The following is a 58556-nucleotide window of genomic DNA, read 5'->3' as shown; positions in this document are numbered from 1 at the left end:
TACAACCTTGTCACTTTGTCTAATCTCAGTCACTTTGTGCTACAATCTCGTTACTTTGTCTAGTGAACCCACCACCAGACGCACCTTGGTACTTTGTCTACTAAACCCCATCACTTTGTCTAAGAAACCCTGCCACTGACCGTCACTTTCAGACGCAACCCCATCATTCTGTCTAGTGTAACCCCATCACTTTATACGCAACATCGTCACTTTGTCTCATCGTATCACTTAGTCATGCCCATCATTTATTACGACTGAATCTAATCCAAACCTCGTCACTTTGTCTACTTTACCTTATCACTTTGTGAAGTACTCCGTCACTTTATGATGGGGTTTTACTTGACAAAGTGATGGGGTTAAGTAGGGTTACTGGACAAAGTGATGAGGTTAAGTATGGTTACTGGACAAAGTGATGGGGTATAGGAGACAAAGTGACGAGGTTGCAGCACAAAATGACTGGGTACAGTAGACAAAGTGACAATGTTGCAGTACAAAGTGATGGGGTTCAGTAGATAAAGTGACGGGGTTGCAGTACAAAGTGACGAGGTTCACTAGACAGTGACCGGGTTGCAGTACAAAGTGACAGGGTTCACTAGACAAAGTGACGGGGTTCAGTAGACAAAGTGATGGGGTTGCAGTACAAAGTGACAGGGTACGGTAGACAAAGTGACGAGGTTGCAGTACAGAGTAATGGGGTTCAGTAGACAAAGTGACGAGGTTGCAGTACAAAGTGACGGGGTCATTAGACAAAGTGACGAGATTGTAACACAAAATGACAGGGTACAGTAGACAAAGTGACGAGGTTATAGTATAAAGTGACGGGGTACAATAGACAAAGTGATGATGTTGTAGTACAAAGTGACCGAGTTCAGCAGACAAAGTGACGGGGTTGCAGTACAAAGTGACGGGGTTCACTAGACAAAGGGATGAGGTTACAGTACAAAGTGACGGGATTCAGTAGACAAAGTGACAGGGTTTGGATTGGATTCAGTCGTAATAAATGGTGGGCGTGACTCTCTCCACAGTTTTCTATGGTGGGGTCCACTCGAGTTTTGGATTTGATTCATTCTTTGGCTCATGCCTTAAATGATCTCTCCAAATGGATGGACGGTGTGGATACAAAACATATATCATAGTGGGACCCATATAAATGGGTGACATCACTTCCCCACCATGATGTATGTGTTTAATCCATTCCGTTAATCTATTTTTACATATAATTTTAGGAGTTGATCCCAAAAATGAGAGGAATATAAATCTCATATGGACCATACCACAGGAAAACAATGGTGATTAGATATCCTTCATTAAAGTCCTCATAAAGGCCCACCGTACTATTTATTTGACATCCAATATGTTGGTTTGGTCATAAAGACCCAAGTGAAGGGAAAAATCAAAGATCAGCTTGATCCAAAACTTTTATGGTCCTCAAAAAGTTTTTAATGGTTAACGTTCATTTAGCACTGTTTCATGCAATGTGATCCACTTGAGATTGGGTTATACCTCATTTTTGGTCTCAGACCATAAAATGATCTAGAAAAATAAATGGACGGCATGGATGAAACACATACATCATGGTGGGCCCACATAGCACCAAGTGGTAGGGGAGTAGCCAATACGTTTCCAATGGAAACCGTGGATGCGGATTCACTGGGGAAAGCGTTTTGCATGAAGTTCCAGCGCTAGATGTATGGTTGGTCTACCGTGTATTTATAAGAATTCCAATCCATTCATCCATTTTTAGAGCTCATTTTAAGACATGTAACAAAAAATTAGGATGATAAAAAACTCAACTGGGCCATACAAGATGAAACAGTGGAGAAAGAAATTCCTACCATTGAAACCTTCCTGTGCCTCTTGATGTTTATATGCCATCCAAACTGTATATAAGGCCATTTTTACCATGATGAAGTGAAAACGCTAAAATATTAGACCGAAACTTTTGTGGCCATATAAATATTTCAACGGTGGACACTAAATCCCCATTGTTTCCTCTCGTGTGGCCCATTTGAGTTTTGTATATTCATTAGTTTTGGTATAATGTCCTAAAATGATTTCTAAAAATGGATGAACAGGTTGGATTTATCACAAATGTCGCAGTGGGCGCATCGGTAATCCTTGCGTAGCATCTTATTGCAAAAGGCTTTGGCAGGAAATCCGCATCTAAAATGTAAAATCGGGTTGCGTACCGAGTCTTATCATAATGAGTAAACTCTATTGAGCCCATTATGAATTCATGTGGTTTATCCACGCCGTCCATCCGTATTTTCAGATCATTTTAGGAGTTGAGCCCAAAACTGAAGTATATCAAAAGCTCAAGTGGGCCATACCAAAGGAAACAGTGGAAATATTTATTTTCACCATTGAAGTGTTTCTAAGCCCCTAGTGATTTTTATTTTTCATCCAAACTGTACATAAGATCACAAAGACATGGATGAATGGAAAAAACAAATACATCTTGATATAAAACTTCCATGGGCCCCAAAATCTTTTCAATGGTAGAATTCAATTTACACTGTTTCAGGTGGTGTGGTCCCCTTGATCCTTGGATATGATTAATTTTTGCTGTAAAACACTAAAATTAGATGATAAAAGAAATGGATGGAGTTGATACATTGCACGAATGAGTTACGCTTACCGTACTGAGGTACTGTACACGCAAACCGCTTCCGTTTAACGTCTCGGTTATAGTTTTTATTAAATTTACTTTTTCTATTATATTTAAAATATTGATGAGGTGGCACTTGCAGTGACGTTGACCAATGAAAACGCTGGAGGCAGGGACTCCCTGCCTCCAGGAGGCAGAGGATCCGCACTCTTTTTTTTTTTTTCTTTACTAACCCCGATTTAAGCGTGCACGCATAGAAAAGCCACGTGTTTTCGGAAAGAAGGTCTCAAGCCCAACCGGTTGGACCGCGAGCAATGGTCCACACAGTGCATAACTTCACACCTTGAATGTGCGTGCAATATCTAACCCATTCAATACGTTGGGCTCAGCATAAGGAACACCTTAGGCAAAAATTAGCCACATCAACCGATTTAGTCGTCCAAACTTATCTTTCGATATTTATCAATGGCTAGATTTGTTTGTTTCTTTTTGTTCTTTTTTTCTTTTTTTTGCGGTTCTCCTTAACAGTAGATTGGGTTGATATCTTTTGCAGTGATCCTCGAGTTGGGACCAACCTATTGGAAGGTTTGGATTTGGTATGAACTTATTAGGTTGGGAGATATTTACTAGTTGAACTGTAACTTGAGGTCAAATAGGTAGGACTCAGAAACATTTCTTTTATATATAACTCTAGCCTGACAACGTGATTCACGACAGATCTGATACACCATATAAAATTCCGGGGCGGGAAGAAACCATATATGCCATAGATGTGGAAGGAAAGGCAACATAACAAGGCTGGTGAGATCTATCTTCTTTTTCTTTGAAGAGAATGGCAATTTACTCATCCACACAATCTACTTCACCAGAACATGCCGAGATCAGGGTTTATGGTTGCCATATCAATGAGCCATTACTCAATACCGAAGAGACCAAGGGGGGAGGGTGCGTGGATTCCCCAAAAAACCAACCGCAAGGCACCACCTTCCCCAGGACTTTGCTCAATGGCCTCAATGCCTTATCAGGTCTCTCTCTCTCTCTCTTGAATGAATGAATGAATTTGTGATGGCATTGTTTTTAGGACCTATTGATAAGTGAGATTCCATGAAAAAATGAAATTTTTTGCAGTAATTATTTAATGGTCTCCTTATAACGTATTATTTACGTTGTTTAAAATGGATTCCAAGGAATTCCATTTTAAATGATATATTTTATTGAAAATCTCCAATTCATATTCATTGAAGATCTCAATATTGGTCGGTGCTGTGGACCCCACCATGTTGTCTGTATTTTATCCACTTTGTCCATCCATTTTACTAGTTCATTTAAGGCTTAAGCCCAAAATCAGATACCATTAAAAACTTCATAAGGCCTAGTAAAGTTTATTTTCCATCCAACGTATTGATAATGTCATACAGATCCTGACATAGAGTGGGTCGTGGATAATTTCATGGCCAAGATGGATCAGAAAAGGCTCAGTCAACGACAAAAGTGATCCAGACCGTCATACCTTAAACGGGCATATCTCACAATCTGGAATGAGTTATCGGACAAAAAACATATGATTTTGGAGTAGGACGAGCCACTTTAGCCACCCAACCTCGCTACACCAGGTCGCGCAAGCCGGATTTGCAAAATGTCATCAGATCGATAGTTGTTTCCCTATTTTAGTTTCATTTTTATTATAAATAATAAATTTTAGTTTAATTATAACTCTTCATTCGTTGAGGTTTAGGAGTTGCGCCCAACATGAAAAGTGCTTAGAATAATTAGGAGAACAACTTGGTGAAGCCAAATAGGACACTTACTGTTTTGGGCCGAAAACCTTACACACTAGTGGAAATCACGACCGTCTATGAAATTGTAAGTTTACTATTTATAGTAAGATGTGAATTCTAAGAGTTTTAGTTGTAATTTGATTATGAAATTTCTTTCATTACTTAGTATCCCTATTTAAAGGATTGTGAACTCGTTTATTTCATTTGTCAATCAATTTTGAATTTTATAGATTTTTGTGGACAATTATCCCCTTGAGAAAGATGGTGCTCGACCTCACATCCTTCCCTGCGTCAGATCCAGTGAAGGCAAAACATAAAAATCAGTTTAATCTAAAAGTTTCGTGACCCCAAGGAGTTTTTAATGTTGAGTATTGTGGCGTGGTTCACTTGAGATTTTGATCTGTCTCATTTTTACTCTTATGTCCTTAAATGAGCTGATGGACTGCATGGATAAATCGCATGCATCATGGTGATTCCATAAAGCTTTTCGAGCACTAATTAGTACCAACCTAACCTGGGTACAGGAATGGTGACTATCCATCCTTTGTGCAATCAATTTAAAGCTACTCCCATCCCTTCTTAGGATTCGGATTATGAAGTAACCTCTCCAATACTCAGGTCATTACTAGTAATTGTTGGAAAAGCTTTATAAGCCCCCGCCATAATGTATGTGATTTATCCATGCAATCCATCCATTTTCTCGACTTATTTTAGGGCACGACCCAAAAACTCATGTAGAACCAAATCTCGAGTAGACCACACCATAGAAAGCAGTGGTGATTGAATGCCCACCATTAACAGCTTCTTGGGCCCCAAAAGTTTTGGATCAAGTTGATGTCTTTTCCCTTCATCCATACCTTTGTCACAATATTAGTAGGTTGGATGACAAATGAGCATTACGGTGGGACTCTATGAAGCTTTTAATGGTGGGTAGAGGTGAACACAAACCAAGCTAACTCGGTTAGCTCGTTTGGTTCTGCCAGATTTAGTTCGGCTTGGTTCAGCCCAAATTGCTCTTCTAAGTTTGCAACCTTATCCAAATTCTGATCAAGCAGCAAGCGCCATCATCTCCTCCTCTCCCTCCCATTTACCCTATACACCCTATCCAGTGTCCTCCTCCTCTCCTCACCTCCTTTTCTTTGAATCTCATCTTCCCCTCTCTACTTACACCCAACTAGCTGACCCGTCCACTGCCTAGCCTGTTCGCCACACCCGACTCACATCTCTCTCTCTCTCTCTCTCTCTCTCTCTCTCTCTCTCTCTCTCTCTCTCTCTCCTGCTGCTGCTGCTGCTACTACTACTCTCTCCCTCTCCTCCACAGCAACCCAACACATAAGCTTAATTTCATAAGCTTTGGGTTTTATTGTTCATTTATTCTCCGCTTCACTTCTTTTATCTACAATTACAAAATTTAACCAATCAAACAAGCTAAACTTGATCGGCCCAATAAATAAAACTTGAATCGGCTCAAACTTAGCTCGAGTTTAACTTGATGCAATTACCACATTAGGTAAAGCTGACCAGGTCGGCTTGATCATGATCAAGCTGAGTCAAACTCAAGCCAGGCCCCGTAGCTGAAGGAGCTAAGCTGATCATGGGGGCAGAGTTCGCCCGATGCGTGCTCACTCACCACTGTTTCCTATGTGCCATCGAGCTGAGATTTAGATATGGAATGAGCCCCTAATGGATGGACAAAAACGCAAACATAACGGTGGGGCATGGTACCGGAAGTGTCACTACTAGTCCGAGTCCTTGTACAGGAGTCTTGAGAATTGTAGAATGGAGAAGTACAATGATTTCATTATAAAATTTATTAATCAGGTGTCTAAAAGGCCGTGTCAAAGGAAATGAGCTTTAGTTTTTTTTTTTTTCCCCCCTTCTGCTATTGCGCTTATCAACAAAGCTTCAGTCTTATCCTATTTTTTTCGGTCCGTGCGGAGTCTTGGTACTTGGTGAGAATTGCTACATGGGGCCATGGCCCCAAGTGGGCCCACCCATGATTATAATAGACAGTTGATATAAGGGGTTCATCCTCTTGAGTTGATCCTAGTCATCCAAATGAGGCTTGTAAAATTGACACTGAGATCATTTTTCTTTTAACTTTCACCGTGCAGTTCCCACGCCTCTATTTCTTTGGTCGTGCCCATCTCCTATTCAATGGTCTTTGTTTAGTTGGGCCCCACTTTGAAATTTACATTTGTACAGGGTCTTTAGACTTGGCTGCCGATCATGGTTCTTCCTTTCACCCCTTAATTTTATAGAAAATTTTACAAAATACTTACATCTAGGTTTTTATTCTTTTAAAAAAAATTAATTAATTAATTATTGTCCCTGAAGTATGATTTTTCCTTAAATGAAATAAATGCCCACGGAGTCTTTAACCTTGAGGATTGTATACGCTGCACTGTGGACCCATTATGATGTATGTATTTAATCCACGTCAGCCATCCAATTTTCCAAATCATTTACGGCACGAGCCCAAAAATAAGGCAGAACAGAATATCAGGTGGACCGCACTGTAGGAAACAGTGGTGATGAACGCCTACCTTTAAAAACTTCTTGTGGCTACAAAAGTTTTGAATCAAGCTGACATTTGCTTTTCCCTTCATCCAAATCTGTGTGTCTTTATCAAAAGGTTGGATGGCAAACAAACATTCTGGTGGGCCCCAGAAGTTTTTAATGGTGGGAGTTTAATCAGTACTGTTTCCGATGATATGATCGAGCTGAGATTTGGATCTGCTTAAGTTTCGGGTTCACAGCCTAAAAGGAGTGGGCAAAATTGACGGACGGTAATATGCAATACATACAGTAAATTGGGCCCCACAATCAGGGCCGCACCGTGTTGGGTGAAGCCAACGCCGTACCTATTCAGGAAATCTTTAACCCGCCTACGTAGATTGTCCGTAGGGCTCACAAAAATTTCTGTAACAAATCCACTCTTCATCAGTTTTGAAAGACAACGAAATTAGGAAAGGATTATAAAAATCAGTCAGATCAAAAATTCATGTGGGCCACCACACGAAAGAGTGGGTATTAAATGCACACCACAGAAGTTCTGCAATGGGCCTAAACATTTGCTTGTTTGGTTCAAATGATAGTTATTACCTAATGAACAGAATAAATTTTACATATTATATATGGTCAGGGAGCTTGGGTGTTGCCTGCTGTGTAAAACAACTTCATAGAGGTGAAGTGAACCGCACATGCTAGTCATTCTTCCATTCAGAAAGGAGCTCATTGCCTATTTTTATTGCATTCGGCAAAATCATAGTAATGTTTATAGAGTGATGGATGGAGTGGATTTGTCAGGGAGGGCCCAAACAGCTTCCGACCACAGGAACCGGCACAAGCAAATTGTAAACGGTAGTATTAGTCCGGACACCACAATTTGGGTCTTACTTCGTCCATCAGTTTCTCAAGACCATCATAGGACAGAAGTTCAAAAATCAGGCAAATCCAAAAATCAGGTGACACATCATACAAAACAATGGGAATTGAATGCCTACTCTTGGGAACTTTCTCGTGTAACAGACTTTTTGTATAGAATGATATTTGTGACTACAGTTTACCTGAGTGGTAGTAAGCCACTAACCCTATAAACGGTTTGGATGACATATAAACATTATGGTCGTGTGACCTTATGAAGGGTATGGATGTCATGTGAACATCACTGTCAACTCTAGGGAGGTTTCAATGGCAGGAATTTCCCTAACCGGCCCACTTGAGTCTTGGATACTTCTCAAATTTGGTCTCATATACTAAAATTAGCTCAAAAAACGGATGGATGGAGTGGATTCCTCACAAAAATCATGGTGGGCTGCTACTAAGTGTAAATCAACCATCAACTATCCATAATAGGAAGAATTAGATGGACGGTCAAGGAAGTACTTACTGTGTCACAAGCACTGGAGAGTACCTCTACGATATTTCCATTCCATGATAAGATCACTCTGTGTGTTTGTGTGGGGGAAGTGTTCTTATGAGGTGGACCTCATCATATATTATGGTAAGTTCAAGCTCTATGGGTTCCATTGTAATGTGTATATGGCATTTAAACATGGGACGTCTCAAAAATCACTTATAGTTGGGACTTGGGTGGTGGGTCACACCATAGTGCAAAATATGTGTAAAACATTAAAATAAAATAAAATAGTTTGCAGGGCCCACTTGAGTTTTGAAATAGACTAAAATAAATTTGGTGGAACCCCTCATCTAGGTGGGTCACTCAATGAATGGGTAGGATGTCTAAACCACATCTCCGTTGGCCGCATAAATGATTAGGAAGGTTTTAATAGGTTAGTGTCCACTCCCAACTATTTCCTTTGGTTTGGCCCCCTAAATCTTGGATCGAGCCGGGCTTTGGGCTCTAAGCCTAAGAGGAGGGAAACATGGAATTTAGGCATACGGGTGACACATGAACGATAACTACAGTACATGCAACTGGATCTGGTAATCTACCAATACACAAACACTGGACACCGAAAATCACTCTCCTCCATTAATTCATTCTCCTTTCACATAAAGTCCCATTTAGTAATCTAGAGGTAGATTTGTTTATTATGTTAGCATTATAAACTGATGTTTGGTTAAATGGTTCTATTTTTTAGGTGTTGGAATACTATCAATTCCATATGCACTATCAGAAGGAGGATGGTTGAGCTTGATACCTTTTCTACTTGTAGCAATAATATGTTGTTACACTGGATTACTCTTGCGAAGATGTATAGATGCAGACGCACGTATCGAAACCTACCCCGACATTGGCAAGCATGCGTTCGGGTCCAAGGGAAAAATAACAATCGCACTATTCATGTATCTCGAATTGTACTTGGTAGCAATTGAGTTCCTGATATTGGAAGGTGATAACTTGGAAAAGTTATTTCCCAACACAGATTTTGAGATCATGGGGTTGAAAATTGGAGGGAAACAAGGGTTTGTTCTATTAACTGCCCTTGTAATTTTACCTACAATGTGGTTAAGGAGTTTGGGCTTACTTGCTTATGTCTCTGCTGGAGGGGTGTTGGCTTCTATCACTTTGGTGGCTTCTGTTTTTTGGACCGGTGCAGTTGATGGTGTTGGATTTCATGGAAGAGGAGCCTTTTTTAATTTGAGTGGACTTCCTACTGGTATTAGCGTATATGCCTTCTGTTATTGTGGGCATGCAGTTTTTCCCACCATATACACTTCTATGAAAGATAGGAGTCAGTTTTCTAAGGTAAGTGAAAAGAAGGGTGCCCTACTCTTTGATTTTCCATTTTTGATTTGTTGATATATACAGATACATGTTGGTAGCTTTGATGTTTAAAATAAAAGTTTAAATTATTAAGTTATACATACAAATATTTTTGTACTTCTAAAGTATTTCATGTTTAGAATACCCTGAATTTTGAATTTAAATTTTCAAAAACCAGCTTAAGAAATCCTTCATCTAGTTTAAATACATCAAACTTTAGATGGTTAAAACAAAACATGTTGGACCAATATGATGATTGTCATAATGGTGATGACCTAAAAGTGCTACATTATGTGGCTCTTTAACTAAATACATGACACACAATGACCAAGATTACCATCCTTGTTTTTATGGAAACACCCATGCTTTAATAAAGGCCATTGAACAAGGGAAAACATTATAACCACCCATGTAATGGGTATTCATATGTATTATCTCTTTAGTGACACCAGTTTTTTTTTTTTTTTTGTAAAGGAAATATATGTAGCCTAGAATTTATATAATTGTAAGTCAAATCATTAATGCTATTTACTTTGCTGACCTTTTCTTATATTGCCTTGCATTTTAGATGTTGATCCTTTGCTTTGCCATCTGCACTTTCAATTACGGAACAATGGCGATTTTAGGCTACCTAATGTATGGTGAGGATGTGAAGTCTCAAGTGACATTAAATCTCCCGGTTGGAAAGATTGGCTCAAAGATTGCAATATACACCACATTGATCAACCCCTTCACTAAATATGCACTGATGGTTACGCCGATCGCGGGGGCCATCGAAGATCAGTTGCATATCAACAACAAAAGAACTAATAGCCTCCTCATTAGGACTTTATTGGTGACAAGTACTGTAATTGTGGCCTTGACAGTTCCGCTCTTTGCATATCTTATGGCATTTATTGGGTCATTCTTGAGTAGCATGGTTTCCATGGTATTACCATGTATTTGTTACCTTAAGATTTCCAAAGCTTCTCGGAGTCAGACAGAGTTTATGATTATTGTGGGGATTTTAGTAATTGGGGTTTTTGTTGCAATCACGGGTACTTATTATTCTCTAAGACAAATTGTAGAACATTTGTAAGTGAGAATTTTGGTATATTTTTCCATATTTATCATTTCTGGAACTTATTTGCAGGTTTCATAGGATGCTAAATGCATTTCTAATTTCTTCTTCACATATATTCTTTAGGGCTATTATTGATGATAATTAGTGGGTAATAAGATAGGGTTGTTACCATATATAGTTGTATAATCCATTACAAATATATTTATTAATCCCATGTATGTTGGGGAGAGAGAGTTCCTTATTCTCTAGAACTCTTCATTAATACCATGTATCAAGAGGCTAAATGGATGCGAGTTTCCTACAGCACATGTTACTGAGAGTTTCTGCAACACAGAGCCTTGTAGGGACTGTGACGATGCTCGTGTGATGGTCTGCTGAATCCATAGTTCCTAACTCATGTTACACTGAAAGCCCAAAACTGAACCAGATACAAAACTGAAGGGAGCCGCACCATAAAAAACATTTATTACAGCCCATATGACTATTGCATTTAATGCTTCGGGCATTTAATGCAACCAAGCTTATTATTTGGTGTGTTCCACTTGAGCGTTGGATGTACCTCATTTTTGTATTCATGCCTTAAAATGATACGAGAAAAGGGATAGACGGCTTGGATAAACAGATACATTACAGTGGGCCCGCTCACAGAACTGCCCGTTCGGGGCTACAGACAGGCAGGGTAGTTCGCAATCGGCGTCCTGTGGGATCACCATGTTTTATGTAAATCTAGTCCATTTATCGGGTGAGAATTAAATTTCAAAATAATATAGGGTGGTGTCGGCACTGTTCCCTGTGGTGTGGCCCACCGGAATTTTGGTCTCAGGACCTAGCATGCTTGTTGCAACTGACGGACTGAGTGTATTTCGCACAAATATCATGGTGGGCCCGTGGGGATACTTTCTTCGTACAATACGTGGGCACTATAGATTAATGCAATCCAACGGTGAGAAATCGCCCCGGGTCCTATCAAGGCCCCTAGCAAATCTGCCATGGACTGAATTTCTTAACAGAATGCAATGACTAGACTCTAAGTTCGTTTTGCACCACTTAAGAAAACGTTGGTGACTCCTCAACCGTACACATTGGATGGTTGCGAGGCACTTCGGAGCATAACTAAACACTTGAACGAAGAAGATAATATATATTAACCAACCGATTGCATGTCTATGATCAACATGCTGGGATTCATTTCTGATGGGGTGGGCCATTCATTGGACGACTCAGATCAGCAAAACGGGTTCCACCTGAAGATGATGGGTGTTACGGTTGAATGGAGAAGATGATCCACTCTATAATGGCGGATTCAATACGGTTGTTTGATATAATGATATGATACGTTTGGATGGTGTAGATATGGCCAGTAATCAATGTGGGGTCCATGTTTTGGACGGACAATCAAGATTCCTCAATGATGCGCAAACTTCTCTCGTGCCCGATTTCTCGAGTCAAGAAGATCTCCCACGAGATCTCCTAGCTAAACATCGTGGCGATTCCAACGCCCTAATTTCGACGCCTGGGATGATCCAGGATTGTTTTTAGAAGAACTCAGCGGCTGGGATCATGGCAGCTACCAAAACGTCGAGATTCTTTCCGCCTTTTTCTTCAGCTATGAAAGCCCTAAAACGAACGAATGAAGGGTTGAAATGCACCGGAATGGACGGCGGAGATGGTCGGATGGATACTCTCATAGGTTACCAGCCTGTCAACCTAGAAACGGAATTTCCGTTTTAGTGAAATACCGCACGCAGCTCCTCTTTGTGACGGAATTCGTGTGTGCACACGTGTATCCCGATGTGCTATTCGAGTTGGGGTTTGGTAGGCCCGCTTCTCTGAACAAAATGGACGGTTCAGATCATTGTGATAATCCATGATGGTGGGCCTTAATTCGAGAAAACGAACACTGTTTGTTTAAACGGTGTTCGGCGGGAAATCAGGGAGATATTCCCTTCCATTTCAAGATGGCTGTTGCACCGGACGGATTGAGTGCATTTCCCACAAATATCATGGTGGGCCCATGGGGATATTTTCTTCGTACAATACGTGGGCACAAATATCATGGTGGGCCCATAGGGATTTGGACCACTCCCTATTTTACTCCTAACCATCCGTTTGAGAACCATTAATCAAATGGTCAGGTTTTCTTAGTTAGTGATGGATCCTACAATTTGGATGGTCTCAATAGTTGTATATCAGTTTCACATGTGAGGATGAGAGCCACCACCATTTTGAAAAGGTATGAATAGTTGTATATCAGTTTCACATGAGAGGATGAGAGTCACCAGCATTTTCAAAAGGGTGATAAACAACTAATATAGGAGTCTTCCCAGTCTATAAAAGCCGACAAAACTCTTACAAGTTGCTTCCACATTTTCGTGAAAATTACAGGAAAAGAAGACCGTCCTGTACACGAACCGAGTTAGCTCGCTCGACTTGACTCGGTTGGAAACTGAATTCGAGCCGAGTCAAGCTGATTTTTTTAGCTCGAAAAAATTTCAACCCCAGTTCGCTCGTCCGATCTCGACTTGACTCGGATCGAACTAGTTCGGTGACTCGGCTACTTTGATATTGATGTTGCTCACCAAGTGTTTGATGAAATGACTCAACAAAGTGGCTGGTGGCAAGGAAGGTATGTGTATGAAACAAATATATTTTTTTTTCCTTGATTTTTATGTTGCTTAGAAGCTCTTTGATGAAATACCTGTAAAACCACTGCTGCTATTTTACATGCAGTGAGATTTTGAAGGTGTAGTCTATGTGTTTGTGAAATTGCTACCCAGGCGAATTTGGCTCGAACTGGCCCGAGCTGCTGACCGAACCGAGCCAAGCTGGCCAGTCAGGCTTGATGACCGAGCTGAGTCGAGCTCTGCCCAGCTCGACTCGTGTACACCAGCCATTATGTAATTAGAAGAAATGGAGGAAGAAGAAGGTATGATAGAGGAGAGTGGGAGTACGTTCTTCCGAACATTATTCAACTTCACGAATGCAACTGCAGGTATCACTATCAACCTACACACATTCCATCTACCTTTCCATTTATTATTATTAATAATGTAATTAATAATATTCACTTTTAATTGATTATAACCCTCTTCTTCTTTTTCTTTTTAACTGTCTGGTTAATAGCCAGCCAATTGTATGGTTATAATTGTCTTGAATTGAGGCTGATTTATCATGTAGGTCTTGATTAAAGTAATAGATGAAGAAAACTGTTGGAGATGAATAGTTGTAATCATAGAAAACTGCCTGGATCTTGCTGGCGTATGCGGAGAAGTAATTCCCCTCTTCTCTCCACCAAAAAACACAAATCCTTTGAAGGATCATTTGAAGGTGGGTCTCATTAGATGAATAGTTGTAATCATAGAAAGTGGGCCCATGTATCCTAGGGTGGCCACTGGCCAAGTAGTAAAGGCTATCAACGGGTTAGTTGTTCTGACGGGTTTCGAACCCCAGACATATAGAGCACGCCATGTAATATAGGCCTGATTGTGGGGCCCACTTAATCAATGGTTCACCTTCAAGACTGTTATATTTTAGTGACTGGTATTAGGCCTAAAACTGGAAGGCCAGATTAGAGAACCAGACTCGGCCAGCCCTGACCCTTAAGCCCGCTTGAAATATCAGGATATTCAAAAGTCCATCCCATCTCATCTCTAGCTTGTGACCATTGCACACGTGTGAGTGCAACACAGCTGTGGAATGACTAGATAACATGGCCCACCTAAGTGTATATGATATGGTCCAGAAGGGTATTTTCATAAAACTCTTCCAATCTCAAAAAGTGCTAGGGCTATTAATGGGACAGGCCTGGGGTTGCTTGTGAAATGATTTTCAATTTGGCAGGTTCGACCAGTTGGGCTTGCCCATTCAAAACTCCTATTTTGGTTGTTTCGGGCCTAGCCATTGACACTGCTATATTGGGCTAACAACAGTGAGGATTGTTTTTGAATTGACATTACAAGTATGTGTGCGTTCCACAGGAGATTGCGTACGGGGAACACCCAGCTGGAGACAGCGGGGGTAGGACGCAATCCGCATCCCAACATATCATCCAGGTGGGCCCTGCCGTAAGCGGTTTCCCTCGTAACACCTGATCCGTGTCCCAAAATTCATTGATTGAATGATTGTAAAATTAATAGGTGGGCCATTCGGTAAATTTGCTCCAAGAAGAGAATCAAGTATCAACATATCAAAAAAGCATGTTGGACCAATATGATGATTGTCATAATGGTGGTGACCTAAAAGTGCTACATTATGTGGCTCTTTAACTAAATACACACACAATGACCAAGATTACCATCCTTGTTTTTATGGAAACACCCATATGTTTTAATAAAGGCCATTGAACAAGGCAAAACATTATAACCAACCATGCAATGGGTATTCATTCATATGTATTTTCTCTTTAGTGGCACCAGTTTTTTTTTTTTTTTTTAAAAGAAGAATATATATAACCTAGAATTTATATAATTGATAAGTCAAATGATTAATGCTATTTACTTTGCTGACCTTTTCTTATATTGCCTTGCATTCTAGATATTGATCCTCTGCTTTGCTATCTGCACCTTCAATTATGGAACAATGGCGATTTTAGGCTACCTAATGCACACTCAGGATGTGAAGTCTCAAGTGACATTAAATCTCCTGGTTGGAAAGAATAGCTCAAAGATTGCAATTTACACCACATTGATCAACCCCTTTACTAAATATGCACTGATGGTTACACTGATTGCAGGGGCCATCAGAGATCAGTTGCATATCAACAACAAAAGAACTATTAGCCTCCTCATTAGGACTTTATTGGTGATAAGCACTGTAATTGTGGCCTTGACAGTTCCGACTCTTTTCATATCTTGTGGCACTTATTGGGTCATTCTTGAGTAGGCATGGTTTCCCTGGTATTATCATGTATTTGTTACCTTAAGATTTCCAAAGCTTCTCAGAGTCGGCCAGAGTTTATGATTATTGTGGAGATTTTAGTAATTGGGGTTTTTGTTGCAATCATTTGTCTGAACATTTGTAAGTGGGAATTTTGGTATATTTTTCCATATTTATGGTTTCTGGAACTTATTTGCATATAGGTTTCATAGGATACTAAACGCATTTCTAATTTCTTCTTTGCTCTTTGCATATATTCTGTAGGGCTATTATTGATAATTAGTGGGTAAGAAGATATGTTTTTTTTTTTTGTTCTTTTTTTTTATTTTGTAGGGTAAGAAAATAGGGTTGTTACCATATCTTATATACAGTTGTACAATCCATTACAAATATATTTTCTAATCCCATGCATGGAGAGAGAGAGAGAGAGTTCCTTATTCTCTAGAACTCTTCATTAATACGATGTATCAAGAGTCTAAATGGATGCGAGTTTCCTGCAACACATGTTACTGGGAGTTTCTGCAACACAGAGCCTTGTGGGGACCATGACGATGCTCATGGTCTGCTGCATCCGTAGTTCCACCAACTCGTATTAACTCAAAGCCCAAAATGAACCAGATACAAAACTCAAGGGAGCCACACCATAAAAAACATTGGGGACTGAACGGCCACTATATTGAAACCTTATTACGGCCCATAGTAGTTTTAGATCTGGTGTTTTCTATTCATCCCGGTGGGAATTGCCTTATGAATGGGTTAGATGGCATATAATAATCACAGTAAGCTCCGTGAAGGTTTCAATGGTAAACTTTTCCATCCTCACTGATTCTTATGGTGTGACACACTTGGGTTTGGATCTATTTCATTTTTGAGCTCTCATCCTAATAAAAGCTTCTGAAATTGATATACAGAGTGAATTTCATATGGACATCATGGTGGGAGTGAATTTCATACGGACATCATGGTGGGCCCCACAGGGACTTGTGTTGCAGGAAAATGACATCTAATCTAGACAAGTTGGTCTTCGGATCAGCTGTACATTAATGGGCTTAAGTATGAGTTGACCATCCCCCTAAAAATTTCCATTTTGGAAACTGGCAATCCAATCTAATTTGTTTTCCTTCTTTACTCCATTGAATGTGAACCATTGCAACGTTCCCTTATTAGTCATCTATTTCTATGTGGTAGTCTTTGCATGGCATACAGGTTACTAATTCATTTTTCCCAAGTAAGTTCATGTTCACACCCCAAGTATAGGGTTGTGATGTAGTAATAATCTCGGTAAGACCAAGGTCGAATCCACGGGGACTGAACCTTGTACGTAATCTGAAAATAACTCAAACTAGAACCAGTATAAGATGAAATTTAAATCAGGTAAAAAAAAGGGAATAATTGGAATAGATTAATTAAAAACTAATAAAAATAAAAGTGGGAATTATGGTGCCAAAGATCCACTTGTAACAACTGGGAAGCTACCTTGCATTGATTCAAGGACACAACTGGAATCAGAGTTCTATCCTATCCAATTGGTAGGAAGAGATTTGTCAGATCTCTGAACTTCTTATGGATCTAATCATCAATAGATAAAATTGGCGAAGAGTTGGAAGTGATTCCGTCACCTAACTATGCCCAGGAGACGATGGCAAACAATAGCAATTTACCAATCTCACAGCCAATTTTAAGAGAATTGTGAAAGTTAGGAGTGATTCCGTCACCCTACCATGCCCATGGGACGATGGCGAACAACAGGACTGCCCAATTTCATAATCTTAATTCAAGAAGAAGATATTCAAAGCAATCGCAGATTCATTGTAATTTGAGTCACAACAAACCATTAAAAATTAAAAATATTCCTTCATAGTCAAATTAGAATCCAAGAGACTTCAATAAACATGAATCAAATCAAAGCAACTATCCTAATCACACTACAAGCTTTACCTCTTAGCCCTAGCTAAGAGGCTTAGCCTATCATAATCATGATGAGGCTAAAGTCTCTAAAAAGCATTAACGGAAAGAAAAACCGAGAAGAAGAAGGGAGTGTCAACCACTTCTCTATCTGCTCCACGTTCACAGGCCTCCACAGCTGCCCCAAAGATAAGATGATCCGATCTTCCTCTCTCTCTCACGTTTTATAGACAATAAGCTTGGCTGGAGTCGGTTGAAAGGCTGGAGTGGGTAAGGAGTTAACGCACTCCTTTCGCACAAGAGGTGGTCGAGAAAGAGTTTTGCGGAAGTCGGTTGCCTTTTTTTATATATATAGAAACTTCTTATGCAGCCAGCGTTGGGAGCAAATTTCCGGAGTGCAGACGTCCTCTGCTTAGCATCTGACTTCTTGACGTGGGTCGTGGCTACCCTCTCTCTTATTTGGACTGTCCAGATTGACAAAACGAGCAACGAAAGTGGCTTACAACTTTCCCGAATTTTCGGATTTCCCATACGCAGGGGCTGCGAAACAGAGTACGCTGTGATGCTCGGTGGGCCCTTGATCAGCTTTGGAAGAAAATTCCACTCTGCTCATTGAATTTCTGGCGAAAAACCAGTTAGGAAGTTGTTTTTATCGGGTTTTGGTGCAGTCCACTGTATCAAACCAACTCATTGTTAATTTTGCATTTTTCGACGATTCACGTGCATACACGTATATGGGGTCAAAAGGCCACCTAGGAGATGGTCACACCCCCCTCTAGAGCATATGGATGGTCCAGATCATTAGAACGGATGATGGGTGGGGCCCACTAGCTAAAAATGGCCAACGTGTGTAAGGCGCTGTTGTGTTCTTGAGAATTGAAGAAGTAAATCGGTCAGCGTGCGCTAGCCGACTTTGGGTGTTTTGGTGCACAGTGAGTGTACGTGTGTTGTGCACATGCACTCACGTAAAGTGGGTCCTTTCTTGGTGCTGTTGATAAATCCACACTGTTCATCTGGTTTCCCATCTAATTTAAGGGGTTGAGACTAAAATTGAAGTATATCCAAAGATCAGATAGGCCCCAAATTGTTGATATGTGGGTTGATCTGTCCATTGGGCCACTTTCACAAGGATCCAATGGCTAAAATTTGATGTGTATAGTTAATTTATAGTCCTCGGCCCATATATAAAGTTTTGTACTGAACGAATAGCGAGAACCCTGTGATCATGCATTCTGGCCGACTTTCAGGCCTGTTTAACGTGAGTGACTTTATTTTCTCGAATTTTTGGCGTGTAATTTCTTCGATCTCGGTCCCCTAAGGTCCATCCCTAGTCTTAGTACTTCTTGAGCGTTAAATTTATGCCTTTAGCATTCTTTTCAGTTCAGGCTCCTGAATACACATTGCAACACAAACACGATCAAAACGGACCGTTAAACCGTATCATGTTCGTAAAATCAGGTAATAACTGGGGTCTAATATGCAATATTTGACCCTCAACGGTTAACCACATTATTCAAAAGGGAGCTGCACCTTTTACTTAAATTTGTTCTTTTTAGCGGATTTAATCCATGTTTCACAATTCAAGCACTAGCTTGTAACAGCTTTGAAATTAGCCTATACTAATTAAGATTACAAAAGCAAGGCCTTTTTTTAAATCCCTGGCAAGCCACATGAGGGTGACGGACTAGATCAATGAGCCACCACCCCATTTGTCCAAACATAAAGCTCAAGGATATGCACGTCAATGGTATCAATTTAATATATCGACCGCCAAGGATCATCTGTAAATAAAAATCAGAAGTAAAAGTCTAAGCAATGAATACATGCGTCCATTAATAGCTCCCATCATGGATTGGTGATTGACCATTAAAAACTTATTGTGGGCCACAAGTTTTGGATCAAGCTGACATTTGTGTGGTCTCTTGATCCAGGTCTTTGTGATCTTATCAAGAGGTTGTATAGCAAATAAACATTCCCGTAGTGTGGTCCTTCATTTTTTTGGGATTATACCTTAAAATGAGCACTCAAAAGGGATGAATGGTGTGGATGTAAGGAACATACATCATGATGTGTCTCACAGTTAGTGACCCACCTAAGCCACGCCCAATGATTAAATGGTCATCAGCTTCCAATCTCCTTTGTACAACCCCTAAAATGGAAGACTTTAATTGCATACATTAGGCCTACGTGTTTGAAACGAATGAGAGGTAGGCCTTTTTGGTTTGTCAGTTTGGGTCAGTTCATGTTAGTCTGACCGACAACTGCTCGTCAGTCCGACTTACACTCATCATCTATCCAACTGCGGCACCATTTCAAACGTAAACACCCTAGTTGGTTTTCATTTTCTCATTTTCACTTTTATTCATCATCCATAGCTCCAGTTTCCCCTCCTTTTTTACCCGTTGCTTCCAAATCTCTTGATTCTCTCTGGAATTCATCTAACTCCATTCCGTGGCATTTCTTCGATTTTTCCTTTTTTCTCTTTTCCCCTTTTACCCTTTTCCCTTCCACTTGAACCACTTGAAAATGACTTGCCCTTGCCCTTCGACTCAACAAGAGTGTTGCGTTAAAGCTCGGCACAATGCACGCCCTTCACCTCATTTACTACCAGAAGAAAGGCTAGATATTGGTATTCTAGCCTAAGGCCCATAATGGGGTGATCCATTCCGTCTATCTTGTTGGTCAGCCCGCCATGGGCCCAATAAGTCCTTGCTTGGGTAGTGTCCACTTCTAACAAACATCACCGTGAGCTTGAAAAGTTTCAACAATGGGTCTCACTGTCACTATTGTTTTCTATTATGTGGCTCATACGAGCTCTGGATCATATTGATATTTGGGTCCTAGCCGTAAAATGACACGGCAAAAGGATGGGCGTTGTGGATTATACACATACATCAATATGGGCCCCACGAGTTGGGCCTTGCCTACACTCAAAAAGGCTTCCGTTCACGTCACTTTCTCAGCATTAAATACGATGTAAATTCTTACAACTATTGAACCAAGGACAAAGGTAATTTGGTCTAAAAAAATTCTCAAGGCCTATCAGATGACTACCCTCAAAATATTTGGAACTTCCCTTTAATTTCGAGATTTTGACCATACTACAATGCTAGTACTGTCAAAATCCCTAACATTTATTTGTCATATAGTGTAACGCCATATTGAGCACCGAGCTTTGACATAGACAGGGTAATGGTTCTATGCAGTTGAGCTGTGTGGGCCTCACTGTGATGCGTGTCGAACATCAACACCGTGCATTTGATGGGTCCCCTTTAAATTATGGGATATCCCAAAAATCAACCGTATACAGAACTCCGGTGGGCCATACCATCTAAAATCGTGTGAAGACATTTCTAAAACATATGAAAGCACTTGGTGGGGCCCACATAAAATTTGGATGCATTTGAAACTTGGTCTAACCCCTTATCCAAGTGGGACACACATAATGGATGGTCTGGATTTGTGAACCACACCTCGGTGGGCCCAAAAAATGATCATGAATGTTTTAATGGGAGGGTAACCCGTTACCCCAGCCTCTCAATGTTTGTACGTGATTAAAGCAAACTGGCAACCTGGCAAGTGTACCAAAGCACCAGGCCAACTGTTGTATTGACGTTTGCAAGTTTTGTGGGTCCCATCATGAGGTATGTGTTATATCCAAACCATTCATCCATTTAACGGGCTCGTCTTAAGGCTTGAGCTGAAAAATAAGAAATATCTAAAGATCAAGTGGATACACTGCAAAAAGCAATGGGGTTGAACGTTTACCATTGAAATAGAGGATTCGATCCAAACCGTACCTAACCCGATCCGACTCGGTTTCCCTAACCGAGTCGGACTCGGTTTAGGTCAGGCCAGCAATGCAACGGATCGGATTGAGTCAAAGGACCCGGACTTGGTCTTGGATCGGATCGAGTTCGCGTCATGGCATTGAAAGTTTCAGACTAAGTTGAGTTAGACCCAATCCAGTCGACTCAACTCCATGCCCACCTCTAGTAGCGACTCGCTACTGAAGTGACGTCACCAAGTTCTGTGGGACCTACCATCAGGTATGTGTTGTATCCACACCATCCATCCATTTGGAGAGGTCATTTTAGGCCATGAGACAAAGAATGAGTCAGATATAGATTTAGAGTGGACCCCACCACAGAAAACAGTGGGAAGAGTGACTCCCACAGTTGAAACCTTACTAAGGTCCACTACGATGTTTATGTGAGATCCAATGTGTTCATATGTTAAGACAGAATGAAATAAGGGAAGACACAAATTTCAGTTTGATCGAAAACTTTTGTGGGCCTTAGAAATTTCTAATGGTAGGCATCACTCTCTCCACTATTTTCTATGGTGGGGTCCATTCGAGCTTTGGATCAGACTCATTCTTTGGCTCATACCCTAAATTGATATCTCCAAATGAATGGACGGTGTGGATACAACACATACATCATGGTGGGTCCCACAGAACTTGGTGATGTCACTTCAATAGCAAGTCTTGCCACTCAACCTCTCATTAGCTAATCCGCGTCCCTTGCATAGGTTACCAGTCTGGAAACAGATTGGCTGCTTTCCCAGCCACTGGCCAATGGCTGGTGTTCGGTGCTCTATGGACCCCACAATGATTTATGTGTTTCATTCATGTTGTCCATTTACTTTTCCAGATCATTTTATGGAATGAAATAAAAAATTAGGTATATCCTAATCTCAAGTGGACCACGTCATAAAATGAAATAAAAAATGAGGTATATCCCAATCTCAAGTAGACCACATCATAAAATGAAAATGAGGTCTATCCCAATCTCAAGTAGACCACATCATAAAATGAAATAAAAAATGACGTATATCCCAATCTCAAGTGGACCACATCACAGGAAACAGTGTTGAATGAGTGTTGACTATTAAAAACCTTTTGGGGGCCATAAAAGTTTTGGATCAAGCTTATCATTTTTTCCCCCTTCATCTGGGTCTTTATAACCATATCAAAAGATTGGATTTCAAATAAACAGTACAGTGGGCCTTAGGAGGATTTTAATGGTGGATATCCAATCACTATTGTTTTCCTGTGATGTAGTCCACCTTAGATTTATATCCCTCTCATTTTTTGGATCAACACCTACAATGATATGTAAAAATGGATGAACGGAATAGATGAAACACATACATCATATTGGGGCCCACAGAGGCAGGGGAGTAGGCAATCCGTTTTTTAGTGAAATACCGCACGCAACTCCTCTTTGTGCCGTAATTCGAGTGTGCGTACGTGTATCCCAAAGTGCGATTCGAGTTGGGGATTGGTAGGCCCGCTGCTCTGAACAAAATGTACGGTTCAGATCATTGTGATAATCCATGATGGTGGGCCTTAATTCGAGCAAACGAACGCTGTTTGCTTAAACAGCGTTTCGGCGGGAAATCAGGAAGAGATTACCAGATTCCCTTCCATATCAAGATGGCTGTTGCAACTGACAGAATCGGGGAGAGCATCCCTTCGCGGATTGCGTCCTACCCCCGCCCGGACAGTTATCCGTCCGGGCAGGGCTCTATGGGGCCCAACGTGATGTAAGTGTTTTATCTACTCCGTTCATCGCTTTTCTCAGATCATTTTAAGGTATGCACCTAAAAATGAATCAGGTTCACAGCTCCAGTGGACCACACCAAAGGAAGCTGCAGTGATAATGACACGCACCATTGAAACCATTCAAGGGCCACCGTGATTTTTCTTTTTACCATCCAACCTATTCATAAGGTCATGTAGACGTGGATGAAGTGAAAAAATAAATATTTTCTTGATCCGAAACTTCTCCAGCTCCCAAAAAGTTTTAACGTTGGAAGTTCAATCCCTACTTTGTGGTCCACTTAATCTCTTTACCTGCCTCATTTTTTTTAAATATTAAAATTATCTGAGAAAATCGATGAACGGCATGGATAAAACTCTTACATTACGTTGGCCCCCACAGAGCCCTACCCGAACGGATTACCGTCCGTGCGGGGGTAGGACACCATCCGCATCCCATTTCAAGATGGCTGTTGCAACTGACGGACTGAGTGTATTTCGAAAAATATCATGATGGGCCCATGGGGATATTCTCTTCGTACAATACGTGGGCACAAATATCATGGTGGGCCCATAGGGATTTGGACCACTCACTATTTTACTCTTAACCGTCCATTGGAGAACCATTAATCAAATGGTCAGATTTTCTTACTTAGTGATGGAACCTACAATTTGGATGATCTGAATAGTTGTATATCAGTTTCATATGTGAGGATGATTTTCACCACCATTTTGAAAAGGGTACGAATGGTTGTATGTCAGTTTCACATGTGAGGATGAGAGTCACCACCATCTTCAAAAGGGTGATAAACTAATATAAGAGTCTTCCCAATCTATAAAAGCTAATAAAACTCTTATAAGTTGCTTCCACATTTTCATGAAAATTATAGGAAAAGAAGACCGTCCGGTACACGAACCGAGTTACCTAGGTTAGTTCGCTCGACACGACTCAAAAAATCTCAATTCGACTCAATTTGAAACTGAATTCAAACCGAGTCAAGATGATTTTTTGAGATTGAAAAACTTTGAACGCAGTTCGAGCTTGTCCAATCTCAACTTTACTCGAATCAAACTCAACTCGAATCGAACTCGGAGCGAACCAGTTCGATGACTCGGTTACTTTGATATCGATGTTGCTCACCAAATGTTTGATGAAACGACTTAATGAAGTATATGGTTGGTGGCAAAGAAGGTATGTATATGAAGCAAATGCCTTTTTTCTGTTGTTAGAAGATGTCTTAAATCTTCCAGTCCGCATTGCTCGATCAGTCGAGGGACTGACTCAACTAGTCGAAGGTCCCTTCAACTGGTCGAAGACAATTCAACTTGAAGTCCAACAATGATGTATTTTGAATTTTCAGGACGCTCAACCAGTCGAGAGATAGGCTCGACCAGTCGAAGGAGTCCTTCCACCAGTCGAAGCCCTGTCTCGACTAGTCGAAGGTTGCGTAGATGGTACCCGGATTCCGCGCGAACTGCGTAAATTTGAAGTGGTTTCTAGGGAGGTGCGTAAGTGGGGTTTCCCCATCTATAAATAGGAGTCCCTAAGGTTATTTTAAGGTATTTTAAGGCTTTCTAAAGATATTTCAAGGGTTTTTAAAAGGGTTATCGGGTTTTCAAAGGGTGTAGCAAGGGTAAGATTCGAGCTTGTTCGTATAGGGTAAGTCATCTCTCTTTATAATTTCTATTTTCATAATGAAAATCGGTCGCTTTGTGCCGTGGTTTTTTTCCGAAAGGGTTTTCCACATCAAATCTTTGTATTCTCTTATATTTTCTTGGTGCCATTGAAATTTTTACATTATCTCAGCCCTTCAAGGGAAGGCACTGAAAAAGTTAAACGACGACCTATGGACATCTTCCTATGTACTGATTACGAGAAGCGAAAATTCTAAGCGAGATACAGTATCTTCAAGACCTATATCCAAATCCAAGGGCGAGGGCAAAGGAAAGCTAAAGTGCTAGAATTGTGGGATGACTAGACACATGAAGAATGATTATATCAATCCTAAATCAAAGAAAGAAAATTCAGTAGCTTCTTCTAAGGAGGCCAATGTTGTTACATCTAATGAAGAAACAAGTGGTGGTGAAATTCTGTCTGTGTCCATGATTGGACATGTGTACGACAATCATGCAGATGGGTGGATTCTAGTCACAGGAGCGTCATATCAGATGACTCCTCATCGGAGTTGTTGGTAATGACAATGCTTGTAATGTTGTAGCTATTGATACTGTGAGCATAAAGATGTTTGATGGAATAGAGCGTACCTTGATTGAAGTCAGGCACGTTCCTGATAAGAAGAAAAGTCTGATTTCTCTTGGTGCACGCGAGGCTATAGGGTGTAAGTTCACTGGTATTGATGGTGTCCTTAAAGTTTCAAAAGGGACACTCGTAGTATGAGAGCGCAAATATTAGCCTTGAGTGCACTGAAGTCAGGCACGTTCCTAATATGAAGAAAACAAATATCAGCCTGATCTAAAACTTTTGTACTCATAAATGGTCAATCACCACCGTTTCCTATGGTGTGGTCCATTTGAGAAGTAGATTTTATTCATTTTTTGGCTCTTATCCTAAAATAATCCGAAAAATTGGATGGACGGCACGGATGTAAAATAAATACATCAAAGGACCACACCCATTGGGTGAAGCCAGGGCCGCACATAATACGCTCCCACGCAACCCGCGCTTCCCCTGCAATCGAGGCGTCATTCGTTTGAGACGCCTCTTTTACGTAGCGGCGTAAAACACCCAACCTCTGTGGTTGGGGGCCACTTTGATTTCCTCCAAAGGCCTGCGCAAGGATTATGGGTGGGGCCCACTGTGATTCTTGCGATGAATCCAACTCGTCCATCCGTTTTTCGAGCTCATTTCAGACATCCGACCAAAAACAAGGTGGATCCAAAATTCAACTTGGCCACACGAGAGGAAACAGTAGGGATTTAGTGACCACCGTTGAAACGCTTATGTGGCCACAAAAGTTTTGTATAGGTCTAAGGTTTTCGTTTTTTCACTCCATCTCAGTTAAAATTACCTTATAAATGGTTTGGATGGCATATAGACATCTAGCTGGAGCCTAAGAAGGTTTCAACGGTAGTCATTCCTTTCCCTACTGTTTCATCTCCTGTGGCCCACTTCAGTTTTAGATCCTCCTCATTTTTGGTCTCATCTCTTAAAATGAGCTCAAAAAATGGATGAACGAATTGGATTTCGAATAAACATTACGATGGACCCCACCCAAAATCGTTGTGCAGGAACTCCATGCCAAAGGCTTTAAATCCGTCGTCCCTGTGAGGCCGCGGGTGAGAATTAATTATAAGGATGGCTTAAGGCTTAAAAAGCTTCCCATGCGTTCGTTTATGCATTTTTATAGCGCCAGATTTCTCCAGTCGTCGTTGGGCCGTCCATCTCAGCTTAATCCATTCTTTTGTATGGATGAAGTTTTCTTGAAAATTATAAGGATCCCATACATCAGTTAGAAGAAATGGATGAAGAAGAAGGTATAATAGAGGAGAGTGGGAGTACGTTCTTCCGAACATTATTCAACTTAACGAATGCAACTGCAGGTATCACCGTCAACCTGCACATTTATTATTATTATTAATGTAATTAATAATATTCATTTTTAATTATTTATGACTCTCTTTTTTTTTTTAACGGTATAGAAGACTTGTAATCTGGGGTACACTATGCATGTGGGCTTGTTTGGCCTGTGTTTATGCCACGTGTACAGATGGGTCTTGGCACACTAGTAAAGTCCCTTTGCCAAATGGCCTGGATCTTGCTGGCGTATGCGGAGAAGTAATTCCCCTCTTCTCTCCACCAAAAAACACAAATCCTTTGGAAGGATCATTTGAAGGTGGGTCTCATTAGATGATTAGTTGTAATCATATAAAGTGGGCCCATGTATCCTAGGGTGGCCACTGGCCAAGTAGTAAAGGCTATCAACGGGTTAGTTGTTTTGACAGGTTTCGAACCCCAGACATATTGGTCCTGCTCGGCCATGTGATATAGGCTTCTAGGTTGTGGACGGGCCTGATTGTGAGGCCCACTTAATCAATGGTTCACCTTCAAGACTATGTTATATTTTAGTGAGACCGGTCTTCGGCCTAAAACTGGAAGGCCAGCTTAGAGAACCAGCCACGGCTAGCCCTGACTCTTAAGCCATCTTGAAAATCAGGATATTCAAAAGCCCAGCCCATCTCCCGTCTCTAGCTTGTGACCATTGCACACGTGTGTGAGTGCAACATAGTTGTGTGGGGCTTTTTAGTTGGTTATGATGGATTGGTAAATTGGTAGATTAGAATGCCCACTTACTTATATATGATATGATCTACAAAGGCATTTTCATAAAACCGTTCCAATCTCGATAAGTGCTAGGGCTATTAATGGGGGAGGCCTGGGGGTTGCTTGTGCAATGATTTTCAATTTGGCAGGTTGGACCTGTTGGGCTTGTCCATTCAAAACTCATATTTTGGTTGTTCCGGGCATGGCCATTAACACTGTTATATTGGGTTAACGACAGTGACGGTTGTTTTTGAATTGACACTGCACGTATGTGCGCGTTCCGCAAGAGATTGCGTTGGGTCAGACCTACAAAGATAATATTCACCCATGGGCGAGGTTTCATCGTTCACATACATCTTATCTAAGTCCTTAGTCACACATCTTATCCGATCACACAGTTCCTTAAAATCCGACTGTGAAATATCATTGATCTCACTCACTGGTTCCCTAACCATCAATCTCATCGGAGTGGATTAGCTGTTATCTGGGTAACATCTTAGCGGGCGTTACCCTTACTGTGTAGGGCCCTCCTTGATGAATGTGTTTCATATCTATGCTATCCACCTTTTTTCTTTTTTCTTTTTTCTTTTTTGAGATTATTTAAGGACGTAATGCCAAAACTTAATGCCAAAACTTAAGAAGATCCAAATCTAGGGTGGACCACACCATTAGAAAAGGTAGTGAATGACCATTAAAAGCCTTTTGTAGGCCACAAAAGTTTTGGATTAATCTAATATTTTTTATTTTCCCTTCATTCACTTCTGGTAGACCTTATCAATGGGTTGGATGGGAAATAAACATTACAGATCTACTTACAGTGGACCTTGAGAAGTTTTTAATGGTGACCGTTCAACCATCACTGTTTCTTGTGGTGTGGTCCACCTGAGATTTGGATGTGCTTAATGTTTGGCACCACATCCTAATTATATGGACTGGAAAAACAAATGAAATGAGTGGATATACAACATATCGGACACGGATTGCTTCCCACCCCGCCAATCTCTAGTTGAGAACGGGCAGGAGCTTTGAGTGGGCAACCTGATGTATGGATCTTCTCCACACCGTCCATCTATTTTTTTTTCATATAATTTTACGGCAGATACAAATCTCAAGTGTACCACACCACAGGAAGCAGCGGTGATAATGATTCTCACTGTTGAAACTTTTCTAGGGCCCACTATGATGTTTATTTATCATCCAACCTATTCATAAAGTTACATAGACCAGGACGAAGAGAAGAAGAAAATATCAGCTCCATCCAAAACTTCTGTGGCCTCCAAAAAGTTTTCAACGGTAAAAGTTTAATCTACATTGTGTAGTCCGAAAAAATGGATGGACGGTATGGATAAGACCCATACATCACGATGGCCACTCAAAGCTCCTGCCGTTCCCAGGTGGAGACGGGCGGGGGTAGGACGCAATCGGCATCCCAACATATCATCCAGGTGGTCCCTGCCGTAAGCTGTTTCCCTCGTAACACCTAATCCGCGTCCCAATGTCATTGCTCGAAAATCATCCGACGTAAAATATATGATTTTGGGGTAGAACGAGCTACTGAAGCCAACCAACCCAGCTACGCCGGGTTGCGCAGCCCGGAATTGCGAAAAACCCCTGGATTGACGGTCGTTTCCCTGTTTTAATTTCGTTTTTACTATAAATAGTAAGTTTTAGTTCGATTATAACTCTTCATCCGTCGGGCTTTAGGAGTTGCGCCCAACGTGAAAAGAGCTTAGAATAATTAGGAGAACGGTTTGGTGAAGCCAAATAGGACACTTACTATTTTTGGCCGAAAACCTTGCGCACTAGTAGACATCACGACCGTCTATAAATAGTAAGTTTACTATTTATAGTAAGTCGCAGATTCTAAGAGTTTGAGTTGTAGTTTGCTTCTAATTTCTTTCCCATTGCTTGGTAGCCCTATTTAAAGGGTTGTGAACTCGTTTTTATTCATCAATTAATCAATTTTGAATTTATTAGAATTTATTTCTATTTTCTGCTTTCTTTCCTCGTGGATTCGAGAAGTCTCTGTGAGGAGTCCAGAGAAGCTCCGTGGATTCGGAGTAGTTACCCTCATCACGTTCATTCCTGCATCAATTGGTATCAAAGCGAGGATTCCTCTCGAGCCGATGGCAAACAATGAAAGTATGAATCAAAATCCCGTGGACGGTGATCCAGGGATTCGTTATCTTTCTGAAAGAATGGAAGCTTTCCACTGGGAGAGTTAGTTGACCATGCAAGGGCTGTAGGCAACTTTCGACCGTCTTGCGGATGCATTACTTCCGCCCCTAGCCCTAGGCGGTGCTCCACCACTCATGGTTGCTGTACGACACAACCCCGATATTCGTAGAGCACTACTAGTGGCAAACTGTAGGGCTACACCAAATGATTCAAGTTCTAGCGACGAGGACCTTAATGAGGGTCTTGCTCGACGACCAATCAATGGAGGTGATCATCTAGATCGTGCTGAGAGAGACTATCGAGGTAAGGCTGAACTTCCTTGTTTTAACGGTTTATTACGTATAGAAGATTTTCTCGATTGGCTAGTCAAAGTAGAGAGATATTTTGATTATATGGACGTGCCAGATCATTAGAGGGTAAAATTGGTAGTGTTTAAATTAAAATCTGGTACTTCTGCATGGTGGGAACAATTACAACTCTCACGAGCCCGCCAGAACAAGGCGCCCATCTCATCATGACCGCAGATGAGACGTCTTCTTCGATCTCGATTTCTCCCCAGTGATTATGAGCAAATATTATTCCAACAATATCAAAATTGCAGAGAAGGAAATCAAACAGTCACAGATTACACTGAAGAATTTCAACGGCTGGCTACACAAAACGATCTGTCAGAATCTGAATCACAGAAGGTGGCACGATTTATAGGTGGGTTGCGACCGACAATTCAGGACCGAGTTCAGATGTACCCAGTCGGGACTGTGGATGAAGCAGTTCAATTGGCGGGTAGAGCAGAAACACAACTTGCAAGAGCTCCTGCTCGTCCATATCCTTCAACTCGACCCCCCATGACGGGTCCCACGCAGGATCTAGTGCTGCCACGAGGAAAAGACCCAGTACCTCAACTTCCCACAACTGCAAACCGTGATACGGGGAGCGGCTCATCCAGACCTCAACGTGCAGCACCCACAACAGCGGGTCCGAGTAGAATTCCAAATCCTTATGCTCGGCTAATGTTGAACAATTGTTATCGCCGTGGCCAACTAGGCCACTTATCAAACACTTGTCCTCAACATCTCGCAATACACTTAATTATAAACGAAAGGGGCACTGAAGATGAGGCTGCAGAAGAAGACCATCGTTTTGATGAGCATGACCAAACCACTGAAGAAATAGCAGGTAGCGATGAAGTGACGGGCGAGGATCGTGGCGAATTTCTAGTTGTGAGGCGATTATTGTATGCCCCACGAAAGGAATTACATCCATAGCGACACAAAATATTTCGTACTCGGTGCACCGTCAACGGAAAGGTCTGTGATGTGATCATATACAGTGGTAGTAGCAAAAACATTGTCTCAAGAGTGATGGTGGACAAGTTGCGGCTATCAGCGATGAAACATCCTTCCCCGTACGCAATTGGTTAGATAAAAAAGGTGAATGAGACCAAGGTAACTGAACAATGTACTATCTCGTTTTCAATTGGCAAAAATTATAAGGATCAAATACTTTGTGACATGGTCGATATGGAAGCTTGTCATATGTTACTCGGTCGACCCTGGCAGTCGGATCGTGATGCGACCCATCGGGGATGAGATAATGTCTACGTACTTGTCAAGGTTAGTCGACACATAATCCTGGCCCCTATGGCACCAGAGAACCACCCCTGAAGCCTCTAAAGTGGAGGGGAGTTCTCTCTTGACCATTCGGGATTTCATGGAGGAATCTAAGGAAACTGGCGAGGTATACGCCGTAGTGGTGAAGGGCGAGAAAGAGGAACCCTCAAACATCCCTCCAAGTTTAACACTGTTGCTAAACGAATTCAAAGAAGTCTGGCCTGAGGATTTACCTGATGGATTGCCCCCCATGAGGGACATCCAACATCACATAGACCTCGTCCCTGGGGCTAGCCTGCCCAATCGCCCTCATTATCGGATGAGTCCGAAGGAGTGTGAGATACTTCAAGGGCAAGTGGAGGAATTGATCCGTAAGGGTCTCTTGAGAGAGAGCATGAGCCCATGTGCCGTACCAGCATTATTAACGCCAAAAAAAGATGGAAGCTGGCGCATGTGTGTCGACAGCCGGGCAATCAACAAAATTACCATCAAATATCGGTTCCCAATACCACGGTTGGACGACATGCTCGATATGTTAGAAGGGGCCAAGGTGTTCTCTAAACTAGATCTAAGGAGCGGGTACCATTAGATTCGTATTCGACCCGGTGATGAGTGGAAAACGGCATTCAAGACCAAGGAATGATTGTATGAGTGGTTGGTCATGCCCTTTGGCCTATCGAATGCACCAAGTACTTTTATGTGTTTGATGAATAAAGTTCTAAAACCGTTCACTGGCCAATTTGTGGTAGTATATTTTGATGATATATTGATATATAGCCAGGATGAGGCGGAGAATAGGAAACATCTCAGGCAGGTGCTACAGGTCCTACAAATTAACAAGTTGTACCTCAACTTGAAGAAGTGTAGTTTTTTAACTGATAACCTGTTGTTTCTAAGATTTGTTGTAACGTCCATAGGCATTCGTGTGGACGATGAAAAGATGCGAGCTATTAGGGAATGGCTGATCCCGACAAACATTCATGAGGTAAAGAGTTTTCACGGGTTGGCGACTTTCTATCATCGATTGGTGTGAGATTTTAGCACAATCGTTGCGCCTATAACAGATTGCATGAAAAAAGGACCGTTCCAGTGGACCGATAAAGCTGATAAGAGTTTTCATGAGATCAAGCATCGTTTGTCTACAACACCGATCTTGGTGCTTCCTAATTTCGACAAATTGTTTGAGGTTGAGTGTGACGCTTCATACGTCGGAATTGGAGGAGTATTATCACAGGAAGGCAGGCCAGTAGCCGAGAAGCTCAGCGAGGCCCGAAAGAAGTGGTCGACTTATGAGCTTGAGTTGTATGCAGTTGGGCGCTGCGACATTGGCGACATTATCTCGATTCAAAGAGAGTTTGTTTTGTACAGCGACCATCAAGCATTAAAGTTTATTAATAGTCGGACTAACGTGAATCGTGTGCATGCTAGATGGGTTGCGTTTTTACAGAATTCACGTTCGTTACAAGCACAAGTCGAGCGTGAGAACAAGGTGGTGATGCACTTAGCCGTCGTGCATCACTACTAGTAACAATGAGCAACGAGGTAGTCGGCTTTGTCTCAAGGAGCCGTATGCCGAGGATGAGGACTTCAAAGATTCTTGGATGAAGTGTCAAGAAGGTCACTCCGGTGACCTACATATGCGAGACGATTTTCTCTTCAAAGGGAATCGATTGTGCATCCCAAACATTCTCTGAGGGAGCAGATTATTCGGGAGCTACATGGAGGTGGCCTCGGTGGACACTGGGGCGAGACAAGACGCGAGCTCTTGTGGAAGAGCGGTATTGTCCCGCACTTAGTACGCGATGTGGGAAAAGCCGTACAACGTTGTCATGTTTGTCGGACCTCCAAGGAGCCTCAGAATACGGGCCTTTACACCCCGTTACCGGTGCCTAACGGCCCTTGGGAGGATTTATCAATGGACTTCGTACTTGGTCTCCCACGAACACAACGTGGCATGGATTCGGTGTTCGTGGTGGTAGATCGTTTCTCTAAGATGGCCCACTTTATCCCATGCAAGAAGACCCTCGATGCAACACACGTGGCGAATTTATTTTTCAGGGGAAGGTCGTGCGGCTACACGGGGTCCCCAAGACCATTACTTCCGATCGTGACACGAAGTTCATTAGCCACTTTTGGCGGACTTTATGGAATCGATTCGATACACGACTTCAATTCAGTGGTGCTTACCACCCTGATGGGCAGTTTCAAGTTGTGAATCGCACATTGGGAAACATCCTTCGCTGTATTTCGAAAAATCGAAGCGGTGGGATTTGGCCTTGTCTCAAGCGAGTTTGCATTCAACAACATGGTGAACCGCTCGACAGGGAGATCACCGTTCCAGATTATCTACGGACGAGTGTCTCGCCACACACTTGACTTGGTCCCTTTACCCAAGCACCCAGGCACGAGTATTGCAGCAGAACATATGGCAGACAAGATCATGGGCATCCATGCAGAAGTGCAGACTAAGCTACATGCCTCGAACGAGAAGTATAAAAAACAAGCGGATAAGCATTGGCAACAAAAAGTGTTCGAGGTGGGCGACCGCGTTATGATCTATCTGCGTAAAGAGAGATTTTCGACCGGGACGTACAATAAGTTGAAAAATAAGAAGATTGGACCCATCCCAATCATCCGAAAGATTAATGATAATGCTTATATTGTTGATCTTCCAGATGACATGGCAATCTCACAGACTTTCAATGTCGCGGACCTGACCGAGTATCATGAACCAAAGCATGACGAGAACTCGAGGACGAGTTCTTTTGAAGTGGAGGAGACTGATGTAGAGTGGGTCGCAGAAAATTACATGGCCAAGATGGATCAGAAAAGGCCCGGTCGACGACAGAAGTAATCCAGACCATCGAACCTTAAATCGGGCGTATCTTGCAATCCGGAATGAGTTATCTGACGTAAAATATATGATTTTGGGGTAGAACGAGCTACTGAAGCCAACCAACCCAGCTACGCCGGGTTGCGCAGCCCGGAATTGCGAAAAACCCCTGGATTGACGGTCGTTTCCCTGTTTTAATTTCGTTTTTACTATAAATAGTAAGTTTTAGTTCGATTATAACTCTTCATCCGTCGGGCTTTAGGAGTTGCGCCCAACGTGAAAAGAGCTTAGAATAATTAGGAGAACGGTTTGGTGAAGCCAAATAGGACACTTACTATTTTTGGCCGAAAACCTTGCGCACTAGTAGACATCACGACCGTCTATAAATAGTAAGTTTACTATTTATAGTAAGTCGCGGATTCTAAGAGTTTGAGTTGTAGTTTGCTTCTAATTTCTTTCCCATTGCTTGGTAGCCCTATTTAAAGGGTTGTGAACTCGTTTTTATTCATCAATTAATCAATTTTGAATTTATTAGAATTTATTTCTATTTTCTGCTTTCTTTCCTCGTGGATTCGAGAAGTCTCTGTGAGGAGTCCAGAGAAGCTCCGTGGATTCGGAGTAGTTATCCTCATCACGTCCATCCCTGCGTCACGTTCCCAGGTGGAGACGGGCGGGGGTAGGACGCAATCGGCATCCCAACATATCATCCAGGTGGTCCCTGCCGTAAGCTGTTTCCCTCGTAACACCTAATCCGCGTCCCAATGTCATTGCTCGAAAATCATTGATTGAATGATTGTAAGATTAACAGGTGGGCCATTCAGAGTCAAAGATGTACAGCCCTCTTGTTCAGCCGTCTGTGGTAACAATTATTAAAATGATTTAGTCACTCCTCTAATCTCATGATATTAAAGATCAACAGCTTAGATTGTTTAAATACAGTCCTAATAGATATTTCTCTCTACTTTATCTTTCATGAGTCTCTTGGATGGAATACTTTTGCTAAGAGTATACCTGATGTGATAAAGGCAAATCCTATCTCAAATTTAGATTCAAATTCAAAATTTAAGCTGTTATTTTTAATGAAGATATATGGTGGATTCACAACCTAGTTTACTTAATTTATGTTGTGTGTCCAGTGTCTTATTACAACGTAGTAAAAAATAACCGAGAAATGATACAATAGGTCATGACTTACTGTAAAACGGGAGGCATCCATTCAGAGAGTAAGCAGAATGTAAAAAAATCAACTTCCAAAGATTTTTCTCCTTTATCGCATTGGACGTGAGGCATCCATTCAGAGAGTCATGACCTATTTTATTATTTTCCAAAATATTCTTCTTTTGAATATGGAACAAGATCATAAAACAGAATAAGCAGTCGCTAGATGTGGCCGTATAGTTGCATCGTATGATGATCCTGTATAGTTGCACGTATGATGATCCTATAACAATCCATACCGTGCTCATGGTGACTCGGTTCGAGTTGACTCAAGCAATTCCCGCTGATTCATCATCGACTCAAGATCGAACAAGTTGGTCGAGTTGTCTAGTTTTTTAATCATGATTGTATTAGCCCTTTATCCAAAAATACACCATTTGATGATAATATTAACAAATGTGGTCGGTGGCACCGAAACTGTAATGCCTGCAATTTTTGTTAATAAAATTTAAATTTTAAATTCGAGTGGGAAAGAGATTCACCGATCTTATCATCCTTCCTCTTTTAGAAAAAAAAAAAAACTATGAAAGAGAAAGTGGGAACGAGAATTTTTTGAATTCACTTATTTGGATAAGTATTTTATTTTTTCTTTATTTTATATATATAATAGTTAATTCAGCATGATCTACGAGTTGGATGGATTGGATCAATCAAACATCAATTGTGTAGGTTTAATTCATCTATGTGAAAAGGTATGCGCATGACTTTAAGGCTAATGTGTAGAACGTGAGATTTTAAGGTATGTGCATGACGTCGAGCAAAGCTCTACTCCCGAGTTCCAATGCATCACTTATGCAACATAGATAATGATGTTTTAAATATCGTCCATAGCAATGCATTAAATATGAGTGGGATTATACTGAAAGTTAATGTAATTTAGCAAGCGGAAGACTAAAATATATGCATTTAATTATGAAAACATTTCACAAATTTCAGAGTATGAGTATGAAACCAGGCTATATATATATATATGTGTGTGTGTGTGTGTGTGTGTGTGTGTTATTTCTAACCATATAAAATGCAGGAAGTAAATGTGTTCAACTAAACAGTATCCCAGGAGTCCCTGCGCATCGGTATGAGATCTACATAGATTCGCCCAATAGTTGAACGTAAGAGAATCCTCCCTCATTGCCTACAAAGTCCAACTCTGCTATATAGACCTCACCATCACCTGCATGTAAACCAGAGTCTGAGTTGTGTTTTAAAACACCGTCCCAGGTGAGAATGAGTAGCTAATTCAGTGGAACTATAAAGAAAAGGTTAACATGTTATCAATTCAGTCAAGCAGTAATGATAAAGCAATACAACAACTATTCTTAGGTACTCTGATTAATGTAAGGATGATATGTGTTAATGATGCATGCCCTCACCTACACTCCATCTGCGAAATCATCTCACGATCGCGGCATGCATCCCTTCCACTATGCTCAACTCCTACGCTAAAGGCACATGCAATGCGGTGCATGTACGTGATTAGGTAAGTTCTTAATTAGATTTACTTATACAACAGGTTTGGGAAGCTAAGGTACCTCTATTTATATCATTTACCCAAACAATGATCTTTCTAGGGTCGTCAATCCTAGTTAATCACATACGATAGGCAAGTTCACGAGTTTACACTTTGGGTTGCTACGGGAGGCTCGTCACCTCAGCGTAGGCTTAATTTACACTTGAGGTCACACCACCAACGCCCTACCAACTGGTAGTCTATTTTTGAAGGTTCGTCACCAACCTGACTGGGGACCACAGCCAAGCTACACCGGGTAGGCCTATTTTATACTCGAGGTAACTACGGAAAGGCTCGTCACCTTAACGTAATCCTACGATATACTCGAGGTCACTACAAGTGGCTCGTCACCTAATCGTAGGCCGACAGCTCGAATACAGTGTCTCATACCACCGTATTCGGCTTACAAGTCTAGTTTGCTCACTTGACACTACAGGAAAGCTCGTCACCCCAGCGTAGGTCGACAGCTCGACCATAGTATCACATACCACCATACCCGACTCATGAGTCTTAACGGATCGTAGTACCAAGGTTAAATGGGCTTTTCACTGGTAAGTTGGTATCTTATATTCAAGCAATAGCGTCCATACATAGTGAACATATATTAGGTCAATCGGGTTACTTGACAAGCTCGACTAGTACGAGCGTATGTCGAATTGATCGACATGGAGTGCGTAAGCATTCTACATGGCCTAACCACTATCGACAAGCAACATACGACTCGAATTCATCGAACATGTCTTATTCGCGTAACGACCTCGGCCACTAATTTGAGAATCATTACTGATTGCTTAGACTACATCGTAGCCCCAATCACACTCCAAACAATAGCATTCACATGTGATAGTCAAAGACGGCATGTAACAACCAATCTAAATACAAATCTCATGTGAGCATTTCAACAAACAAATAAGACGCATGTTATTATACATAGACATTTCATCAATAAATTACATAGTAGTAAAATAGGTTACATAAAGGAAACTGTAACTATAGATAGGAGAATTGAGAATCCTATCTCAACACCCTCATTAAAGACATTACAACAAGCATTTTCTCATTTAGGCATTTTATCAAACACTTAGATTACATATATCACATATATGTAATAAATTAGTTAAAACACATATTATAGTAAATCCTTCCACATAAGAGTTGTCACACGTACAACAATCATGTATTCCAAAACAACAATCATGACAAGTACAAATCATAATTCCATGTTCATACAAACATTTAAACAAACACATGGAATGCATTTTAATCAACAAAGTTATATATAAGCATTATATACGAAAAACATCGTATTTAAGCATATGTGATAGCAATCAAGTCAGTCATAAATCATTAACTGACATTGAAAGCCTTGAAAACCATAACCTAAATGTTTATAGTCGGCACCTTTCGCCAATAAACTCGTACCGAGCTCAGTTTGAACACTACGTCTTTATCTACAGCACAACGGCTACCTAAATCACGAAATAGGTTAGCTATTTCGTCGATTCATCTACTTGGATACCTAAAACAGATTAGGGTTAGGATTTTTTACCCATAAATGAATTCAGATTTGTCGGTGTAGCGACACGGGAGAAGGGATTCAGCCCATGGAGTGGCAGGAACGAATCCCGGCATCAAACCACAACTCTCTCTCACTTCTCCTCACTTTCTCCTTCTCTTTTCTCTCTTCTCTCTCCTAGGGTTAGGAAATTCGTATGGAATGAGAGAGGGGTGGGTTAAGGTCCTTATATAAGCCTAGAACTGACGCAAATGGCCCCAGGGCCATGGTATACTTAGGTTATAACCAAAAGACATCTGTTTCGGGCTAACGGATCTCATCTGGAGGTCCATTACATGCACATGGTCAGGGACAAGTTCTCTAACAATGGATCTAAGCCAAGTTAAGATTTTGGTCCGATCGGATTTGTGGATCGACCGTGGGTTCCAGTTTCAATTCAACGGCTATCGTTACTCAATCAGGACCACAAGTATATTGACATGTGTTGGACATTTTCCCTAATCTGAGGGTGTAGTTGGGTCAGAATTTGACGGTCTGAAACTTTAAATTTGACTTGTAAGCGAACGGCCGAAATCACTTAAGGTTTAGTTCATTTTTTAAAGATATTCGTGTTTCTCACATACTTCGCTCCAGGCTCAAGTTGTGCTTTTCGGGATACTATTTGGACTTGATTTCTGAGATGGTCGTCAAGCCCAGTAAGGCGGTCATAACCGTATAGTTTCGTGGTAATCGAACTTTCGATGCGTCGTCCAGGTCCGATACGGAGTTTCAATGTGCTCCCGAGAGCAACTGGGTTTTGAGATTGATCCTAGATTTTTAGGTAATGTTGGGTTAGTGATTCTAATATTTTTGAGTCTTGCAGTTCGTATAGAAAGTAGTTCAAGGCAAATCCATCAATTATTTAGTTTAGTACTTAACCAAATTCCGCCCTAATTATGACAGAATAAGGTCTTAGGACAGTTCTATGCCCCTTTTTGGTACTTTTAGTTAGTATATTATTTTAATTATTTTTTTAGTAGTTCGTCATCAAGTTCACTTCGTCTCCACCAAATTTTATGAGATTTCATATTGTAGAAAAATTCTAAAAATTCTAGAAGCAACAGCTGTCCAAACTAATAATTTTCAGACAATTGTCACAACGACCTATATTTAATTATATTAAAATTTTTATTATATTTTTTACTTATTTTTTTTATGAAACTAGACTTATCAAGCTTCAGGCTTTTGAATCACCTAAATCAGAGTTATATCGAGGGAGATATGACTTTTCGAAGTCGGACGAAAAACTACAGAAAATGGGCTGCCCGACCCGCTTGACGGCGAGGCCTCGCCATTGCGGCGATGCCATCACCGCTCAATGTCCTGTTTGGTGGTGGTTTCGCTACGCGATATTTGAAACGGGTGTATTTTTCAATCCGAAATGAGTTATGCGACGTGCAATATATAATTTTGGGATAGGAGAAGCTGCTCTATCCAAATAACCTATTTATTTTGTGAGATTCCAAAAGGTTAATGGTCAAAAACCTATTTTATTTATTTATTTACTAATTATAATAAAGTTTAGTTTAAGTATTGTTCTTCATCACTTAAACTTTAGGATTCATGTCTAATATGAAAGTACTTAGAAAATTTTGAAGAATAAGGTGGTAAAAGGTGAGATTTTGAAGGAAATGGGTTAAAAAGGAATTTTAGACTTTGGGATTGAGTTCTAAGAAGTTAATAAGGTGTTATGATCAACCCAGTGCCTAAGGACATCCATCCAGGACGTTACAATCTACCCCCCTTAAAAATAATTTCGACTCCGAAATTGGCTAAGGGTAATAAGTAAAGATTTTATTATTTCTTTTACCTAAGTTTTATTGATTTCAAGTTTATATGCATGGTAGGGTGTATACTATCTATACTAGTCTAGCTCAATTTAGTTTACCCTCCTTAAAACTTTTTTGTGAACCCTAATTGCTTTCCTTCAATGACTTCATTATTGACATTCTAAGGAAGATTCAGATCCTATTTAGTGACCTATCCCTATGCACAGCCTGGATCAATTTCCTTCAATCCTGGGCCAGTGGAGCAGGGGCCCACCATGCTTCCGCTGCGCCACTTTGATCCAATGGATGTATAAACTGACTTAACTAGATTGGGCTCATAATGTCCCCCCCCCCCCCCCCTCAAAAAAAATTTATTTTCACTCTCAAGGCTCAAGGATCTATGTCATGATCCGTATGTTGGAACAAGGTGTAATTTATGACCTATCCTTAAAATGAAATGGGATACGATCTCCCAATACATTGGTCTTCCTTCCATCAATGATGTGTGTTATGGCATTGGTACCTATGGTTATAGAAATGAGCTAAAATGATGAGTGTTATGGTTGATTCCAAGGACGGGTGTGAGTTTGTGGCAAGATGCCTAATTCTACCCAAGAAGAAACTTTTGCTACAGTCCCGACTTACCCTCATGAATCATGTCCAGTTTAATACCATAAGATAATCTATGCATTATTAGTACATAAGGAAGTTGGACAAAACAGGTTAAGGGGCAGATTATCCTTCTAAGTTCATATGCACAATATGTATGCCAGAATGGTCTGTGATTCGGGACCTAATCCCTAACTGTCTGTTGCCCATTTGAGAAATTTCTTGAGTCAAAAAAAGGGAAATCTCTATTGGCTATATATTCTTAACGCTTCTCAATGACGAAGTAATAAACTTTTAGTTGCAAGTGGTCGGACCAACACGGAAGGAAAGTTATGTAGTGGGTCTGAGCCGGATACATAAACCTTCTGCCTAGTCTATGATAGAAAATTTATCGTATCAGTTCTAAATCCTAATTGATCCCGATCTTCTGCTTAATCAAAGCATTGAGTTCATTGGTAACTACCAGGATTGAGAATTCGATTCAAACTGCGAATACTTCGCTTATATATAGTTTCTTTACTCCGTGTTCTCAATTGTAATAAGTCCTTGAGAAGACAATTCTAAGGGGTGTGTTGATTTGACCTAACGTTCAATCCGAAGGATATATAAGTTTTCTCTGAGCATGAATAGTTACTAATCAAAACAACCTTCTTAAGAGTTATTAAAGAAGCCTATAAGTATTGAGGGGATCCAACGAAGGAACGATGTCTCACTCCAACCTAATCAAACCAACTAACTAAGTCTATCTTTCAATTAACTTAGCATAATCAGTCATTTACATTCTCTAGTATAACTAATAGCCTAGCCTTAACTTGGGAGTAGCGGTAATCCAATAGTTAAAATCCAAAGTCTATGCTCATACGTTAAGCGATTTCATACCATTTCTAATACAAGAAATTGTTTTATCGTTTAGGGTCAAAAGTTGTCTGATTGAAATTGAGTTGCCCGAACTTGAATTTAACTACGCTCGAGCACTTCACATATGCCCATACCAGCTAAGGAGGTCATAGGTTCACGTTATTAATTTATTGGATTTCCTATACTGTTAGATCTTTCGAAATCTAGGAGTACCAACTCTAGGTCCAAAACTCTAAATGTCCCAACATTTGATGGTCATTGTAGTTTATATAATCCTCATTCCCAAGGTCCTAATTATCTCATTACTTCGCTCTAAAATTCTTAGTTTGGGTCCGTTTTTATGGTCCAATGCGCCCGTATTCAGGCCATTCGGATCCGTTTCAGGTTTGGAATTCGTCAACTAACGACTCAAACCCGTCGACTGACGACCTAGAGATAACCTAAGTCGATTCACATGATCAAAGATATGTTGTAGACTAAATTACAGTATTCAGTCTTGCCTGTCGGTAAAACCTTGGGATCCCACTGTCGTCTCTAAATTCCATCGCCCCCTTCCTAAATTAAAGTGCGTCAGTGTACGTCGTGTTATCATAACCCAAGTCCAGTTTAATCCAAATCATCATCTGATACCATCTTGTAACGCCCTGAAAATTGAGGAGATCGAGCAAAGCTCTATTCCCGAGTTCCAACGCATCACTTATGCAACAAGGATAATGATGTTTTAGATGTCGTCCATAGCAATGCATTAAACATGAGTGGGATTATACTGAAACAACATATCATACTCCAAAGTTAATATAATTTGGCAAGTGGAAGACTGAAATATATGCATTTAATTATGAAAACGTTTCACAAATTTCGAAGTATGAGTATGAAACCGGGCTAAATATATACATGTGTTGTTTCTAACCATATAAAATACAGGAAGTAAATGTGTTCAACTAAACAGTATCTCAGTAGTCCCTGCGCATCGGTATGAGATCTACATAGATCCGCCCGATAGTTGAACGTAAGAGAATCCTTCCTCCTCGCTTACGAAGTCCAACTCTACTGTATAGACTTCATCATCACCTGCATCTAAACGAGAGTCTGCGTGGTGTTTGAAAACACCGTCCCAGGTGGGAATGAGTAGCTAATTCAGTGGAACTATAAAGCAAAGGTTAACATGTTATCAATTCAGTCAAGCAGTAATGATAAAGCAATACAACAAGCATTCCTAGGTACTCTGATTAATGTAAGGATGATATATGTTAATGATGCATGCCCTCGCCTATACTCCCTCTGCGACATCATCTCACGATCACGGCATGTATCCCTTCTACTGTGCTTAACTCCTACGCCAAAGGCACATGCAATGCGGTGCATCTACGTGATTAGCCAAGTTCTTAATTAGATTTACTCATATAGCAGGTTTGGGAAGCTGAAGCACCTTCCTTTATATCATTTATCCAAACAATGATCTATCTAGGGTCGTCAATCCTAGGTAATCATATACAATAGGCAAGTTCACGAGTTTACACTGTACGTTGCTACGGGAGGCTCGTCACCTCAGCGTAAGCTTAATTCACACTCGAGGTCACACCACCAACGCCCTACCAACAGACAGTTTATTTTCAAAGGCTCATCACCAACCCAACTAGGGACCATAGCCAGGCTGTGCCGGGGTAGGCCTATTTTATACTCGAGGTCACTACGAGAGGCTCGTCACCTAATCGTAGGCCTACAGCTCGAATACAGTGTCTCATACCACCGTATTCGGCTCACAAGTCTGGTTTGCTCACTTGACACTACGGGGAGGCTCGTCACCCTAGCGTAGGCTGATAACTCGACCACGATATCCCATACCACCATGCCCAGCTCATAAATCTTAGCTGATCGTGGTACCAAGGTTAAACAGGCTTTTCACTGGTAAGTTAATACCTTAGATTCAAGTAATAGCGTCCATACATGATAAACATATATTAGGTCAATCAGGTTACTTGACAAGATCGACTGGTACGAGCTTACGTCGAATTAATCGTATGGAGTGCGTAAGCATTCCGCATGGCTTAACCACTGTCGATAAGCAACGTACGACTCGAATTCATCGAACGTGTCTTATGTGGCATAACGACCTCGGCCATTAATTTGGGAATCATTACCGATTGCCTAGACCACATCGTAGCCCCAATTACACTCCAAATAATAGCATTCACATGTGATAGTCAAAGATGGCATGTGACAACCAATCTAAATACAAATCTCATGTGAGCATTTCAACAAACAAATAGTACACATGTTATTATACATAGCCATTTTATCCATAAATCACATAGTAGTAAGATAGGTTACATAAAGGAAACTGTAACTATAGATAGAGGAATCGAGAATCATATCTCAATACCCTCATTAAATACATTACAACAAACATTTTCTCATTCAGGCATTTTATCAAACACTTAGACTACACATATCACATATATGTAATAAATTAGTTAAAATACATATTAAGCAAATCCTTCCACATAGGAGTTGCCACACGTATAATAATCATGTGTGTTGAGGGTCGAATATTGCATACTAGACCCCAATTACTACCTGGATTTACGAACATAACACCGCTTAACGGTTTATTTTAATCGTGTTTGTGATGCAAGGTGAATCTAGGAGTGTGGACTGGAAAGGACATTAAAAGCATGGATTTAATGCTCAGGCATCACCAAGGCATTGGACGGGGCTCCATAGGACCAAGATCGAGGATTTACATGCCAGAGATCAGAGAAATTCCAGCCACTCATCTTAAACAGGCCTAAAAGACATCCAGAATGCAAGATCATAGGGTTCCAACCATCTAATCGGCTTGAAACTCCATACGTGGCTTGAGGACCATAAATGAACCATACACGTCGAATTTCAGCTCCTGGATCACTGTGAAAGTGGCCCAACTGACAGATCAGCCACCAAAACATTGATATGGGGCCCACCTGTTATCTGGATATGCTTCAAAGTTAGTCTTGACGGTTTAAATGATATGACAGAATGGATGGACAGAGTGGATTTCACGAAAACATCAAGGTGGGACCCAGTTCACGTGAGTGAGAGTGCAAACTGTCGGTGCACTCACATTGCACCGAGTCAACAAAGCAGTCAAACTACGTTTGACCGAAATTTTCACCCGATCTCGTGTCTGTTGCTGCGAAAGGAGAATAAAGGATCGCTGCATGATCCCTGTGGGCCACCATGTGGACCTATAAGCTTAATCTGAGCCGTCCATCGAATCCGAACGGGTCGTCTAAGCCAAGAACAGGAGGAAAATCTAAAAGAAATGCAGAAGGAGAAAATCCAACTCTCCAAATGGAAGATTGACAGTTTTAAGAAAATCCTGTGGTCCTCATCAACAGAAGGCCAAAAACACATATTTCTAACCGAAATTCTGAGATGAATCTGGTGGCCGGTGTGGATTTCTTAAAAGTCAACTGAAGTGGGCCCCACCATCAACACAGCGCAAGAAATTACGCAAGCCTCTGCGTCCGTGAAAACTGACGTCGGTGGGGCATTATTCGATCTTGGCGGTGATCGGATTAACAATCCGGACCATCCATAAGATTCATTTGGCTCCTATCATCAAGGCCTAGGTGGAGAAATTTCACAATATAATTTGAGATCAGTTTCAATCGTTTAAACGTCGGACGAACGGCGGCGAGAAAAATCAGGTGGACCGCATCAAACGCAATTCAAGAGCAGTCATTTCCAACTGAAAATACTAGTAGACTCTAATGGACGGGTTGGATTTATTAAAATAGCAAAGAAGTGGGCCCCACCAACGTCGCAGCACAAACAGCACAAATCCCTATTTTACGCCCGGACGCAGCCGAATTTTACGGGCTGTGGTGTGGTCTCGGTGATGATCAGACAGTTGATCTGATCCGTCCATCGTGTAGGCTACTCAAAAATGTCCCAAGGGATGTTGATCTTCTGGAGGAACTACAAGGAAGAGTGGAATTATGAGGATCAGAATTTTACTGCGTAAGGGGTATATACGCACAGACCTTGCTGCGTAAAGAAATCTTCCACAGCCTACTTCTTTTCTGACTTTACCACAGCAGCTCCTAAACGAAGCCTTTTGTCTATAAAAGGGAGAGATCTGGAACGTGAAGGGGAAAACCGGAGGAGGGGAGGCTGGGAACGTGGGGTAGTTTTCTGACGGAGTACTTTTTTCCTTTTATTTTGACTATATGTTTTTCTTTTTTTTTTTAGAGATTTGCTAATCATGTCTACGGTTGGCTAAACCTCTTAGCTAGGGCTCCGAGGTGAAGCTTGTAGAGTGATGGGAGAATTTATGCGTGTGCCTTTTGTTTAGATTGAAGGAATTTTTGATTTAATTTTATTATGAAAATATTTTTAGTTTTTAATGGCCTATTGTGACTAAAATTACAATGGGTTTGCAATGGCTTTGAGTATTTCTTTTTCCTTATTTTGATTATGACGTCAGGAAGCCCTGTTGTTCGCCATTGTCTCCTGGACATGGTTGGATGGCGGTATCCTTTCTAACCTTCATAATCATTTGATTGGTTGGTAATTAGTTTAATTCCGTTGTTGACTTTGTCTCCTGGGCATGGTTTGGTGATGGAATCCATTCTAATTCATATACTTTTCATCTCTTTAAAATTATATCAGAGGAAGTTCAGTTTAATTTCCATGTTTTATGATGCAGGCATAAGATCTCCCTGATCTCTACAAGTGGATCCTCTGAATCCCTAGTTTCCTTCCTCTAAATTCCTTAAGTTTTAGATTAGTATTTCACTATTATTTCTCAAATTACAACTCAAATTAGATTTCATCTCATTCTAGTTTTAGTTCTAGTTAGTTTCAGACAACGTACAGATATCAGTCCCTTGGAATTCGACCTCGGTCTCACCGAGTTTATTACTACATCACAACCCTATACTTGGGGTGTGAATAATGTATTCCAAAACAACAATCATGGCAAGCACAAATCATAATTCTATGTTCATACAAACATTTAAACAAACACATGGAATGCATTTTAATCAACATAGTTTATATATAAGCATAATGTACGAAAAGTATCGTATCTAAGCATATGTGATAGCAATCAAGTCAGTCATAAATTATTAACTGACATTGAAAGCTTTAAAAACCATAACCTAAACGTTTATAGTCCACACCTTTCGCTGGTAAACCCGTATCGAGCTCAGTTTGAACACTACGGCTTTATCTCCTGCACAACGGCTACCTGAATCACGAAATAGGTTAGCTATTTCGTCGATTCATCTACTTAGATACATAAAATATATTAGGGTTAGGATTTCTTACCCATAAATGGATTCGGATTCGTCAGTGTAGCGACACGGGAGAAAGGATTCAGCCCGTGAGTGGTAGGAACAAATCCCGGCATCAAACCACAACTCTCTCTCACTTCTCCTCACTTTCTCCTTCTCTTTTCTCTCTTCTCTCTCTTAGGGTTATAAAATTCGTATGAAATGAGAGAGGGGTGGGTTAAGGTCCTTATATAGGTCCAGAACTGATGCAAATGGCCCCGGGGCCATGATATACTTAAGTTATAACCAAAATGCATTTGTTTTGAGCCAACAGATCTCATCTGGAGGTCCATTACCTGCACACAATCAGGGGTAAGTTCCCTGACAATGGATCTAAGCTAGGTTGATTTTGATCTGATCGAATTTATGGATCGACCGCGGGGGACCAGTTTCAGTTTAACGACTATCGTTACTTAATCAGGGCCATAAGTACACTGACATGTGTTGGACATTTTTTCTGATCCGAAAGTATAGTTGGGTCAGAATCTGACGGTTTGAAACCTTAAATTTGGCCTACAAGCGAACGGCCCAAATCACTTAAGTTTTAGTTTATTTTCTAAAGATATTCGCGTTTCTCACATACTTCGCTCCGAGCTTAAGTTGTGCATTTCGGGATACTATTTGAACTTAATTTCTGAGATGGTCATCAAGCCCAATAAGGTGGTCATAACCGTATAGTTTTGCGGTAATCGGACTTTCGACTCGCAGTTCAGGTCCGATACGGAGTTTCAATGTGCTCCCGAGAGCAACTGGGTTTTGAGATTGATCATAGATTTGTAGGTAATATTAGGTTAGTGATTCTAATGGTTTTGGATCTTACAGTTCGTATAGAAAGTGGTTGAAGCCAAATTCATCAATTATTTAGTTTAGTAGTTAACCAAATTCTGTCATAATTACGATAGAATAAGGTCCTAGGACAGTTCTATGCCCCTTTTTGACACCTTTAGTTAGTATATTATTTTAATTATTTTTTTAATAGTTCGTCATTAAGTTCACTTCGTCTCCACCAAATTTCATGAGATTTTGTGTTGTATAAAAATTTTAAAAATTCTAGAAGCAGCAGCTGTGCAAACTAATAATTTTCAGACAGTTGTCACAACAACTTATATTTAACTACATTAAAATTTTTATTATATTTTTTGACTCATTTTTTTATGAAACTAAACTTATCAAGCTTCAATCTGGATTTTGAATCACCTAAATCGGAGTTATATCGAGGGAGATATGACTTTTCGAAGTCGGATGAAAAACTGCAAAAAACGGGCCGCACGACCCGCTGGATGGCGAGGCTTCGCCATTGCGGCGATGCCATCGCCGCTCGCTATCCTATCTGGTGGTGGTTTTACTACCCAATATTTGAAATGGGTGTATCTTTTAATCCGAAATGAGTTACGCGATGTGCAATATATGAATTTGGGGTAGAAGAAACTGCTCTATTCAAATAACCTATTTATTTCATGAGATTCCAAAGGGTTAATGGTCAAAAATATATTTTATTTATTTATTTACTATTTATAGTAAAATTTAGTTTAATTATTGTTCTTCATCACTTAAACTTTAGGATTCATGTCTAATATGAAAGTACTTAGAAAAATTTGAAGAATAAGGTGGTGAAAGGTGAGATTTTAAAGGAAATGGGTTAAAATGGATTTTAGACTTTGGGATTGAGTTCTGAGAAGTTAGTAAGATGTTATGATCGACCCAGTGCCTAAGGACGTCCATCACCAAGTTGAGAAAAATTCGAAACGTTACAGTGTGATTTCTATATTAATAATGATATGATTTGATTAATGTGTTAGACTATGTTGATTCAAATGTGATAATCAAAATAATCTATACAATAAATAATTCATGATTACTTAGTGCATCTATTAATTGCATATATAACACATGCTGAATTCTTTGGGGACCTCCCTAGATGGTATCCTGATAGAATCGTTACCAAAAGCCCACTATACTAGTGGAAGTCTACTCAAGGAGTAGATGCGGGCCTTGGCTATGCCTACCAAATGGTAGAAGTCTGCTAAGGGGCAGATGCGGGTTAACGAGTTTTCAACTCAAGCAAGTGGACAGATTCCCACTTGATGCATTAATGCATTACATTTGCATTTTTTTAAAAAAAATACACTGGTATGATTATTGGCATTCTATTATAATATTGATATTAAGAACCATATCGGAAATTCTCACTAGACCTGGCCAACTTACCCTTTATTGATGTAAAACCGTACAGATGAGCAATTAGGGCGTGTTTGGATTCGCGTATAGTATTGTATTGCGATGTAATATTGCACAACGTGTATACTCCGAACATTGTACACTGCATTCATGAGTATTATCATAAAACAGTACAATGTTTGGTATAGAGTGACCTTGGATATCTATTCAGCGGATATACCCAATTTAGTGTTTATTCAAGGAATGGACTCCCTAATGCAAAAAGTTCGTAACACAGACCACATGTGTTAGTTGCTATGGACCACGGATTGGCTACTAAAACTTGACACCACCTAATAGATGGTGTCAAATGCTCTGGGGGGCACCAACACGATGTACGTCTTTCATCCAAACTGTCCAGGATGCAGTGCGCAATAAATCCACACCGTAGAAAACATGCTGGGGTCGACGAAACATCTGGATTAAGATAAATCTCCTATGAATCCTTCATTTGGGTTGTCTCGTACGCACGAAGATCAGTGGTTGTAGCACATATGTCAGGGTGTGGGCCAAAGACAACCGACTAATTTCCTTGCAGTCCACAGTACATAGATAACCCAAAAACAAATAATAATAACCTGATAATAGATAACAAAAACGTAATACATTTAATACAAATACCTAATTACGTACTTCCTTAAACTAAAAGAAAACATTAACAAAAAAAAGTAGAAAAAAAAAACGTTATGAACAAGTCAAACCCAGAAAGGCTTTTTTCTGAGTCCGAATGATTATGTGTTATATGCCCCAGTCATCCAGCGAAGCAATTGTAAAACATTGTTATCATCAAAGTGAAGAAACAAACCAAGATATCACTGCGTATATGAGCATCACTCCAATAATCATCTTGAAAATGGCATGCACAATCCCTCCTTCTGTATCAACCCCATACTCTTCCGAGTTGAGCTCATGAAGAAGGTGCATCCCAACTTCATCTTCAGGTCTTGAAGGAAAATGATGAAACGAAGTAGACTCACTTTCGACTCTTCTGGTGAGGCCTTTGATCCTGATTGCTGACGCTCAGATTGGAGTAACTGGATTAGTTGAAGATCCAACATTATGTTGAGTGGCCTAAAATCATTAAAGCCAAATGTCTATCTGTTATTTTGTTATATCATATGTTGTACAAAGCTGGTCATAGCCAGAAAAAATGTTCAATAATGAAACAGACCAATGCAAAAGAAAGAAAAATCCAAACTTTGAATTTCATCTACTCTGTCACAGCCGATGCATACGATTTAAATGATTGGTGTCTGCACCCACTGTATCCCTCTACTTGTGCCAGCAAGCTCCCAATTCTCATAAATTCCAGACACCCTGCCGACAAATACCACATAGTATTTTCCCATTTGTACCTATAAAAAACCCAATTACCATCAGTTTGGATGTGCAATTACTGATGAAGCTGTGTTTTTCCTAAAAGTATAGATCTAAAAACATCTCTCCTAAAAATTATGCAATGAATATTATAAATAGAAAGCTAAATTGAAATTCTATGTACAAAATAAACATGTTCTTTCTCACCTGATAATCACCCTTCAAACCCAGACTGACATAATAATACCCATCCAACAGATGGATTCAAATCCTAGTTATTGTGAAAAGAATATTACAGACCCTGCTCACTTGAATGAAGACTTATACAAGTTCCAATTTGATGATATGAAATCAGTCTTAAAAACCAACACTGATCAAATGCAGAAAAACAACAGACGAATTTAAGATTATATCAACCATAGCATTTGACTAATATATAAGAATGAAACATTGTAAGAACCAACATCTCCAAAACAACAAGTAGAACCTCTGTAATAGATCCAACCTCTCCAAAACAACAAGTAGAACCTCTGTAATAGATCCAACCTCTCCAAAAAAGCAACTGTAAACCTCTGTAATAGAGCCAGATAGACTTAAATGCAGGTCAGTGCTATAACCATGCTGCATGCATTGCCTAGTATATCATATGAAGTCAATTTAACTGTAGTTACATCTATGCAAATGACAAGTCACGGATTGATATATATATATATATAGCATCAAAATTACTGATGGTGCAACTATCAGCATCACCACAATCCAAAATTAACAACAAACCAGAGTAATCTGTGCTCCAATGAGCACCCATCCAATCCACCTTCACCACCCATCTAAACCCATTCTAACATAATGATTTTACAAAACAAACAAAAAGTTCAGTTTCATCAACTTCCTCACAAATGTTTATCAAACGCAATTTCTGTTATCAGACTGAGCCACTATATTCGAGGAGTTTTTATACCCACTCCTTTCTCCTCTCATGGCCCATCTTCAAGAAATATCTAGCGCTAACAAGATCCCCTTGCATCAACTGGGCAGCCCGTATTTGGTCATCGGGACTGAGACTATCAACTTCTTCAAGTATGCCCAACAGTCTCTGTAGTCTAGTCATTGTTTTGCCCTGAGACATTGTGATGGTAAGGGACTTGATAGCTTCAGCCACTTCTCCCATTCTATCACCGATGACATCACTCGGCTTACTCCTCTTTTGCCGGGTATAGCCTATTGCGGTTGAGTTAATACTTTTTGAGCCCCTAGAGGTCTCTACAGGTACTGTTCTAACACTGTGCACCTGTTGTGATCCATCGATGGCACGAAAGGCTGAACCACTGTCGTGGTTATCCCCAAAATCAGAGGAAAGGCAAACTGTCTCAATCCCAATATCATTGGATTCAGAATCAGTATTGAATTCATTTCTAGATCGACGACGACCAGACAATGGTGACGAATAAGCGGTGCTTGCAAATGAGCCATGGGCACAGTCGCTACCGAATATGAAAGCCAGATCGGTGAATCTTTCGATATGTTTCCCACGGACTTTTTTGACGAACGGATGTGACTACAAAACAGCATTAATGTAGTGTCATTAGCAACTTTTCAGCAATTTTCATTGATTACATATATCAGCTAAAAAGTTATAGCTATTACTTACCGTAATGTAGCCATCCCATACTTCGTCAGTTGTTATCACCATTTTCATCTGATTGTCCCAACCAAACCCGGAAGCATTGAGCATGTCTTAGACAGCCCAATAAACTCTCTTCAATGAACGCAAGCGATTTGAGATATGTTTGTTCTCTAAATGAACACCACATCTAGTAGAGATTTCATTTATTGTGGCCTTATAGGCCTCAGGTTTGAAACTCATATCACTCTTTCTTTCGAGATTCACCTGTTCCACTAGTGCATCCACTAGTGCATTGTCCATATCATCCGACCATTGAACCCGACCAGATATCCTACTACCTGTATTTTTCTTAATTTTGCTCGGTGTGGCGTTTCTCTTACTTGGGCTACCAAATTGTTTACTCGGTGTTGCAGATGATTTTTTAGGGGAGGATGTATCCCGTGCAGGGGAACCCGATTGAAACAGAGATCTTTTCCCCTTGTACGAACTCTGTAGGAAATTTATATTACCTACGCATTTGTAACGGTTAATGGGAATAGAAAAAAATGATATTAAGAAACATTGCAGATATCTGTTCTCACATAATGGAGAGATGATGATAGGATATTAAAAGTACCAGTTACCAAACAGTCTAAGTATATATACTATAACATCCATGCATGACCCATCAGTAGCTTAACCATAAATTCAGCAACTATCCCAAACCAAAAGAAATGATTAATAAAAAAAAATTTTGCTGTTACACAAAATAACAATATACATGTCCAGAAACTTAAAATTGTCAACGTCGCTGCCGGGTCCGAAGGAGACTGTCATTCCACATCCTATCTGCAATGTCATCCCTCTTTTTCACCCAGTCTTCCTTTGCTTTATCAGTCACGCGAGATAAAGCGCGATCTTCTTCGGCTGCAGTCATGTCAATAGGAGACGGTGACATTTCCTCATCACTGTCTGCAAAATCATCAACTATCGCTGAAAATCCATCATCACCACACACACGAATGAAGTTGTGTATAACACAGCAAGCTATAACAATCTTTACTTGGGTTATAAAATTATACTGTGGTGCGACACGTAGTATAGGAAAACGGCCTTTCAAGAGACCAAAATAACGCTCTATAACATTTCGGAGCTGTGCATGAAGATAATTAAAGAGTTCTTTCTTGTTAGCAGGCTTTCGTCCTTTTCGATACTCATTCAAATGATATCTGACACCTCAATAAGGTGTCATAAACCCAGGAGAATGCGCATATCCCGCATCAACCACATAGTATTTTTCTACACAAACCAAGTTATGTATATTAAGGATATGACATTTGCCATTGTCTTACTCTTTAAGGAAATAACAACAATCTGTATTTACCATGAGGAACAAGGAAACAATCTGGTCGACGAGTTAACGCATTCTGCAAAACACGAGCATCAGAGGTTGAATCATCCCAACCCGCAAGCACATATACAAATTTCATATCAAACGTACAAGTTGCCATTACATTCTAAGATAGAAAACCTTTCTGATTTCGAAAGGTGGCGCTGGCTTCCTTGGCCAAATATGCAGGGATATGAGTCCCATCAAGTGTCCCAATACAATCGTACAAGAAATTTATTATGAATTTTAAGTTATTAATTACTATTTAGCACACATTCCATTTAATTTATTTCTGAAATAAGAATTGTTTTACCTGAAAGTATGACGAGCACATAGGATTATCGGATATCTCTTTCAGAGTATGTAAACCTGAGAACTTTACATATTTGGGATACAGTCCAATTACAGCATCAACAACTCTATGAAAATAACGACTGATTGTTTCACAAGACCTTGAAAAACGATGACCAATGACATGATTTCGTACATTATGGCCGATAGTGTGAATAAACAATACCACCTGTTCTTCTATGCTATACCTCTTTAAATCTAAAAGTAAATTTCTATATCTAATTAGAAAGCACAATTCGAAGAACTTATCCCGACTCATTCTTAGCTGTGATAGGCACTCAGCATCACTTTTCTTAATGATTCCATTTATGAATTAGTCCTCTCTATATTACCACCTCTAGGCGTAGCCTTTATACAATAATGTCGATAATATTCGGCAGCTCCCATGACACACGCAGACGCTGCAATCGTCGTTAATGCAGCTGCTACTTCGTTTTCATTCCATTCACTACTGGAGGACTGATCACAATTAGATTCACCACTATCAGACCCCATAAGACAGAAGGGTCTGTCACCTGTTATTCTTTTCAAGATTTTCTATTTATTAGTGCAAATGACAGTATAACATAATTAATACATAATAGAATTCAGGTACACAGAAGATGAGTTGATTTCAATGTATATGGATTCTTTAGACGAAATCAAATGTGCAAATTATATCTAACCATTCAACATATTACAGTCAAGTCTCAGATATAACACATGATACATCTCCAATGAACATCTCCAAATAATACCATATCGAACAATCATCTGAGTACATAGTTAAAATGATAAAGGTGTATTTATCAAATATAGTATACAAAATGTGATATTAGCTGTTGATCCTTCAGAGATATATCACAGGAAATGAACATCTCCAGATAATACAGTGGATACAATCAATACAAAGTTTCAGAGGAAGATGCATCCTATCAGCCATATGTAAAAACGAGATCCATGCAATTTAAATCATGTAAGAAAGAAGATAGAATATTACCTTCAACAATGAAATACCCTCTGGATGTTATAGACGCAGCCCAGAAAATTTTCAAAACTTAGTTCTCTCTTCTCTGTTACATTTCGTGGAAGAATATAGAAGACAAAAGTGTCTTTTATAGGCAACCAAGAAATGAAGTTAATTTCGGTCGGTGAAGTTCATCTACTCACACACTCTGTGACATGCACAAGTCATGTCGAAGGTGTCGGGAGGTGAATCCATCTCCCAGATACTCTTCTGATACGTAGTTTAAAAATAAAGATTTCCTTCTGAAGAATATTGTCTCTCAGGTGTATTGCATACTTTAGACTCTTCCTAGGGTACAGGAGAGAACTGTCTCCACAACCCTAATCGACTACTCTAACAAAAGAAGGTGCATGGAGAGAATGTATATCCAGAAGACATAGAATGCATGCTGTCATGTAAAAACAATGATCGGACTATACTTGAGATATTGCAAACCATGGAAAATACATTACCTGCTCTTTCAGAGTCGGTGAGAATGATGGGTATATGGGAGAAGAATATCGATTTTTATCACGATGAAGCAGCACAACAGTTCATTGCATCTTCGTCTAGGCTAAAGCCAAACATGGGTACATCCCAGCTGACGTCCCAGATTCAAACGGAGAGGCATGATCTCCTCTTTCGCAGTATGGCAGACAAACGGAGAAGAGGGAAGAAGATATGCACTCGTGCAATGGTCTCTCAAGACACCATAGGAAAGGGGATTTTTTTTTCTTCCAACCTGGTCTGCAGCGCAATAAAGTCGGTTGCACTGCCCGATATGAGGAGACGTAAGAGCAGTGACGCGTGCCCATCCGTTTCTGTTAGGAGACGTACTTAGGGCGGCGAGTGTATATTGGATTTTAAATCCAATTCAAACATGCGTTAAAGTAATATTTTAAAATAAAACATTACTGTATGTTCTGGGCCTGCGATCCAAACACACCCTTAGTTGATAGGTTGGCACAGGAACAAGAAGTTATGGTTGAACTGGTGCACAATACAAGTGAGACGTAGTCATACCTATCAGAAGAGGAACTGGCCACATTTGGACCATTCATAATTATTTTATTAGAATTTTATATGTTAGGATAATCTGATTAGTTGTAAGATTTTAAGCATTTGATTGATTTTATTTAATTAAATTGTTCTAGGTCTGCAGCAAGTATTCATTGGTAAGTTGTATTAACTGATGGACAAATTTATGGTGATTGAATGTTTATAGATATTGAGAATGGACAATTGTTAATAATTAAATCATTGTGTGAATGATTGTGAATGGACCTAGTTGGAATCTAAAAATGAATATTAATTTTACCTCTAAATAATTGTATAATAGAATGAAATTAATTCACTTTGTGTACGAGTTGCGATTCGAAACTCGGATCTGAGGGCGCACACTCTATACTCGAATTTCGAGGCACGGCAGAAATAGTCTATTGAAATTAAAATCATCAACAATCCACATATCAATGCACCAAAATGTCGTCTGATGAATGCGATTTTATTTCAGGGACTATTAACCTACAACCAGTCCATTGTAAGCCATATACCGAATGTGGTCCATTTTGCCCATACTCAATAATCAATACTCTTTAATTTCCTTTTTATTTTCTCAGGAATCGGCATATTATCAGTTCCTTATGCACTCTCACAAGGAGGGTGGTTAGGCTTCATCAGCTTATTCGTCCTAGCAACGGTTTGTTGTTACACGGGAATATTATTACAGAGATGCACTAACGGAAATGCACAGATTAAAAGCTACTCAGATGTTGGGGAGCGTGCCTTTGGACGCAAAGGAAGAATAATAACTAGCCTTTTTACGTATCTTGAGTTATATTTGGTTGCGATAGAATTCCTAATTCTTGAAGGTGATAATCTAAGTAAAGTACTTCCCAAAGCAGGCATTGAAATACTAGGCTGGAATATCAAAGGAAGAAAAGAACTCATCATGCTTGCTGGCATTATAGTTTTGCCAACAATGTTTCTGAGGAAATTAAGTCTACTAGCATATATCTCTGCTGGTGGGGTTCTTGCTTCAATTGCAGTGGTTGTTTCAGTGTTCTGTACAGGTGTAGAGAGCGTTGGATTTCATCAGAAAGGAAGGCTCTTCAATTTTAGTGGAATTCCAACAGCAATCAGTATATATGCCTTCTGCTATGGTGGGCACGCGGTTTATCCAACAATCTATGCTTCGATGAGAAATAAAAATCGATTCGCCTGTGTAAGTAAAACTTAAATGATTAATGCTCGTTTCTCAGATTTGGACATTTGGGTTATGCTTATGGCAATCTGCTTGGGTCGATTCGCCATGGGAAGCAGCTGGTGTAACATAAACCTTTCAGGGCCCTTAATGATATGTGTGAAGTCCTAAATCATGTAAGGACTTCGATTCCAAAAATTACACCCATCCAAAATTCATGTGGACCACACCATATGAGACGGTCGGAATATTTCAATGGATGTTTCCATTTAACTTTGGTATTTTCGATTGGCCAGATTGAATGTTACACACACATCACAGTGGGCCCCACAAAGGCATATGTTTCTCGTGGTATGAAGACGGAAAGCGTGTTGGAACAAGAAGGTGAATTGCCTTGTAGAACGAATGGCCCGATTGAGCGAATCGCAGCAGCATTACTGTTGGACAATTGACAATTTTATTTTATTATTATTATTTTATTTTTTAACACTTTTCATTTGCTAAGATGTGGCTGACCTTCGATCGTGATGTTTCTCATTGCAGATTTTGCTGTCGTGCTTTCTTCTTTGCACGATTAACTACGGAACAATGGCGGTAACAGGATATCTGATGTTCGGAGATGATGTAAACGCTCAAGTGACATTAAATCTCCGTGCCAAGATGGTTAGCTCAAAGATTGCCTTATACATCACTTTGATCAACCCCTTCACTAAATACGCCCTGATGGTTGCTCCAGTTGCAATGGCAATTGAAGATATGCCCCGGATAAATAACAGAATCATTAGCTCCCTTTTTATCTTTTCTATAAGAACTCTTTTAGTTATTAGCACCGTCGTTGTAGCCTTAACAGTTCCATTTTTCGGGTCTCTTATGGCTTTTATAGGGTCATTTTTAAGTAGCATGGTTTCGATGGTGTTGCCATGCTTGTATTATCTAAAGATTTCATCCGGTCGTGGTTGTAAACTAGAGTTGGTTCTTGTATGTGGGATTCTAGTAATGGGAGTTTTGATTGCAATCACTGGCACTTACTCTTCAGTAAAACAAATTGTAAAACATTTGTGAAAAATTAAGGGATTTGATATAACTATATATCCTTTATATATTTTCCCTTCGTGATTAGGTCATTATATGGTTTTACCATATGTTTTGGAATTTAAGGAATATATATTTAGTAGAAAATGAAACCAAGCTGAAATTTTCAATATAAAGAACCAAACATGGAGGTATGTGTGTTCAATGCATCATTTGGCATTGTGGAAATGGCTAAAGATGGTAGCCTCCCTCATTGGAACTCTTGAAATTTGGCCATTTGGCCTCATGCATAGAAATATTGGGTTTACACATGTAAATCAACATACACCATGACTGTGGACCACCTTTGATTAAGATCTATCGTTCCTTTGACAGATCTGATCTGATAGGATTGTCCAGGTACAGTGCATCAATGGCTACAATCTGATATGAACTTATGAACTGATCAATGCATGGATCGTGATAGAAATATGCAGTTCTAGCCAATCATCCATTGATCGGGATCTATTCTTAAACAGTAGTTCGGTTGGAACTGACTAATATTGGTCAGTTAATTTAGACATATCGATGTGTTCTTGTAGATGATCTGGTTGGATCCAACAGTGAACATCGATCAACATTTGGACCTGAAGTGATCTGAGTCATTGATCTTGTTTTCAATGGATCTCATTCATTGGAAACCATATTGGGCTGAAACTTGAACCCTAT

General features: G+C 40.2%; 2 protein-coding genes across 2 annotated transcripts; both read left to right on the top strand.

Annotated features, from left to right (window-relative positions):
- The first annotated feature begins 3160 nt into the window (after window positions 1-3160).
- Window positions 3161-10800, top strand: LOC131231349 (amino acid transporter AVT1J-like). Its single transcript, XM_058227518.1, has 3 exons — window positions 3161-3633; window positions 8994-9601; window positions 10188-10800. Exons 1-3 carry the CDS (start codon window positions 3441-3443, stop codon window positions 10695-10697), a joined length of 1311 nt encoding a protein of 436 aa, XP_058083501.1. The 5' UTR covers window positions 3161-3440; the 3' UTR covers window positions 10698-10800.
- A 15677-nt stretch (window positions 10801-26477) lies between these two features.
- Window positions 26478-58265, top strand: LOC131231341 (amino acid transporter AVT1I-like). The gene is made up of 3 exons (XM_058227513.1): window positions 26478-26568; window positions 56233-56837; window positions 57360-58265. The coding sequence occupies exons 1-3, from the start codon at window positions 26487-26489 to the stop codon at window positions 57876-57878; spliced, it is 1206 nt and encodes a 401-aa protein (XP_058083496.1). The 5' UTR covers window positions 26478-26486; the 3' UTR covers window positions 57879-58265.
- Window positions 58266-58556: the final 291 nt, after the last annotated feature.

Source organism: Magnolia sinica, chromosome 2 (assembly GCF_029962835.1).
Source record: "Magnolia sinica isolate HGM2019 chromosome 2, MsV1, whole genome shotgun sequence".
Taxonomy (NCBI): domain Eukaryota; kingdom Viridiplantae; phylum Streptophyta; class Magnoliopsida; order Magnoliales; family Magnoliaceae; genus Magnolia; species Magnolia sinica.
This window is presented reverse-complemented; position numbering and strand designations above follow the sequence as displayed.

What these genes read in the sequence shown, in the direction of transcription:
- LOC131231349 (XM_058227518.1), top strand. Translation starts at nt 3,441, where the DNA reads ATGGCAATTTACTCATCCACACAATCTACTTCACCAGAACATGCCGAG. An exon ending in TGGCCTCAATGCCTTATCAG is followed by an intron (nt 3,634 to 8,993) that starts GTCTCTCTCTCT and finishes TCTATTTTTTAG; the next exon opens with GTGTTGGAATACTATCAATT. An exon ending in ATAGGAGTCAGTTTTCTAAG is followed by an intron (nt 9,602 to 10,187) that starts GTAAGTGAAAAG and finishes CTTGCATTTTAG; the next exon opens with ATGTTGATCCTTTGCTTTGC.
- LOC131231341 (XM_058227513.1), top strand. Translation starts at nt 26,487, where the DNA reads ATGGATGAAGAAGAAGGTATAATAGAGGAGAGTGGGAGTACGTTCTTC. An exon ending in CTTAACGAATGCAACTGCAG is followed by an intron (nt 26,569 to 56,232) that starts GTATCACCGTCA and finishes TTATTTTCTCAG; the next exon opens with GAATCGGCATATTATCAGTT. An exon ending in ATAAAAATCGATTCGCCTGT is followed by an intron (nt 56,838 to 57,359) that starts GTAAGTAAAACT and finishes TTCTCATTGCAG; the next exon opens with ATTTTGCTGTCGTGCTTTCT.